Source organism: Hordeum vulgare, chromosome 6H (genome assembly GCF_904849725.1).
Source record: "Hordeum vulgare subsp. vulgare chromosome 6H, MorexV3_pseudomolecules_assembly, whole genome shotgun sequence".
Lineage (NCBI taxonomy): Eukaryota > Viridiplantae > Streptophyta > Magnoliopsida > Poales > Poaceae > Hordeum > Hordeum vulgare.
Window position 1 is genome coordinate 532,372,481 of NC_058523.1, and position 72,089 is coordinate 532,444,569.

The window sequence follows — 72,089 nt, forward strand, 5'->3', positions numbered from 1 at the left end:
CCGGGAATGTACCGGGAATGACGAATGGGTTCCGGGAGTTCACCGGGGGGGGCAACCCACCCCGGGGAAGCCCATAGGCCTTTGGGGAGACACACCAGCCCTTAGTGGGCTGGTGGGACAGCCCAGAAGTGCTCTATGCGCCAAGAGAAGAAAAATCAAGAGGAAAAGAAAAAAAAGGGAGGAGGTGGGAAGGGAGGGGGACTCCCTCCGACCAAACCTAGTCCAACTCGGTTTGGGGGGGGGAGAGTCCTCCCCCTTGGCTCGGCCGACCCCCTTGAGGGTCCTCGAACACCAAGGCAAGGCCCCCTCCCTCCCACCTATATATACGGAGGTTTTAGGGCTGATTTGAGACGACTTTTCCACGGCAGCCCGACCACATATCTCCAAGGTTTTTCCTCTAGATCGCGTTTCTGCGGAGCTCGGGCGGAGCCCTGCTGAGACAAGGTCATCACCAACCTCCGGAGCGCCGTCACGCTGCCGGAGAACTCTTCTACCTCTCCGTCTCTCTTGCTGGATCAAGAAGGCCGAGATCATCGTCGAGCTGTACGTGTGCTGAACGCGGAGGTACCGTCCGTTCGGTACTAGATCGTGGGACTGATCGCGGGATTGTTCGCGGGGTGGATCGAGGGACGTGAGGACGTTCCACTACATCAACCGCGTTCTCTAACGCTTATGTTGTACGGTCTACAAGGGTACGTAGATCACTCATCCCCTCTCGTAGATGGACATCACCATGATAGGTCTTCGTGCGCGTAGGAAAATTTTTGTTTCCCATGCGACGTTCCCCAACAGTGGCATCATGAGCTAGGTTCATGCGTAGATGTCTTCTTGAGTAGAACACAAAAGTTTTTGTGGGCGGTGATGTGCATTTTGCTGCCCTCCTTAGTCTTTTCTTGATTCCGCGGTATTGTTGGATTGAAGCGGCTTGGACCGACATTACTCGTACACTTACGAGAGACTGGTTTCATCGTTACGAGTAACCCCCTTTGCTCAAAGATGACTGGCAAGTGTCGGTTTCTCCAACTTTAGTTGAATCGGATTTGACCGAGGAGGTCCTTGGATGAGGTTAAATAGCAACTCATATATCTCCGTTGTGGTGTTTGCGTAAGTAAGATGCGATCCTACTAGATACCCTTGGTCACCACGTAAAACATGCAACAACAAAATTAGAGGACGTCTAACTTGTTTTTGCAGGGTATGATTGTGATGTGATATGGCCAACGATGTGATGTGATATATTGGATGTATGAGATGATCATGTTGTAATAAAAATATCGACTTGCACGTTGATGGTACGGCAAGCGGCAGGAGCCATAGGGTTGTCTTTAAACTAACGTTTGTGCTTGCAGATGCGTTTACTATTTTGCTAGGATGTAGTATTAGTAGTAATAGCATAAGTAGCACGACAACCCCAACGGCAACACGTTGATGGATGATCATGGTGTGGCGCCGGTGACAAGAAGATCGTGCCGGTGCTTTGGTGATGGAGATCAAGAAGCACGTAATGATGGCCATATCATGTCACTTATGAATTGCATGTGATGTTAATCCTTTTATGCACCTTATTTTGCTTAGAACGACGGTAGCATTATGAGGTGATCTCTCACTAAAATTTCAAGACAAAATTGTGTTCTCCCCGACTGTGCACCGTTGCTACAGTTCGTCGTTTCGAGACACCACGTGATGATCGGGTGTGATAGACTCAACGTTCACATACAACGGGTGCAAAACAGTTGCGCACGCGGAACACTCGGGTTAAGCTTGACGAGCCTAGCATGTGCAGACATGGCATCGGAACACATGAGACCGAAAGGTCGATCATGAATCATATAGTTGATATGATTAGCATAGGGATGCTTACCACTGAAACTATACTCGACTCACGTGATGATCGGACTTGGGATAGTGTAAGTGGATCATGAACCACTCAAATGACTAGAGAGATGTACTTTTTGAGTGGGAGTTTAGCATATAATTTGATTAAGTTGAACTGTAATTATCTTGAACATAGTCTAAGTTCACTTTGAATATATTTGTGTTGTAGATCATGGCTCACGCGACAGTCATCCTGAATTTTAATACGTTCCTAGAGAAAGCTAAGTTGAAAGATGATGGAAGCAACTTTGTAGACTGGGCTCGTAATCTTAAGCTAATCTTACAAGCTGGGAAGAAGGATTATGTCCTTAATGCTGCGCTAGGAGATGAACCACCCGCTACGGCTGATCAGGATGTTAAGAACGCTTGGCTAGCACGTAAGGAGGACTACTCAATAGTTCAATGTGCAGTCTTGTATGGCTTAGAACCGGGACTTCAACGTCGCTTTGAGCGTCATGGAGCATTTGAGATGTTCCAGGAGTTGGAGTTTATCTTTCAGAAGAACGCCCGGATCGAGAGGTATGAGACCTCCGATAAATTCTATGCTTGCAAGATGGAGGAAAACTCGTCTGTCAGTGAACATGTGCTCAAAATGTCTGGGTACTCAAACCGTCTAGCTGAGCTGGGGATTGAACTCCCGCAAGAAGCTATCACTGACAGAATCCTTCAATCACTGCCGCCAAGCTATAAAGGCTTTGTGTTGAACTACAACATGCAAGGGATGAACAAGTCTCCCGGCGAGTTGTTTGCGATGCTGAAAGTCGCAGAGTCTGAACTCCGTAAAGAGCATCAAGTGTTGATGGTGAGCAAGACCACTAGTTTCAAGAGAAACAGCAAAGGCAAGAAGGGCAATTCGAAGAAGAGCGGCAAGCCTGTTGCCAATCCGCCGAAGAAACCCAAGGCTGGACCTAAGCCTGAACAGAGTGCTTCTATTGCAAGGGTATGGGTCACTGGAAGCGCAATTGCCCCAAGTATCTTGCAGATAAGAAGGCGGGCAAAGAAAAATCAGGTATATTTGATATACATGTTATTGATGTGTACTTAACCAGCTCTCGTAGTAGTGCCTGGGTATTCGATACCGGTTCTGTTGCTCACATTTGCAACTCGAAGCAGGAACTGCGGAATAGACGAAGGCTGGCAAAAGACGAAGTGACGATGCGCGTAGGAAATGGTTCCAAGGTTGATGCAATCACCGTCAGCACAGTGTCACTTCAGCTACCATCGGGATTAGTGATGAACTTAAATCATTGTTATTTAGTGCCTGCGTTGAGCATGAACATTATATCTGGATCTTGTTTATTGCGAGACGGTTACTCTTTTAAGTCTGAGAATAATGGTTGTTCTATTTCTATGAGTAACATCTTTTATGGTCATGCACCGAATGTGAGAGGATTGTTCATATTGAATCTTGATAGCGATAGACATATACATAACATTGAGACCAAAAGAGTTAGAGTAAACAATGATAACGCCATATTTTTGTGGCACTGCCGCTTGGGTCATATTGGTGTAAAGCGCATGAAGAAACTCCATGCTGATGGACTTTTGGAGTCACTTGACTTTGATTCACTTGACACGTGCGAACCATGCCTCATGGGCAAGATGACTAAGACTCCGTTCTCCGGAACAATGGAGCGTGCAAGTGACTTGTTGGAAATCATACATACCGATGTGTGTGGTCCAATGAGCGTAGAGGCACGCGGCGGATATCGTTATTTTCTCACCTTCACTGACGATTTAAGTAGATATGGTTATGTCTACTTTATGAAGCACAAGTCTGAAACATTTGAAAAGTTCAAGCAATTTCAGAGTGAAGTGGAAAATCATCGTAACAAGAAGATCAAGTTCCTACGGTCTGATCATGGGGGTGAATATCTGAGTTTTGAGTTTGGTGCTCACTTAAGACAATGTGGAATTGTTTCGCAGTTAACACCGCCAGGAACACCACAGCGTAATGGTGTGTCCGAACGTCGTAATCGTACTTTGTTAGAGATGGTGCGATCTATGATGTCTCTTACTGATTTGCCGTTATCATTTTGGGGTTATGCATTAGAAACCGCTGCATTCACTTTAAATAGGGCACCATCAAAATCCGTTGAGACGACACCATACGAACTGTGGTATGGCAAAAGGCCAAAGTTGTCGTTTCTTAAAGTTTGGGGATGTGATGCTTATGTCAAAAAGCTTCAGCCTGAAAAGCTGGAACCCAAAGCGGAAAGGTGCGTCTTCATAGGTTACCCAAAAGAGACAGTTGGGTACACCTTCTATCTCAAATCCGAGGGCAAAGTGTTTGTTGCTAAAAACGGAGCTTTTCTCGAGAAGGAGTTTCTCTCGAGAGAATTGAGTAGGAGGAAGATAGAACTTGACGAGGTTGTCGAACCTCTCATCCCTCTGGATGGTGGCGCAGGGCAAGGGGAAACCTCTATCATTGCGAGCCGGTTGAGGAGGAAGTTAATGATGATGATCATGAAACTCCAGTTCAAGTTTCTGTTGAACCACGCAGGTCGACGAGATCACACGCTGCTCCAGAGTGGTACGGTAATCCCGTCTTATCAATCATGTTGTTAGACAACAATGAACCTGCAAATTATGAAGAAGCAATGGTGGGCCCAGATTCCAACAAATGGCTGGAAGCCATGAAATCCGAGATAGGATCCATGTATGAGAACAAAGTGTGGACTTTGGAGATACTACCTGAGGGCCGCAAGGCTATTCAGAACAAATGGATCTTTAAGAAGAAGACGGACGCTGACGGTAATGTGACCGTTTATAAAGCTCGACTTGTGGCAAAGGGTTTTTCACAAGTTCCAGGAGTTGACTACGATGAGACTTTCTCACCCGTAGCGATGCTTAAGTCCGTCAGAATCATGTTAGCAATAGCTGCATTTTTCGATTATGAAATCTGGCAGATGGATGTCAAAACGGCGTTCCTTAACGGTTTCCTTAAGGAAGAGTTGTATATGATGCAACCCGAAGGTTTTGCGATCCTAAAAATGCTGACAAGGTGTGCAAGCTCCAGCGATCCATTTATGGACTGGTGCAAGCATCTCGGAGTTGGAACAAACGCTTTGATGAGGTGATCAAAGCATTTGGGTTTATACAAGTGGTTGGAGAATCTTGTATTTACAAGAAAGTGAGTGGGAGCTCTGTGGCGTTTCTAATATTATATGTGGATGACATATTACTGATTGGAAACAACGTAGAGCTTTTGGAGAGCATAAAAGGTTACTTGAATAAAAGTTTCTCTATGAAGGACCTAGGAGAAGCTGCTTACATTCTAGGCATTAAGATCTATAGGGATAGATCAAAACGCCTGATAGGACTTTCACAAAGCACATACCTTGATAAAGTTTTGAAGAGGTTCAAAATGGAACAGTCCAAGAAAGGGTTCTTGCCAGTTTTACAAGGTACGAGATTGAGTAAGACTCAGTGCCCAGCAACTGATGAAGATAGAGAGCATATGCGCTCCGTCCCCTATGCTTCAGCCATAGGTTCTATCATGTATGCGATGCTGTGCACTAGACCGGATGTTAGCCTGGCCATAAGTATGGCAGGTAGGTTCCAGAGTAATCCAGGAGTGGATCACTGGACAGCGGTCAAGAATATCCTGAAGTACCTGAAAAGGACTAAGGAGATGTTTCTCGTGTATGGAGGTGACGAAGAGCTCGCCGTAAAAGGTTACGTCGATGCAAGCTTTGGCACAGATCCGGACGACTCTAAGTCGCAAACCGGATACGTATTTATTCTTAATGGGGGTGCAGTAAGCTGGTGCAGTTCCAAGCAAAGCGTCGTAGCAGATTCTACATGTGAAGAGGAGTACATGGCTGCCTCGGAGGCGGCTAAGGAGGGTGTCTGGATGAAGCAGTTCATGACGGATCTTGGAGTGGTGCCAAGTGCACTAGATCCAATAACCTTGTTATGTGACAACACGGGTGCCATTGCCTTAGCAAAGGAACCACGGTTTCACAAGAAGACCAGACACATCAAACGACGCTTCAACCTCATCCGCGACTACGTCGAGGAAGAGGACGTAAATATATGCAAAGTGCACACGGATCTGAATGTAGCAGACCCGCTGACTAAACCTCTTCCACGGCCAAAACATGATCGACACCAGAACTGTATGGGTGTTAGATTTATTACAATGTAATTCACATGGTGATGTGAGGGCTGGATTATTGACTCTAGTGCAAGTGGGAGACTGTTGGAATTATGCCCTAGAGGAAATAATAAATATGGTTATTATTATAATTCCTGTATCAAGATAATAGTTTATTATCCATGCTATAATTGTATTGAATGAAGACTCATTTACATGTGTGGACACATAGACAAAACACCGTCCCTAGCATGCCTCTAGTTGGCTAGCTAGTTGGTCAATGATAGTCAGTATCTTCTGATTATGAACAAGGTGTTGTTGCTTGATAACTGGATCACGTCATTGGGAGAATCACGTGATGGACTAGACCCAAACTAATAGACGTAGCATGTTGATCATGTCATTTTGTTGCTACTGTTTTCTGCGTGTCAAGTATTTATTCCTATGACCATGAGATCATATAACTCACTGACACCGGAGGAATGCTTTGTGTGTATCAAACGTTGCAACGTAACTGGGTGACTATAAAGATGCTCTACAGGTATCTCCGAAGGTGTTAGTTGAGTTAGTATGGATCAAGACTGGGATTTGTCACTCCGTGTGACGGAGAGGTATCTCGGGGCCCACTCGGTAATACAACATCACACACAAGCCTTGCAAGCAATGTAACTTAGTGTAAGTTGCGGGATTTTGTATTACGGAACGAGTAAAGAGACTTGCCGGTAAACGAGATTGAAATAGGTATGCGGATAGTGACGATCGAATCTCGGGCAAGTAACATACCGAAGGACAAAGGCAATGACATACGGGATTATACGAATCCTTGGCACTGAGGTTCAAACGATAAGATCTTCGTAGAATATGTAGGATCCAATATGGGCATCCAGGTCCCGCTATTGGATATTGACCGAGGAGTCTCTCGGGTCATGTCTACATAGTTCTCGAACCCGCAGGGTGTGCACACTTAAGGTTCGACATTGTTTTATGCGTATTTGAGTTATATGGTTGGTTACCGAATGTTGTTCGGAGTCCCGGATGAGATCACGGACGTCACGAGGGTTTCCGGAATGGTACGGAAACGAAGATTGATATATAGGATGACCTCATTTGATTACCGGAAGGTTTTCGGAGTTACCGGGAATGACGAATGGGTTCCGGGAGTTCACCGGGGGGGCAACCCACCCCGGGGAAGCCCATAGGCCTTTGGGGAGACACACCAGCCCTTAGTGGGCTGGTGGGACAGCCCACAAGTGCTCTATGCGCCAAGAGAAGAAAAATCAAGAGGAAAAAAAAAGGGAGGAGGTGGGAAGGGAGGGGGACTCCCTCCCACCAAACCTAGTCCAACTCGGTTTGGGGGGGGGGGGGAGAGTCCTCCCCCTTGGCTCGGCCGACCCCCTTGAGGGTCCTTGGACCCCAAGGCAAGGCCCCCTCCCTCCCACCTATATATACGGAGGTTTTAGGGCTGATTTGAGACGACTTTTCCACGGCAGCCCGACCACATATCTCCACGGTTTTTCCTCTAGATCGCGTTTCTGCAGAGCTCGGGCGGAGCCCTGCTGAGACAAGGTCATCACCAACCTCCGGAGCGCCGTCACGCTGCCGGAGATCTCTTCTACCTCTCCGTCTCTCTTGCTGGATCAAGAAGGTCGAGATCATCGTCGAGCTGTACGTGTGCTGAACGCGGAGGTACCGTCCGTTCGGTACTAGATCGTGGGACTGATCGCGGGATTGTTCGCGGGGCGGATCGAGGGACGTGAGGACGTTCCACTACATCAACCGCGTTCTCTAACGCTTCTGCTGTACGGTCTACAAGGGTACGTAGATCACTCATCCCCTCTCGTAGATGGACATCACCATGATAGGTCTTCGTGCGCGTAGGAAATTTTTTGTTTCCCATGCGACGTTCCCCAACAAAATACACAACTCCTAGGCTTTGCCTTCAAGAAGGAATCATGATTCTCATCGCCAAAGCCAAGCTTCAATTCACCATCTTTAGCAAGGACACGACGGAGGAGCACATCGGCATAGCCCGATCAGAGATCTTTTTTTTCCCATCAAATTGCACAAACTCGTCGTTTAAGCCATATGTACCATCCGCTGTTATCCGTCTATCGATGCCTCGATATCTGTATCCCCATATTTTTATAGAAGGAATAGAGAAACACAGTTGATATGTGTTCCTCTCAGGAATCGAACCTGGATGGCTTGGAACAGATAACAGTGCACCTACCACAGAGCGACTTTGGGTCGGGCTTTTAGGTTTAAGTACTTGAAAAGCATTTCGGCGGGGCTTTTGTGCTTTTTTTGTGTCGGGTTCGGGTTTGAGAAAAGAGCCATTTTCAGTCTTTCGGTGTGTTTTGAATATACGGTTTTTGCAAGCCGAAGCTTAAAAAAGGTTCTTGTAAGTAGGGTCCCGCCAGATACTCATGGTTAGCCATGAAATAATCATAATACAGTAATTTAGGACGACTTCAATTCATAGGATCATTTTCCATGAAATATGTGGTCGTCTATTTTTATCCGCCGGTCATTTATTTTTTGAATGCTTGATTCAAATCCAATGGGTCTCCTACATCTTCCTCCTTCAGATGTCTTCATCAACTCCTTGTTTGTCGTCCTCCCTAATGCATACGGATGTAAGAATTATAATCACTGCTATCCTCTTTAATTGAAGCAACAATAGGAGCCTCTCCTCTTGTTTTAACTGTTCAAAAAATAGTTCTCAAGAGCTCTCGACTATGACCCCGTTGTTGGTTGCTTTTCAAGATCGAGAACTGTCTAATCTCGAGAGGGTCAACACAAAAAAGGCATTACCGAACCTGCAAACCCTCTTCCTCAACTAAGTTAGCGATGTGACGACCCACACGGTCTCAAAAACCCTCCTCACATCGGCCTCAAACTCCCGTGCTGACTGACACCCCCTATTTACAACCCAAATTCATCTGTGCTGACTGGCACCCCCTATTTACAGCCCAAATATGGGGCGGCTACGGGGGAGGCCGGGCGTTCCCGGACACGCCCGCTAGGCCCGCACTATCCTGCATCGACCGCACATATATTCGTCCTCATCCATTGGCCGGACCAAACCTTGTCCACTTCACTCCACTCCAATACACTCAAATCTGCCACCCACCTCACCTCCTGCGATTTCCGGTCTTCTCCGGCATGGCCTTTAGAGGATCCGACTCCGACCAGTCCTGATCCATCGACTAGGGGAGGTCGTCCCGTGTGGGGTGGAGGAGGCAATAGCGGTCAGCATTGCACCATGCGACCGCATTTTGAAGAAACGGCAGTGGTGGGACACGCGCGCCCTCGCCCGTGAGCAGAATCGGGCCGTCCATGAAATGATCGGACTACCACCGAAGGAGGTGAGCGGCGGCGAGGACAACTCCAGTGACGAGCAGATCCAGCTCAATCTGTACTGCGTCTTCGACCGATACTTCCACGATATGTACAGCAAGGACACTGGAAAGGACAAGAGTAGCCGTGGATGATCTCCACCATAGCCAAACATGCCAAATTTTTATAGTCCAATGGCATGTTAGTAGTGATGGAGTAGCTGGACGATCTGTGTAATGTATCGATGTAGTAGTTGCATGGGTTGTATGGATTTGAGATGTGAGATTTGAGGCGTGAGTGACTGCGGACACGCCGGGACCAGATTTGAGGGGTCCGACTATAGATGCTCTAAAACTACACTATTCAAAGACTCCTCTTACAAAATTTATGTGTTTTGAAATCCTATAGGAATTCAAGGTAAAAGGGCATGTCGATCATATATTTTTGCTATTCTACGTTTTAAATTTTCCGCCATCCAAATAGAACATTACCAAACCTTCTTAGCTCATGACCTCATGCCATGTGGTCCCTCATTTTTTCACTAATCTTTTTTGCTATGGACACTCACCCCTAGCTTTTCAAGAGCTTCTTGCTTGAAGTGTGCATTATGAGTACTAGGTCTTAGGCTCTTAGCTAAGGGATAGATCAAAGCTTCACCATTCGGCATGAATGGTGATCTATATCAAAAAGAAAACATAACCCAAAAAAAGAGAGGATAGTTCAAAGCTGGTCTAAGGGATATATAGGTCAAAACTGCCAATGTGATTTTATTCTCATAAATCCCTCGCCATGTCCGCTCTTGCGAGCGGAAGGGCGAACTCTAGCACCAGCACCTCGAACCCTTCCCCACCCCTCCCTCTCCATCACCGACACCAGGACGCGCCGCAGGGAAAAGCCTGGCCGGCGTCGGTGGCGGCGGGGCACATGTGTTGGGGAACGTTGCATGGGAAACAAAAAATTTCCTACACGCATACAAGATCTATCCATGGTGATGAACATCTACGAGAGGAGAGATCGGATCCACATACCCTTGTAGATCGCTAAGCGGAAGTGTTAAAGAACATGGTTGATGTAGTGGTACGTCTTCGCGAACCAATCACGATCTATGCCATGAACTCTCGATCAAGCGCCGAACCGACAACACATTCGCGTTCACCACACGTAAAACTTGATGACGTATCTGCCTTCTCGATCCAGCGAGCGAGGGCAGAGTAGTAGATGAGTTCTCCGGCAACACGATGGTGTGGTGGCAGTTGTGGTGGTGCTAAACGATCTAGGGAGAGGGAGGCGTGCCAAGGTTTTCGTGTGTGCTCTTGGGACGCCCCTCCTCTCTATATATAGGTGGAGGGGTGTGGGGAACATCCCCTCCAAGCCCTAGGGCGCAGCCAAGGGGGGAGGAGGTGGAATCCTAGTCCCCTTCCTTCCCTTCCATACAAAGGTGGACTTTCCACCTTTCCCAAGTGCATGGGCCTTGAGGGACTTGTGCGCTTGGCCCAATAAGGCCATGATGTCTCCCCTGAGCCCATACAACCCCTCGAGACATGGTGGAACCCTTTGTGGACTTCCCGACTCCTCTGGAAGTTTCTGGAACCTTCTAGAAGCTTCCCGATACAATGCTGGAAAAACCCGAAACTTTTCTGGTAGCCAAAATATGACTTCCCATATAGAAATCTTTACCTCCGGACCATTCCGGAGCTCCTCGTGACGACCGGGATCTCATCCGGGACTTTGATCAACTTTCAGTTACTACCACACATAACTCATTAATACCAAATCATCACCAAACCTTAAGTGTGCAGACCCTCCGAGTTCGAGAACTATGCATACATGATCGAGACACTCTCCATCCAATAACCAATAGCGGGACCTGGATGTCCATATTGTCTCCTACATATTCTACGAAGATATTTATCGGTCGAACCACGATGTCAAGGATTCAATCAATCTCGTATACTATTCCCTTTGTCTATCAGTATGTTACTTGCTCGAGATTCGATCGTCGGTATCTCTATACCTAGTTCAATATCGTTACCGACAAGTCTCTTTAGTCGTTCTGTAATTCAAGATCTCATGACTAACTCCTTCGTCACATTTCTTGCAAGCTTCTTGTGATGTTGTATTACCGAGTGGGCCCTAGGGACACCTCTCCGACATACGGAGTGACAAATCCCAGTCTCGATTCACGCCAACCCAACAGACACCGTCGGAGATACCTGTAGAGCACCTTTATAGTCACCTAGTTACGTTGTGACCTTTGATACACACAAGGCATTCCTCCGGTGTCCAGGAGTTGCATGATCTCATGGTCATAAGAACAGATACTTGACATGCAGAAAACGGTAGCAATAAACTGAGATTATCACATGCTACGTTCATAGTTTGGGTCTTGTCCATCACATCATTCTCCTAATGATGTGATCCCGTTATCAAATGACAACTCTTGTCTATGGTCAGGAAACCTTGACCATCTTTGATCAACGAGCTAGTCCATTAGAGCCTCACTAGGGAGAATGTGTTGTATATGTATCCACACATGTATTTGAGTTTCTAATCAATACAATTCTAGAATGGATAATAAACGATTATAATGAACAAGTAAATATAATAATAACCAATTTATTATTGCCTCGAGAGCATATTTCCAACAACATCCCCTCTCATCGCGGCGGTTGCTGGCGCGGGACGTCGACATCAGGCGAAGGCGCGATGCTGTGTAGGGCGGCGCGGCGATGCTGTGGCTTGGGCGGACGCTGATGGTGTGGCAGCGCGGGTGGCTGCACATTCAGTAGGCTACGGGTGTGCCTTACAGGACGGCGGCGCATTAGGGTGGCAGCTCCTTGCTCCAGATCTGGGCGAGCTGTGATACGTCTCAAACGTATCTATAATTTTTGATGGTTTCACACTGTTATCTTGTCTTCTTTGTATTTTTTATGTACCTTTTTATATCTTTTTGGGACTAACTTATTAATTCAGTGCCAAGTGCCAGTTCCTGTTTTTTCTGTGTTTTTGACTCTTTTCAGATCTGATTTTGGAATGGAGTCCAAACGGAAGAAAAACCCCGAAATGATTTTTTCCCGAACGGAAGAAGTCCACGGGGCTTTTGGGCCAAGCCAGGTGGGCTCCAGGGAGCCCACAAGCCCCCACTCCGCCACCAGGGGGGAGGCGGCGGTGGGCAGGCTTGTGGCCTCCCTCGCCGCCCCCTGACCTAGATCTTTGGCCTATAAATTCCCAAATATTCCGCAAAAAATCAGGGGAGCCTCGAAAATACTTTTCCGCCGCCGCAAGCTTCCGTTTTCGCGAGATCTCATCTGGAGACCCTTCCCTGCGCCCTGTCGGAGGGGACTTTGGAGTTGGAGGGCTTCTTCATCATCATCATCGCCCCTCCAATGACTCGTGAGTAGTTCACTTCTGACCTACGGGTCCGTAGTTAGTAGCTAGATGGCTTCTTCTCTCTCTTGGATCTTCAATACAAAGTTCTCCATGATCTTCATGGAGATCTATCCAATGTAATCTTCTTTGGCGGTGTGTTTGTCGAGATCCGATGAATTGTGGACTTGTGATCAGATTATCTATGATATATATTTGAGTCTTTGCTGATTTCTTATATGCATGATTTGATATCCTTGTAAGTCTCTCCGAGTCTTGGGTTTTGTTTGGCCAACTAGATCTATGATTCTTGCAATGGGAGAAGTGCTTGGTTTTGGGTTCTGCCATGTCGTGACCTTTCCCAGTGACAGTAGGGGCAGCCAGGCACACATCAAGCAGTTGCCATCAAGGGTAAAAAGATGGGGGGTTTATCATTGGTTTGAGATTATCCCTCTACATCATGTCATCTTGCTTAAAGCGTTACTCTGTTCTTATGGATTTAATACACTAGATGCATGCTGGATAGCGGTCACTAGTGGAAAACGGGCCTTTGGCCTGGACCATTTAGTCCCGGCCTGCCTCTGGGCCGGGACTAAAGGCCCGGCCACGTCGCCCCAATTCTCAATGCCTCCCTCGAGGCTTTAGTCCCGGCCCGTAAGGAGCCTTTAGTCCCGCTTCGTGTCCCAAACCGGGACTAAAGGGCTACGCGGCGGGCAGTGGTGGTGGCAACCGTTCGTATCCCCCTTTAGTCCCGGTTGGTGGGTCAACCCGGGACTAAAGGACTAACACGTGGCCTGCCGTAGTGGTGGCGACCGTTGGTATACCTCTTTAGTCCCGGTTGGTGGCTCAACCCGGCACTAAAGGCCTAACACGTGGCCTGCCGTAGTGGTGGCAACCGTTTGGTATACCTCTTTAGTCCCGGTTGGTGGCTCAACCCGGGACTAAAGGCCCAAACGGTTTGCATCCCGCGTCGTTTCGGGCGATGAAAAGCACGAACCGAAGCGTACAGTCGCCATTTCTCTGTTCTTCTTCTCTCTCGCGTCGCCCTCTCTGTTCTTCTCCTCTGTTCTTCTCCTCTCTTCTTCCCTTCTCTTCTTCCACCATGCCAACTAGCTTTCTTAAGGTGCTCGCACATGGCACGACGATGCTCGATGTCGTGTACACGAACTTGAGCAACGAGGTGCGTTTTTCTTCAACAGTTGAAGGGAAAATGTTTTGACCACCCAGCGGATCATGAGAAGTTCTTGGGGCTTGATCTGGAGTACAAGGCCGATCAACGCGGTGTTGCCGTCATCCAGCTATGCTTCCAACGCCATGTCTTGATCTTCCAATGGGCGAGGTAAGTTTTGAGGCTTTCTTTGATCCAAGATAATGACATTGTAAGTTTATTTGTTTCAATCATAGTTGATTCCCTTCAAATAGTTGTAGTGAAACAATTTTGATTAGTTTAAGGGGAGCACAATCTAATTGGAATAGTGTTCCATAATCTAAAAAATCGTATTAGAATCAACTAGTGTTTAATATGTTCCATTGGAATCATAGTTGGTTCCCTTCAAATAATTGTAGTGAAACAATTTTGATTAGTTGAAGGGGAGCACAATCTCATTGGAATAGTGTTCCATAATCTGAAAATTCGTATTCGAATCAACTAGTGTTTAATATGTTCCATTGGAATCATAGTTGGTTCCCTTCAAATAGTTGTAGTGAAACAATTTTGATTAGTTGAAGGAAACACAATCTCATTGGAATAGTGTTCCATAATCTGAAAAATCATATTAGAATCAACTAGTGTTTAATATGTTCCATTGGAATCATAGTTGGTTCGCTTCAAATAGTTGTAGTGAAACAATTTTGATTAGTTGAAGGAAACACAATCTGATTGGAATAGTGTTCCATAATCTGAAAAATCTGATTGGTTCAATATGTTCCATTGAAATCATAGTTGTAGTGATACAATTTTATGCGGTGTTCTTTGATCCAAGGTTATGAAAATTGAATATAGCTAGTGATCTCTCTAGGTTCCATTGGATAGCAATATGATATGTCATAGTCATGAAAATTGCATATACCTAGTGATCTCTCTAGGTTCCATTGGATAGCTATAGTGATCTCTCTATGTTCCATTGCATATGTTCTATTTGAATCCTAAAGATAAGTTTCTCTTTAGTTGTAGTGAAACATGTTTCCTTATTGCAGCAGTATGTAACATTTGTTCCATTTTAATTTGTTTCTGTTGCAGGAGTGACAAGCATTGTTCAGAACTCATGGAGTTCCTTCGCAGCGGCATCACTTTTGCTTCCGTTGACATAAGGAACGACAAGCTGAAGATGAGGCACAACTTCGGTATTGAGATACCAGCTGGTTGCCTCGTTGATCTCCAAACGATATCCAGGCTTCGACATGACAGGACTTCGATGGCTCATATGGCAGTTGCCTTGATCGACGAGTCATATGGTGATATGAAGACCAGTTTCCCAAAGTCTCAGCACAGACTTTGGGAGAAGGCCCCACTTGATGATATCAACATTGAGTATGCAGCAAAAGATGCATACGTTTCATACGAGTTGTACCGCAAGATTCGAGTCGTCAACTATGGCCAGCGTCACCTCGAGGAACGTGGACATTCTGATTTAGATGATTCAGACGAGTAGTGTTCTTAACGTCGAACACTTGTATATATATCTATGGTAGCTATTATTATGTACTGTTTGGACTAGTATCATGTACCTCTTGGACCAATTTATATATGTCTAGTTTCTGTTTGTGCCATTATAGTTTCCAAATTTGAATGGTTTAGCCCTTTCTAACTTCATTTGCTACTTTTGAATGGTTTAGCCCTTTCTAACTTCATGGTATCAAGCATTTCGACCACATATATATACAAAAAGTCTTCAGTTCAAATAAGTTCAAAAAATGAAATCCCTTTTGTAACAGATCTGTTTTTGATTAAAACAATCATTTAAAAATGAAAGACCATTAGTCCCACGTGGCGTGCCGCGGAACCACTTTTGTTGTGGGGGTCGCTTCTCCTTCTTCTCCTTGTGCTAGATATTGGTTATGCACTAGGGGAAGTAGGAGTAGCGACCATCATCGACGGTTGAAAAATCAGGTGAGCTAGTGTCCACTATATATGAGAGAAGAAGAATGTCGTCTCTTATTGTGGGGGTCGCTTCTACTTAGAGAGAGATTGTCCATTTTGTGATGTGCCTTTGAATGGTGCATTTTGAACACACAAAAAGTATGGAGTTCAAATAAGTTCAAAAAAATGAAATCCCTTTGTAAGAGATGAGTTCTCGTTCGAAACCCTGCTACTTCGAGAGAGATTGTCAGTTTTGTACACGAACTGCATCCAGTTTTTGTCGTAGCCCTCTCAACTTTTTAACACATGCTATGTGGGTGAAATGATGATAGCATGCCAACTTTCAACATTTTCAGAGTTCATTTGTAGTGCTTTTCAATTTCAGGGTCAACTAGCTCAAAAAAAAAGTAAATGCACTAAGAATACCAAATGAAGTCAGAAATTGTTGAAATTTTGTGATGTGCCTTTGAATGGTGCATTTTGAACACAAAAAAAGTATGGAGTTCAAATAAGTTCAATAAAATGAAATCCCTTTGTAAGACATGAGTTCTCATTCGAAACCCTGCTACTTCGAGAGAGATTGTCAGTTTTGTACACGAACTGCATCCAGTTTTTGTCGTAGCCCTCTCAACTTTTTAACACATGCTATGTGGGTGAAATGATGATAGCATGCCAACATTCAACATTTTCAGAGTTCATTTGTAGTGCTTTTCAATTTCAGGGTCAACTAGCTCAAAAAAATAAGTAAATGCACGAAATATTCCAAATGAAGTCAGAAATTGTTGAAATTTTGTGATATGCCTTTGAATGGTGCATTTTGAACACAAAAAGTATGGAGTTCAAATAAGTTCAAAAAAATGAAATCCCTTTGTAAGAGATGAGTTCTCGTTTGAAACCCTGCTACTTCAAGAGAGATTGTCCGTTTTGTACACGAACTGCATCCAGTTTTTGTCGTAGCCCTCTCAACTTTTTAACACATGCTATGTGGGTGAAATGATGATAACATGCCAACTTCAGAGTTCATTTGTAGTGCTTTTCAATTTCAGGGTCAACTAGCTCAAAACAAATAAGTAAATGCACGAAATATACCAATTGAAGTCAGAAATTGTTGAAATTTTGTGATGTGCCTTTGAATGGTGCATTTTGAACACACAAAAAGTATGGAGTTCAAATAAGTTCAAAAAATGAAATCCCTTTGTAAGAGATGAGTTCTCGTTCGAAACGCTGCTACTTCGAGAGATAATAGTTTGGATAGTCAAAATTATTAATTATGAAAATAAAAAATAGTTTTGCATTATTTATTCAATTTGAAACACTTTTCATTATCATAGTTTTGTCAAATTCTCAAAAATGCAAAAAGAATTTTTAATAAACATAGTTTTTAATTGAAAATAACAAAATAGATAATAGTTTGGATAGTCAAAATTATTAATTATGAAAATAAAAAATAGTTTTGCATTACTTATTCAATTTGAAACACTTTTCATTATCATAGTTTTGTCAAATTCTCAAATATGCAAAAAGAATTTTTAATAAACATAGTTTTTAATTGAAAATAACAAAATAGATAATAGTTTGGATAGTCAAAATTATTAATTATGAAAATAAAAAATAGTTTTGCATTATTTATTCAATTTGAAACACTTTTCATTATCATTGTTTTGTCAAATTCTCAAATATGCAAAAAGAATTTTTAATAAACATAGTTTTTAATTGAAAATAACAAAATAAGTTAATAGTTTTGATAGTCAAAATTATTAATTATGAAAATAAAAAATAGTTTTGCATTATTTATTCAATTTGAAACACTTTTCATTATCATAGTTTTGTCAAATTCTCAAATATGCAAAAAGAATTTTTAATAAACATAGTTTTTAATTGAAAATAATAAAATAAGTTAATAGTTTGGATAGTCAAAATTATTAATTATCAAAATAAAAAATAGTTTTGCATTATTTATTCAATTTGAAACACTTTTCATTATCATAGTTTTGTCAAATTCTCAAATATGCAAAAAGAATTTTTAATAAACATAGTTTTTAATAGTTTTTAATTTTGAAAATAGAAAAAAATTGAAACTATATGAGAAATCATAGACAAAATTCGACCTGAAATCACTTTGAATTAGTGAATTCTGGTCGAATTTTATCCACAATTTCGAATATAGTTTCAATTTTCACTAAGTTTAGGCCCGTAAGCCTGCTTTAGAGAGGAGCTCGATGGAGAAGCTGCGACGGGGCTTATAAACAAGTGTTAGTCCCCCTCGCTGGGCGAGGTGGGACTAAACTTATCGTGCAGCCGAGGAGGGGCTTTAGTCCCGGGTGGAGCCACGCCCCGGGACTAAAGACCCCCTTTAGTCCCGGGTGGAGCCACGCCCCGGGACTAAAGACCCCCTGCTTAGTCCCGGCTCGAGCCACGCACCGGGACTATAGATCCACCTATTTAAGCGGGACTTCGAAAATTTCCAACCCAATTCGTCCATTTCTCTTCTTCTTCCTCTCGTTCTCCTGCCCGGCGCGGCACGGCGACGAACTAACCGACGCCGTCAGGCTGCCCGCCGTCCTGCTCGCCGCCGTCTACCATCCTCCTCGCCGTCGGCCGTGCTCCTCGCCGCCGCGCCGTCCTCCTCGCCGCCGTGCCGTCCTCCTCGCCGTCCTCCTTGCCTCCTCGCCGTCGCGCCGTCCTCCTAGCCGTCGCGCCGTCCTCCTCGCCACGCGCCGTCGACACCTTCGGCCAGTAAGCCCCCCGCCCCCTCCTCCCCAACACTCCGGCCAGTATAGAAGAAAAGAAGAAAAAGGAGAAGAGAAGAAGAAAAAGGAGAAAAAAGGAAGAAAAAGGAGAAGAAAAGAAGAAAAAGGAGAAGAAAAGAAGAAAAAGAAAAATATTTTTTTGTCATTTAATTCCTATTGTTATTAGGTTTGTGCTAGATTATTAGGGTTAGTAATATTTAGAATTAGGTTAGGGTTACAAGAAGAAGAAATATGAACAAAAATAAGAAAATAAGATTAGGAAAAATGAAAATAAGAAGAGGAGGAGAAGAAAATAAGAAAAAATGTATATTGTATAGTGTATATGCTTAAGTGTATAGTGTATATAGTGTATAGTGTATAAGAAAAGGAGGAATTTTGCTATAGTGTATATAGTGTATAGTGTATAAGAAAAGAAGAAAAGAAGAGGAGGAGAAGAGAAGAAAAGAAGAGGAGGAGAAGAAAAATGAAAATAAGAAGAGGGGAATTTTGCTATTGTATAGTGTATATGCTTAAGTGTTAATAATGTTTCTTAGTTTATTTTTAGCAAGAAAATTAATAGAACTAGTTTATTTTTTTAGTTCATTTTACGATGCCTATCCCGCATCCTCGTCGTCGACTCGGCGGAGGACACCTGCTTGATCAGAGGGGCCCTGTCCGGGACTGGGCTCCGCCCGGCTCGTATTGGGAGGTGCTACCTTCCGGGGGGCGTAGGTTGGTGAGGAGCCAGCCCGTCGTTGACCCGATCCTTGTTTAGTGGCGGTCGCGTGGGCCAATGAGGGTGCTGAGGCTTCCGGACACCGCGGAGGTGGTACGTCACCGTGTCAGCGAGGAGGATGAGCACGTCCGTCGCTACATGGTTGCGTTGGAGGGCAGGTTCGAGCATACCTGGCAAGTTCTTCGGGGATCTCACTGGAGCTATGATCCTGTGATGGTTCCTTCTCTTTGGGTGTCCACCGCCCGCGCCGATACCCGTCGGGCGCTACGGTTCTAAATGTATTAGTGATGCTAAATGTATGATAGTATTCGAGGAGTATTAGTGATAATATTCGAAGATGTACGGACAAAAGTGATGATGTATTAGCTTATAATTGAATGCATGCTAATTTGAATACTACTTTATTTTACGATTTGGTTTTGCTTATTGAATGCTCCTACTTTGAATACTATGCAGAAATCTAGGAGTCCCAGGTGGAGCCACGACCCGGGACTTAAGTTGTTTTGGAACGGAGTTCCTGATAGAATAATTGTTTTTTGGTACACCACAAGAACAAGATAAATGCCGACAAGAAGAAATATCACCACAAGCTGGGGCCAGGGGGCTATGAGACTGCCATCCCAAAGTGGGATAAGAAAGAGCAAGATCTGCTAGATAAAGGCATCGTACCTGAACCACTCCGTGATGAGTGGGAATTGAGAGCAAGAAATTGGTTCCTTGCGCATGGTGGGTCGTACGACGAACAAACAGGGGACCTCATCTGCAATGACGGTCTTAGGATACCCAGGGACAACTGGAAAAGGATAGTGAAAGAAATTAAGGAGGGACAAAGAAAGTTCACTTCAGATAGAGATAAAGATTTGCTCACACTGGTCCTCGGCAATGACGAACATGGAGGACGAACGCGAGGCTTCGGTCCATCTTACCCGTGGTGGCTTGGGTTTGCCAGAGACCAAGACACTTACAGAAGCCGAGAGAGAGCAAAGAAGCGACAGCAGGATGAGGAGAATGACAAGTTCAACCAGTTGCTTGCCAGGATTAATGAGCAACAGAAGCAGATTGATGAGCTTAGAGGAGTACCGCGCCAGGAAGATCCTGCACTTGATATTACCGGCGCCCCATCTAAGCGGAAAAGCAGCGTGGCTGAATCTGAGGCCCCGCCCGACGATGAACGAAGAATGATAGAGGGCGGTCCCGGCTACCCCGTGGATGGAATCAAGGAGTCAACATCATGTGAACTCCATCAGAAATTCAAGAACATATCCATGAAGGTGGCCGTCGGACAAGCTTTACCTTCTGGCCCTGATGCACGCTGGCATGGCCGTGAGACTCCATCTGGCTTTGCTAAAGTTGGGGTGGATGAAATCATGACGGGGTTTAATGATATGGAGCTCGACATAGCTGGACCCAAAGATGAGAGGACACTCGGAGAAGTACTGGGTGGAGTCATCCTATGGGACAAGAACTACATCAAGCTTCCAGGCTCGGCCCCAAGGACAACACCGCCTCCGAGTCGTCGCAGGTCACCTACACCTCCATTACCTCCAAGCCCTCCACATGACCTCGGCCAGCACAACACGAGTCCATCTCGATCACCGCCGCCAGACTTGGGTCGTTCGTCTCCGCCGTCGCCCGCACATGATACTAAGCGGAAGCGTGCCAGCAAGAACGCTCCGTCGATGATTTCTAAGCGACGGAGCTCCCCAAAGCGCAAACTGTCGCCCCTCCCAAAGGTACCTCATGCTAATCTTCCTATCAGACCTTATGATTGTACCCCCGAGGAAAACGCCAGGATAACAAAGGAACAGCATGAGGCGCAGATGAAAAAGAAGGAACCTGAGCCCCGCCCGGAATACACCGAGAAGCATATAGCATGGGCAAAAGACTTCATAACCCTTCCATCACAGTATGACTTACACTATAAGCCTGATGACTATACACGCACATTGCAGAGGGAAGTGAAAAAGAGCAGCTCACGTGCAAGTGTAAGTGGGAGCAAATCAAGTTCAACTACAAGCAAGAAAAAATCAGACGTTCCTCAGCTTGGACAACAGGCCAAACAGTCTATCCCACCCCTCAAGGTGTTAACCGAGAATGTTCCCCCTCCGGTGCAGGGGCAAGCTTTTGAAAGAGCAAAGGAGTTGGCGGATGAATGTGGTATCGCGGTTGAAGATTTGTTGGCTTCCAAGACGACAGGATAACCAAGGCTGTGATAGCCCCTAAGCCACAGTTTGTCATGCGAGAGCCTTTGGTTAGCAAAGATGATCTCCCAACAAATATGTGTTACTTGCATAAATGGTACTTAAGTGAATCAAAGAATGGGAGAACGATGATCGTGCTGAGTGTCCCTCGGGAGTACTACGGCCGCTCCGAAGAAATCCATATCGACTTTGATGAACTCTTCCAGATGTACAATGGCGACGCCCTCGACAAATCGCTTATGAGTTGCTATTGTCTGTAAGTTTTTCAATTCGTTGTCTACATATAACTTGTTTAGTTATTTCAATTCATTGTCTATATATAACTTGTACTCTATTATGCAGAATGAAGATTCTGGAGTGTAAAAGTAAGAGCATCCTAAATATTGGGTTTATTGACCCAGATAAAATACATATAGCGACGCTAACTGACAAACGCAAGGAGACGCAGGAAAACCTTCTAAGGTTTCTAAGAGATCAAAATTTCTGTGACCACATACTGTTTCCATACAACTTCAGGTGAGGGTCTTTACTCTGTTGTGTCCATTCACTTATAAGTGTAATTGATAAGTTACTGACACACACACACGCACACACACACACACACACACACACACACATATATATATATATACATGTGCAGCTTCCATTGGATTCTCTTGGACATTCAAATTGATAAGGGAAGAGTTGATGCCTTCGACCCATTATCGAGACCCTTGGAACAGTTCCAAAGCCTGCAGGACATGCTCCAAGGGTAATTTGAATCATTCTTGCGCTCTATCGGTCTCTTTTGATGATTTTCTGATATATCAATTAATGAAAAACTTAGCAAATCATTATCCTTGTCGGGCAGGGTTTGGAAGCGGTTCAAGTGCGTGACTCCCGGTAACTTTCCTGAGAAGCTGACCTTTAGAGCGGCTCAGGTAAGTAGTAGTATGATATACTTCTATTAATTTTCAATATATTTATGATGCTAGATTATTATTTTGATTATATATATTCTATTCTCGTAAAGTGCGACCAGCAGCCACAGGGAACGCATCTATGCGGATACTATGTTTGCGAGACCATTCGCACGTTTACCTCTGAGTTCAAGGATCACATATTCGACGTAAGCAATGAACATTCACACCTCTATTTTTACCCGTCATTCTTTGTTATCATGATTGATATTCATATTCATCTCCTCTTCTTATATAGCACACGGCCATGAGGACGAAGGTCCTACCAAAGCAACGCGCGATTGCTGTTGCAGAGGAGCTTGCGGGATTTCTGAGGACGGAAGCTATAGAAGACAAAGGACGATTTAGTGTAGCTAAGGGCCATTACTCATGTTCGTCCATGTAATCGAATAGACGGGCTCTAGTCTCGATAATTCAGATCTCCATATAATTGTATATATATGATCGCTTGTAAGATAAGTTAATCTTATATATATATATATGCATAATTATTTCTATTTAAATTATATGAAAACTAATTCCCGAACACCAAACGAGGCATCACGTTAATCTCCCGAACACCTAAACCCTAAAACCCTAAAACCCAAAAATAATTTCATTCAAAAAAAAACCTAAAAACCAGCAAAATCTGAAAATCTTTAGTCCCGGTCCGTGTAACGAACCGGGACTAAAGGGCCTGCCCTGGGGCGCTACGAGGCGCCCATGTGGAGCACCTTTAGTCCCGGCGTGTAACAGGGCCGGGACGAAAAGGTTAGGCCTTTAGTCCCGCCCCTTTAGTCCCGGTTGGTGAACCGGGACTAAAGCCCCTTACAGGCCGGGGCTATAGGCCCTGTCCCCACTAGTGGGTCGACGTGTGGAGTAATAGTAGTAGATGCATAAAGTATCGGTCTACTTGTTTCAGACGTGATGCCTATAGAAATAATCATTGCATAGATATCGTCACGACTCTGCACAGTTCTATCAATTGCTCGACAATAATTTGTTCACCCACCGTCTACTTGCTTTCATGAGAGAAGCCACTACTAAACACTACGGCCCCCGGGTCAATTCACATCCATCATTTACATCTCCGCTTTTACTTTGCTTTGTTACTTTGTTGCTTTCATTTCTCACTTGGCAAACAATCTATAAGGGATTGACAACCCCTTCATAGCGTTGGATGCAAGCTTTTGTGTTTGTGCAGGATCTTGAGATACTCTTCCGCCGGATTGATACCTTGGTTCTCAAACTGAGGGAAATACTTACCGTCGCTGTGCTACATCACCCTTTCCGCTTCGAGGGAACACCAACGCAAGGCTCCAAGGCCACGGGGGAAATCCTTTGCATACTTGCCTAGGAAGTCCCTTAAGGCGTAGCCGTAGCTGAAGGATTCCTGGTGCTGTCGACACAACTATTTCTGGTGCCGTTGCAAGGGATACACAGCAAACATCAAGCTGCTCCTCTGGTCGTCGGCTCACGGGTGGCGTGGGCTAAGGCGGCGAGGATCGACCATCATCGGCGGTTTATGCTGCCAGAGGTGGCTGGTGTTGGGTGTGCCATGGTGGAGGTCCCACGGCGTCTCGGGCTGTGTGGGCCTCGTCCAGGGGCGCATGTGGTGCGGGTCGGTGGGGTGGGGACGCTCGGTGTTGAGTGTCATGCCCTCACCGGAGGCGCAGTGCGGTGGTAGCAGGCATCCTTCTCCTAGCTCTAGGCTGACGGCATGGCGACGAGTCGGGGCTCGTGCTCGGGCAGATCTGGTGGAGGCTCGGGGCGAGTCAGAATTCGCTCTCATGGTGGGTGGGCTTGGGCTCGATCCGGGTGGTGCCCGTGGGTGTTGAGGTTCCTCTCCCTACGAGCATAGTGGTTGTTGGTGGTGGTCGGGGCTTTGCCACATTGTCGGGCTGATCGGAGTCAAGGCCAGGGATACGGTGTTGTGCGAGCGAGATCGACAATGACCGTCGGTAATCACTATGTTATGTCTCCCCCGGACCCTGGTCCACCAGGATCGGCTGGAGACACAGGCGTTGGTCCCTCCTACTATGGAGGCATCGACCCAGACCCCATGGCTGATGTCGGGCTAGGAGTAATAGGAGGGCCCTTTTACTCCTCCTAGCGTGGTGGATGCACCATGACGTGGGCGATTGTCGAAGTCTTGGACATGGATGCGGGGGTGGCGACCCCGTATGACGGTTCGCCTAGTTGGCTCTCCGACGGGCACCATGGCGACGGGGATGGCTTACCTTTCGGTCGTGTGGACAGCGAGAGGTGGTGCAACTGGTGGCTCGGACGCTCTCTGTCTTTCACGGTGGGGGTGCCCCAACCGGGATCTGCGGTTCTGTGCTCGACACGCTTGTCCTGGAGACCTCATGTGGTGATCCGAGGGAGCTAGAGAGCGAAAGCTCAGGGTTTTGTCACCGCCGTCAATAACGCATGTGGGTGTCGTTATCTTCTTGAAGACGCCGGCGTGGTGCGCCTCTTCGTGTTCGGGTTCCGGAAGGAAACCTATGTCCGTTGTGGGCTCGGCAACGGCGACGCTTCGTGTCGTTCTTCCTCTTGAGGGCGTTGTCGAGGAGCTTAGGTGCTATAGGGTTTAGTGTGGTGTTGTCTTCGGTTCATCCTAGAATCTATTTCGGTAGCGTAGTCGCGTGTGTGCTGTATGTTTTGGTTATCTTGGGATTGGCACTGTATGAGGGCCATCCATCCTCTTGTATTGTTCGTCGTGTACTTTATTTGGTCGTTGCTTCATATATATAAAGCGGAATGAAAGACTATTTCAGGATGATTTTATTCTCATACCTGCCTGCACATGGATGTTGAGTACTATAGTATTTTACATTACGGCAGTTGTATCCCACATGCCCTTCTGCGTCATTATTCACGTCTGTCAAAGATAAAGAAAGCAGCTAGCATATGGGTACCAAAGGAAGATGCCCTTACCATTAATTTGTCAAACCTGTAATCTCTTGTTCGCTGAAATACTTCGAGCTGTTTCGTTTTGTCCACGCCCCATAAAAAATGCCAAAGAGAAACGCAAGATGACATCCTCCATGCTGCCCAAGCATGATCCCGTTACCAGCCCCCTATTTTCGTGTTTTAATTTTCCGGCTGCGCCCTGACACGGCACGTCCAAATATGCCTGCACGATCAGGTGAGATTCCGTTTAAGTAGACAGGCTACACGACATTCAAACGGCATAGTTAAGAAACAGTACTGCTACCCAGCCCAGTGCGGCCGCCGTCCAATCTAGCCTAGATGATGCTCACGATAAACATGGCGAGGCGCTGCCATGGAAGAATAATATACGTGTGGGTCACGGTCGAGCTTTGATCTCCTTCCATGTGATGCCAGGAATAAGTGAATGCAAGCGAGCATAGCCTCATGATCACGTCGTCGCTGCATCTCACATAGGCAGCCAGTCACATGCATATCGATGCATCATGCATGGACGGAGCAGCAACGACTTTAACTGCCACCCGGCGCGCACAAGCTAACATGCATGGACGCACCCTCGTAGCAGTAGAAATTAGAGAAGATGATGAAATGGAAAGAAAAAGGTTGAGATCTCGGCTCAACAAAAGTGCCCACAGAGCGAATACCAGGTGCTTCCAAGGTACTACCATGATGCAGGTCCTGGCCGTCGGATCTGAGATCGGACGGCATCTGAGGAGATCTTGAATCTGCTGGATCTATGCACGATTTTCAGACTCCTAGGGTATATTTTTTGCAAATGGTTCCATAGCTCTCGTCGTACTGCTTACGGCATCTACATTCGGACCCCTACATCCTCTCAAACGCCTAAAACATCATCCTGATCAATGTCTCGTCAAAAAAAGTTGACCCAACCGAACCCCTACTTCCTTCATAAACGTTCGAACTGACAGACACCCTTCATATCCGTCTCAAATCTAGAGACGACATGAGGCTCGCAAACATGTCCGGACACGTCCGGTCAGTCCGCCACGTAGGAGTGACCTCAATCCGGACCACCTTTTCTTTTTTTCTTATTCATTCTCTTCTTTATCTTTATTTTCTTCCCCATCAATCACGTGCAACTGACTAGACATATAAAGAAAATACGGTTGCGCGGATGAAAAAGTACGGACTCAAAACGGACATATTTGATCATTCACCGGGCGTGTCCATAAACATTTAGGAAGTCATATTTACTAAATCCGATTATAGATGCTATTATCACCTTAGCAACTGAGGCATCGGAGTACCAGCTTCTTTTTCCCACTGCCCACAGAAACGTGTGTCTTGTTCTCCCCCGGCCAGCGTCACAACCTTATACTCCAGTCGGTCAAACTAAATCCTTTTCCGGTTGACCTTACATTGGTTTTCTTCTTTAAACTAGATAATTACTAAACAAAGTTTTGTACATAATCATCATGATTTGCGTCAAATCGTCATGATTTACCTATAATTTTTATTATTAACATGACTATGTGCTAGAAATAGATTTTAGTTGTGGACTGAAACATTACCTATTACAAAACATAGTTTCATTTGATAAGCTAAAAAGAAGTAGGAGAGTTGAGGTGATTTTCAAATCAACTGGTGAAAAATCCACAAAACCCAAAACAAAGATGGGTCAAAAGAGAGGACAAAAGAAACGAACATAAGAGATGATCATACATGTTCCTTAGGAAGATAAAGGCTTGCACATGCCATTGGGACTTAATGAGGCCCTTAGTATAAAAATATAATGTTGACGTTATGTTCTCTTGCTTAATGCAATGCTTTTCTTTTTTTTACTTAATAATTAAAAATGCATGTTGGATAACAGTCTTTGATTAGAGTATTAGCTATATATGCAATTGGATAGCACTCTACAAATATAAGGACACAATACCTATATGCAATCATGAAATATAGGATCATACATAAACATTGCAATTTAGCTGATATACAAATGTAGTTAGTTCACCACATATATGCTTATTGGAGAGGTGTCACTAGTGACTTTATGGATCCCAATCTTTTATTCCTCATACATAGAACAACATTTACTTGCCTTTTTAGTTCTTTAGTATTCTGAGCTAAAGTTTCTTTGCATACAAAAAACAATTCCATACACTTGATATGCTAACTCGTGTAAATAGCAAAGCTAGCGAGATTGACAACCTTACTAGAAGTGTTGGGGGCCAAGTGAAAGTTTCTTAATTAAGTGAAAGGCTGACCATTTCTCATAGGAGTACTCCGTGGATTGATACATTGGTTCTCATTGAGGGAAACTTACTTGTTGGTACATATCCTTACGCTTGAGGTCCCAACAAAAATTCTTTCGAATTTGTTAAGAACCACCTGTAACAAGGCGTCGCTTCCTGAGATCTAGGTCCATTGACGATAGAGCCCAGGGTGGTCACCCTTAGAGTTGTTGGATTACAACCGGATGAGGTCGAAGAAAACATTGTTGATGCCATAGAACCGACCTGGTACCATAAGGATTCCCATGATCGGTGCGAGTTGTTGAGGTGTTTTCTGCAAAGTACCTAACAACAATGTGGGGTACACAGTCTATTTGTCATAGTTTTGCCAGTTTGAAGCCTCCCGTGGCTAGTAACAACCCTAATCCTGTTTATATGTAATTATCATCAAGGGATTACAATGGTAATGTACATAGTGTGTTCGTTGAGTTCCGAATGAACACGATGAGTTGGGGATAGACAATCTAGACGAGGTCTTTAGATCATATATTGTTTTATAAATACATGATCAATGTTTTTATACACATTTATTTAAAAAAGCATGACCAACATTTTTCATACACATTATATATTTTTATATACATTTTTCATATACACGGGAAACATTATTTTCTATACACATTTTAAAAAATCAAATGCTTGATTAATATATTTTATGTACATGATCAATTTGTTCCATACATATTATATATTTTCAGTATACATTTTGCGTATACATGAGAAACATTTTGTCAATACATACTTAATAATTTTCAAAAGCTTGATAAATATTATTCAAAAAAAATTATGTAAAGATTTTTTGTACTATATGTCTATATTTATGTATAATATTTGGAAGTATAAATAAAAATAAAAAAGAAAGTAAAATATGAAAATAAAAATTTATTTTATTTTCTTTATTTCTCTGTGTGATTTCTTTACTATTTTTATCCAGCTTTCATCATTTTTATTTACGATTCTCTTCGGTATTCATTGTTTTTTGTGTGTTTTTGGTACGGTATTCACTATGTTCTACTGTTTTGCGCCGCTTTCTCGGTTTCTCTTGTTTTCTTGTTGTATCTTTCTTATTTTTCATCTCTTTTTCTTCCTCGGTTTTCACAGTTTTCCATTCTATTTGTGGTGGTTTTCTTTGATTTCCTTTCCTTTTTCTTTTGATTTCTTTTATCATTTTTCCGGTGGCTGTTTGTTTTGTTTTGTCTTTCTTTGTTCATATGAAAAAATGTTGTTTCTGTTTTTTAAAACGTTAAATGTGTATATAAAAAATCTACAACAAACATTAAATAAAAGATCAAAGATATTTTTATAAGTTAATTCTGTGTTTATAAAATGTTAAACATGAATGTTTTTCTGATGTATAGAAAAAATGTACATTGTTTGTGAAAAATATGTTCATTGACATTAGATTTTTCTAACACACGATCAATATTTTTTACATGTGTTTAACATCTAATAGATACATGATGGACATTTTAATATATATTTCATATATTTAAAATACATGGTCAGCATTCTTTTAATACGCGTTGTATATTTTTTTGTATACATCATACATATATGTAGAAAAACAACTATATACACAATTAACATGTTTTGAATCCTTTATTAGTGTTTTGCAAATTCATGTTCAACTTTTTTCATACACATTGTATATTTTCTGTATACATCAAAAACATTTTTTCTATACACATTGACCATTTTCCAAATGTTTGATCAACATTTTCATGAAAAGTGTTGTTTTCACAATATACATGTATTTATGATATTCACATAGAAGTATAACGAAAATAGGTATAAACAAAAAACAAAAACGTGAAAAAACAGAAACCGAAAACAAAATGAGGCTATGGCTTGTGGCCGCCCTAAGGCGACGCTGCCCTCTGTCTCGCGTGAAGCGAGACATAGACGGACCCGTGCCAGTCGGCCTTTGGTGGTCGGATCGCGTCAACGGACCACAACCCAAGCCGACGGGTAGCATGCGCCGTCGCCATCTCCAGCGGCGGCCCCATAGCGCTCGCGGTGGAGACACGTACCGCAACCGAGCGAGCCGGCGGTTGGCTGGCCGTTGGCATGCAGCGCCGGACATACGGCGGTGGCCCGCGGAGAACGCTCGAGGAGGAGACACGTACGCGCGCGACGCCAATCTCCTCCGGCCATCGGGCCATGCACGGAGCGGTCGGTCACGTCACGCCGCGCGCACCCACCACACGTCTTTCACACAATCACACAGTGCTTGCACGGGGGAGCGGAGCTGGGCCCCGGGCATGGCGGGCGCGGCGGGCGATGCCGGCCTGTGACCGGTGGCGCGCGCTCGTGACGGTGGAAGCGTCTTGAAATGAAACCGGTTGGTACCGACCATGGTCACGGGTCAAGCTGGCTGCCTCGGCTTGGTGAAGGTAGTATCGAATCGAATGTGGTCGGTACAGGTGTGAATCTTACAGACGACACGGCAGTTATGTGGTAGTGAGTGCCGATCCACGGATCCACCTACGCATCGTACGTACCTCTGGCATCCCCAGCGGTCAACACTGTACCATAAAAGCTCTGTCCGCAGGAACGTTGCCCACACGGTCACGGGAATTTCCACAAGGACCTACGTACATACTCTACGTAGGAAATGTTTGGTCCCGACAGCATCCATGCCTGATGCCGCTGTCGCAGCCTGAAGGACAACTAACTAAGTAGAGCAGTTTAGCATTCGCAAAAAAAAAAAGTAGAGCAGTTTAGCACAACCCAAGTTGGCGTAGTAGCACCAGCACACACGACCCAGATTGACAATGCAGTTACCAAGCGGCCGCCGCTGTCACGGTCACGGACGCGCGCCCAATGCAAAAGACAAACGAATCGCCTGTTGCTCTGTGCTGTAAGCTCGCAGTACATAGTAGTATAATTTTGGACCGCTACATCCAATCCAATACCAGCCCTGCTACACAACGCACCTGCACTCCACAGATCACCAGTCCACTGCTCGAGACAGAGGGGGAGCGAGAGAGAAACCATGAAGCCTCTCGCCGCCCTGCTCGTCTCCAGCCTCCGCATCCATTGCCTTTGCCTACTGCTCCGGTGCGCACTTGCCACGGCGCCGGCGCCGTCCGCCCATCCCCACCCACAGGCGCCGGGCGTGCACGACTACAACGCGACGGCGTACAACGTCTCGGCGGCGCGGTGCGCGGGCTGCGGCGGCGCGGCGCTGGGCGGGCTGGGCGCGTGGGCGGAGGCGGTGGAGTTCCTCTACTACCACAACGCGGTGCGGATGGCGCGGTGGGAGCTGCCGCTGGCGTGGTCGCCGCGGCTGGAGTCGTACGCGCGGGCGTGGGCGTCGCAGCGCCGGGCGGACTGCGCGCTGCGGCACTCGTTCCCGGAGGGCCAGTTCGCGCTGGGCGAGAACATCTTCTGGGGCGGGGCGGGGGCCGACTGGCGGCCCGGGGACGCCGTCGAGGACTGGGCGGCGGAGGGCGTGGACTACTCCTACGCCGCCAACGCGTGCGCGCCCGGCCGGGAGTGCGGCCACTACACGCAGATCGTGTGGCGGCGCACCGCCTACGTCGGCTGCGCGCGCGTCGCGTGCGACGACGGCGGCGTCTTCATGACCTGCAACTACTACCCGCCCGGCAACGTCGTCGGGGAGCGGCCCTACTGAGAACTGACCCTACCGCCGGCGAGCTGCGGCGCGAGATTTTTAGGAGAGTGTAGATTAGATTGCATGGTCTGTCTGTCATGGAAGTGTAGTTTCTGTTTAATAAGAGCTTCAGGTTCAGGGATCATCGCGTGCCTGCACGCCAAGAATCGGTGGCTGTATTTTTACGCTTATTTAGGGAGGAGCGAAGCAATCGTCGCGTTGCTGAGCCCCCGCCATACAAAGAGGGAGGACGGCCGCCATTGGCATGGCTGCACCGCGCCGTCGCCGTCGAGGTCGCGCTGCATCGCTGAGCGCTAGCAGGCTAGCAGCGGCCGCCACTGTTTTGACTGAATTGAGCATGGCAAAAGAGATTGAAGTAACTCGATGTCGTTGCTGTGACTGAATGAGCTCAACATTTTAGACTTGAGTCACTGAACCGAAAGTCGTCGTAATCTGCCGGTGGCAAACGGGAACTGATTTAAACTGTAACATAGGAGCATATAGAGCCAGACATTGAAAATATGATCCCTAAATGCCCGTAGACACGTCCGGTCACCTGACCGGAAACGTACGGACACATTTTTTGTTGTTATCCTCATACATCGATTGATGGAGAGAATTAGAGAGAAACAAAGGAATGAATAAATAAATAAATGTGAACAAGATGGGATGATGTCCTATCTGACGGACTGACCGGTTGCGATTGGATGCGTCCGCGAGTCCTTATAGGGAGAATTGATTATAACCCCCCTGTTCGCGCGCCACAGCAACATAAACCCCCTAGTTCGTTTGCCTCCCTTTCGACCCCCCTGTTTCGACATGCTGTAGCTGATGCCCCCTTTACAATGTTTAACAGTTTTGTCAATGTATAAATAACAAATGGACATATGAATAGACAAAACTACCCCTGGATATGCTGCCCAACTAGATTGTGATGGTACATGTTTCTTTCGAACCAAAAAAATGCTATAATCTCCCTGCAGTGTTAACATTCACATAACCTCACGTAAATGACAGCAGATACATGGTTTCACAAACTCACAAATTTGATAGCAAACATGGTCCATTTGATGCCTGACAACCTACAGCAAAAAAGGTACAGATTGAAGGTTAGTACCATGACAATGCGAGCAAAAATTGTACAAATTCGAATGGAACAAAGCTCAAAAAAGTTATTACCACAACACACTTTTCGTCTCTCTTCCAACTAGCAGGTAGTGACCATTGACAAGGTACACCTATTTGGGATTGACCTTTACAAAAGGCCCGAAACCTCTCAGGTTCATTTTTTTAGTGCCAAATTCGAACTCTCCATTGATGGCATATTGTTTTATAGCCTTTCTAAATGCAACCATATCAGGATATGGGGTCCCAATCTCCATCTTTGGGTGTCGTTCATCCCACACAAGAAATGGCTCCTGTGGAGCCTTATCATCAACAAGCATTGCAGCAGCTTTCACTTCATGTTCATCATAATGCGAAAAAGGAGCGAAAATGGCTGCAACTTTCACTTCAGCAGCTCTCTCATCTACCTCTGTTTTTAAACCAAACAGAGCAAACATGGCTTCCTCGTCAACCGGCTTCTCATCCCCGCCATTTTTTTCATCAGTTTCGGGTTCAATTACAAGAGTAGACCAATCAACAATGGTGCTGGCCTTTTCTACTTCAGTGGTTAGGTTTGTCACACTGGATTGATTAGAATCATGCACAGACGTTGCATCGATCCTATTCAATATATAAGGAACAAATCAGAAATTTACCACACCAAAACTGATGCACAAATCAAACAAAAACAGGGGAATATGATGTTACCTTGACAGATCCATCACACCCCTTCGTCGATCCAGCCCTTCCCACTCAAATCCCCATGTAAATCCCTCTCAACACCTAGGGTTTCAAAGATTTAGACTAACTGTGCCAGAGGAAGCAAGCAAATCGAAGAAAAATGGAGGGAAGAAGGTTGCCTTACCTTGGGGCAGCAAGGGACGGCGGCGGACGACGGGGAGATGCGAGGCGTCGCAGCACCGGCGGCTAGGTCACGGACAGGGCGAGCATGAAGAAAGAAACGAGCGAGGCTTCTGTCTCCAGGCTCCCTGCGCGTGCGTGCCTAGAAGAAATAGCCAGGGGCAGATTAGTCATTTTGTATTTTAATTAGCCTATAATTTCTGACTGTTACCTTAATAACCAGATAACAAAGCCTAAGGAGGTCGAAAGGGAGCGCGCCGAACAAAGGGGCTTATGTTGCTGTGGCTCACGAACTGGGGGGTTATAATCAATTCTCCTGTCCTTATATCCTTCCATATTTAAGATGGATATGAAGGTTCGCGCATAGATCGGACGTATAGGAATGATAAAAGGGGTCGTCATTTTTTTTTTCTCTCATATCTGATCACTGGACGGACTCCCCAAACATATAAGGAGTCATTTAAGATATCCGACTAGATACTTTAACTAAACATTACAGAATGGCAAAATGTCGCGGTAAACAGAAGTTGAGTGCCTTGTAATCTTCATTGCTTGCCTGTAAGGAGAGATGAACATTGCCTATTATAAGGGACACCTTGGAGGAAATACACACTTTGGTTACTCGTTGTAATGCATAGTATGTTGAAAATTATTTTTAATAATTAAAAAAAATCAAAACAGTTTAGGAGTATTCTTAGATTAGACTTCACTTTGTTTTGCACTACCTATATATATTTTCATTAGAAAGACCCAGCATTGACTTTAGGGCAAAAAGACAAAAATTATGTGTTGTTATAGATCACTATTCACACTAAAAATCATGTGTACCCAGCCATTGATCGTCGCTCTAATATATTAACATACAATTCATCCACCATGCCTCGCCAATACTTGAAGGACAGGACTCTGTACCGGCGCGACGCATCGGTCCAATCGTTTTGGCCGGTCGCCACGCAGCCGCCGATTCAGCGGGTAACAACCATTGGATTTTGCTGTCCACGTCATTTTCTTCTTCCCCTCGTTCTCCAGTTTCAGATTTATTTGACACCGTGCGCTCCGACAAGGCGTGGTAACAACCATGTCCACATCCCCCGTCCCGGTGTAGCCACTCCTCGCAACACCAGCTGCTCGTCCCCCCTTCGTCCTCCCGGCCATCATCGTCGCCTCCCTGTCACACATCGTTGAGGTTCACCGCGGCTTGCTCATCATTAAAGCATCTCTAATGGAGACCATCAAGTCGACTTTTATATAGGGTGAAAAATAGAAAAAGGAATATGGGCGTTGGATCTCCCACGGATCACGGATGGCTTTGGTCGGTCAGGGCTGATGGGGATTTTTCTTATAGAGATGTTATATAATCGGGGTGGTTTTCGCGAAATGTACAGAGTCCCCTCAAGCTCCGGCGTGGCCAAGCTGGGTCATCCATCCGATCCAACGGCCCACGGTCGAGCTGATTCTGCTGCAGTCTCTCCCCAGCTAACCGCGGAGGCGCCGACGAGTCAACACACTCCGAGATGGCGTCGGCGGCGGCGGCGGCGCTGGCGGCCGCCGGGAAGCGACGTTTATCCGAGGACGACCTGTACCTCATCCTCCACAAGTCTGCCCTCCTCCTCCCCCTCCTCACCCTTCTTCGCGCCGCTCGCCGCTTCTCCCAGGCCCGCCCCGGCTAGGGTTTGTAACGCGCCGCCCGACCTCCCCGCCGCAGGTACTCGCCGGCGACGATCCTGACGGCGCTCCAGGAGGTGACGCAGCACGCGCAGCGGAGGAGCATCGACTGGCGGGCGCTGGTGGCCAAGACGGCCACGGGGATCACCTCCGCCCGCGAGTACCAGATGCTCTGGCGCTACATCGCCTACGGCCACGACTTCGTCGAGAACGTCGAGGACGGCAGCCCCCAGCCACTGGTTTGTGCTCTTGGATGGATCATTCTGCCGGTTTAATTTCGACTTAGCTTCAGTTGTGCCTTCTACTAGCCAGTATTGTCGTGTCAGGAACTGTTGGATCTTAAGAGGTTGTGGTGTATAGAAGAAATCCAGTTTGTTCTACTGTTGCCTTGTCTTTTCCTAATGGTGTTTGTGTTGCTTCTGTTGCTCTGATTGATCATGGCAGGGCGATGAGAGCGACTTGGAGTGTGAGATTGAACCATCTCCTAAGCCGAGCAACGAAGCCACCGCTGAGGCCTCACGGTTCGCCAAGGTATCACGTTTTGTTTTCGTCAGAAGCATTTCTATCTGTACTGTAGCTGATACGTTTCATTTGCTTATCAGATCCTCCTTCTCGATTTAGTATGCCAAAGTTCTAATTTTCTGTTTCACCCCTTTGCCTTGTTTATCTGTGTCCATCAGGAACCCATAGTCCCGGATATATGGACTTAAACGTCATCAGTGTATTTAGCAATTGCATTTATTTTTCTTTTATTTGATTCTTTGATCAAGCGCATCCGGGATCGAGTGCGAGATGTGCATAAAATTTTGTTTGGTATCTGCTTGTGTCCTATTGTACCACAAATCAGTATCTAATGTCGTGCTATGTATGCTATATGGCTATTGGTTTGTCCATATAGATCCTTTGTTATGATCGTATACAAAGGAGTTGCAAGGTGTGACCTATTTGGATTTACTTACTATTAATGCCATAGTTTAAAAAGGCGCGCCTAAGCTCTAGGTGATAGCAAAACGCCTAGCGCATAATTGCGCCTAATCTGCGCATAAGCAGGCGCTTTGGTCAGAAAAGCGCAAGGCGGTGGCAAAACGCACAATTAACGCCTAGCGCTTTTTTGGACTATGATTAATGCTGTTGTGCACTAGGAGTTTCATATAGTAAGCGTGTAACTGTTGACATATTCAGTACGGAGTAAAGTGCATCCGCCTCCTAAAAGTATTGAGGTGGTGTTAAATTAGTCCTAAATATATGAAAGTGCAAATTCCGGTCCCTTGTAGTATTTTAAGTGAGCCTTCACGGGTCTGGAGCGACCCAGCTCGATGCTGGCCGGCACTCGTGGTGCTTTGACCGCAACCAAACAGCCAGAATGCGGCATGGCAGGAGTTTTTCTGCAAAGGGAGCTTGCTGTGCTGAGCTGAGCTGCTCAGGACCCGCGGTGACTCAGTTTTAGGCTGTGTTTGGTTGCAGGAATCTTGTGAAGATTAGTAGAAATCGCAGGGCAATCTGGTTAGATTCCTGCATTTGGCATAGCCACTTGGAATGTTAGTTAGAGACTAGATTACAATGATAGGAATCCAGTTGTTTGGGGCCTATGGATTCCTTTTGAAACAGATGGCTATTTTGTCCTAAAAAACGCTAGACTTTAGATATTAGTTCGATTCAAACACAGTGATCGAATTGTACTAATCTTGTGAAGGGCTTTGTGTCTATCCCTTTTAGGACCTCAATCATACTGTATATCCATGCCTATGTACCAATTAAAACTCATCCAACTAGTGGTGTTGAGACAATTCAATCCATCATGTCTTGCTATTTCACCATGCAACCTTGCATGATGTGCAATCAATTCCTTCTCGCATTTGCATTGTTAAATTAAACATACAGTTACTTTCTTTGCTGAAATTGTACTTTCTTATTGAACACTAGCTCCAGTTTTCATTGAAGTCAATAATAACCCTTGTGCCCTAATTTGGGCTTTATTCTGCATAAGTTAGTAAGATACAGATTCTTTCACAACGTGCCTTTATTTATGCTAAAAGCAGCCAGCGAAAGAACAGCTTCCTAGCTGAATAAAACGTTTCTAAAGTCAAACCTAGCGGCCTTGCAATGATAGGTAGTTCAGTCTAAGAAATGTTTTGTTAATACTCCCTCTGTAACTTAATACAAGACATTTTTTGACATTAGGATAGTGTCTAAAATTAAGTTATGGAGGGAGTAAAAAATACTAGCCGAAAAATCAGTTCCATTTGAAAACTCTGCTGTGAGAAAGAATTAGATCTTATTACTCAACAGTCTGAAAGTCTTTGTCAGAAAGGGACATAAAGAAATAAAACAAGTCTTTGAAATACATCAGTATTAATCTACAAAACATTGTCTCATTAACAGGTTATTGCACCAAATGACCCAAACAACTCAATCTTGTATTCGTTGGAAAACTTTAACGGTACTAACTTGACACCCCCTCAGCACTTTTGGGACTGCAGATGCAGTTTGCTCTTCAGTATGCACCTATTGAAGGCTGATTGATGCACAGTGTTGGCTCCGCCCAAAAGTTTGATTGATGTCTTGTTATCAAATGAGAGATGAAGCCTGGTGTTTCACTAGATATCATAGGACAGTGAACCGTTTGGCTGTATTCGTCAACGAATATCGAGTTTGTATGATTCATCCAAGTTTCTGGTTCTATCACAGGGAGTGTAAAGGTCGATTTTATTTGATTTACAAGATGGGCTCCCTCTAATGCCTCACAAGTCACTTAAGTTTCACAAACTTAGAGTAGTTTCTACAGAAAACTGGCTAATCTACCAATTCTCAACTGCAACTATGAGTCGATCTCTACCTTTATATGCAGAAAGACAAAAATCAAAGCATCATAATGTTCACACACTCCAGTTAAAAAAGGGTAACTATCATGTTTGGCCCCTCTAGTGACGGAAGAGTGGCAGTACATGATATGTGCAGTCAACCTTGTAATCTTTGGCAGTAAATATCTTTTGGGATATTAAATTAAGCAGATGAAAATAATAATCATAGATTTTTTCTCAAAAAATGCTTTTAGTTATGAAAGTTTTGTTATTCTTGTTGCAATTGAAATCAAGTATACTCACTGTTGTATTTGGGGACCATGTCTACACCCAAAATGTCATCCTTCTATCACTGGCAGATTAGTTTATAAAAAAATAGTGCAAGGATTTGTCAGTATATGACAGTTCTTATGACAGCTTCCATTTCACTTAGTAACAACGTAAAATAGTCATCATTTATGGAAAAGGCAAATCTGTAATTTCATTAGCAATTTGGTATTGATTACTAACTATATTGAGTCTAATGCAGTCATGCCATGTACTATTTGCTCCATTGCATATTTACACTACCATTTTCTTGTTATCTTAGATATGCACAATGTACTTGATCCTATCATATAAATTGCAGATCCTGATGTATGGACCTTCACGCGAGCAAGGTTCTAGTCATCGTGCTAATTCAGACATTCCTCTGCTAAACACTCCAAATGAAAAAATACCGCGTGTTACATCTGACAAACAGCTTGCTCAGAGCCATCGTCTAACAAATGGTACAGGTCCAGTTTCCAACTCAAAACAGGCACCCCATACAGGGTTATCTCCTGATTCTTTTGATGGGAATGGGCCTCATAAAAAGACAAAGAAGCTTAAAGCATGGTCTAAGGATGAGGATGCAGAGTTAATGGCTGGTGTACATAAGTGTGGTGAAGGGAATTGGCTGGACATTCTGCGTAAATATAACTTCGATAGCACAAGAACTTATGGTCAATTGTCTCAGGTAACACTATGGCCACGTTGTAAAATGCATACTAGCATCTATTATTGTGCTGCAGTTCATCCTTGTTTACATCCATTAGGTTTTCCTTAAGTCTTCCTGACTTGTAATAACTTGGTAACATGGTTTGCAAATATTCTAAGGTAAGTAGGCAAATACATGCCTCTTGCTGCAGTAGTTATGTTGCTTTGCTTGTGGTCTGTGCCTAGATAAAGTTCCATCTCAACCTTACTTGGTCTGTTTGTTTAGTTCTTATTCACATATAACTGATGCGTAGTATAATGGTTAGCTTGATGGGACATCCATGTCTCTCCATGTACATATTTGTCTGTAGAGTAATAATTAGGTAACGTGTGTTGTTGTTTTCAGAGATGGGCAGTAATTTGCAGACGTCAAGCAACAACCAAGCCTGCTAAAGCTAAACCAGTCACCGGGGGATACGATATGAAAGCTACTCAAAAGGCATTCTTTATGGCTCTTGATATGCCTATGGGGAAGCCTGGTGGATTGTCTACATTAAGATCAGGTATTATACAAATCTTATAAATTGGCAGTACAGACATCTCACTCATTTAGAATAATGCTTCTTTACCGAAGTATCAACAAGTCAAACATTGTTCTATAACTTCGTTGTGTATCTGAGATGTAAATCCATTCTGGCATCTTTGGAGTGCCTTGTGCTAGTCTTTTGGTGCTCATTGAAGCTTTTTCATGTAGGAGCTTCACAACAAAGCACTCAACATCCTGCTCCAGTATTTGGTGCTGCGGCACCTGAGTTAAAATCTGCAACATCCTCTTCATCGTTCCCATTGCCAGTACCAGTGCCAAGTGCAGCCCCTGGGTCTGTGCAAGCACAAGTGCAGATTCAATCTCCTCGGGTGCAACAAGCTCCTGTTCAAGCTGCACCCTCAAAAGTGTCAAATGTTTCAATCAAGTCACGAAATAGCTCTAAGAAGCAAACTGCACAAGCGAATCCTACAAATGCTCCTTCCTCTATACAAGCTGCAGCTATTGCTGCTGGTGGACGAATCGCCACAGCAAGCATCGCCACCAATTTATTGAAAGCTGCACAATCCCCGCAAGCTGTGCACATAAGATCTCGTGGAAAAGGATCTTCGAAAACTTCTACAAGCTCTAAAGCATCCACTATGGCTGGGGAGCCTGGAACACAGACTGGCAGTGCTCAACACCCCGAACTTCCAAACTGCAGTGCCCCTACACCATCTCCTACGGTTTTGATAACACAGTCAACCGAGCAAGTTAATGTTGTGCCAGAAGTTGCAGGAGTAAACCCCCCGGAACAATCTGCTAGTGCACATTTGTTGGAACCTGATAGAGCATTGAGCACCACACCAGAGCCTGGCCCATGCGACAATATGGAGATTGACGACGACTCAACATTTTGTGTAGTCACGATGGAGGACTTGTTTCCTGAAGACGTGAAGCAGCCAGAGACAGTGAAGCAGCCAGAGACGATGAGGCAGCCAGAGATGATGAGGCAGTCAGAGACGGTGAGGCAGCCAGAGATGGTGAAGCAGCCAGAGACGTTGAAGCAGCCAGAGATGGTAGATCCCAAAGCTGAGGGGATCATAGATCCCAAGGATGCTGACATGCTGGAGTTCGATCGCTTTGTTGCCCAAGGATGCTTGACTACAGATTATTTGGATAAGAGCAAAGGTGTCAAAATTGCTCCTGGAGCTCAAGGAGCTACTGCCAGCCAGAAGAAGAAGCAGCTACCCACAGTTGGGAAAAGCATCCCTGTGTTTAGAGCACCAGTAACCATGAAGAAGACCAAAGCTCTAGCTTCACCTGGGGCGACGTTTCCATCAGCAGTCACCTCTAGTGGCCTTGTTGGCACAGGCAATGCCGGTGTGCTGAGTAAAGCAATATATCGGAAGCCACCTGGTCCAGGCACCACAGGCAAACAAAATAGGTGCCAAGAAATTATGGCCCAGAAGCAGCATGCTATGAACTCAAATAGTAGCGCAATGGCCAGGAATGCGGCTCCCGGGGCCGGAACACCAGCCAGGAATGTGGCTCCTGGCGTTGGAACACCAGCCAGGAATGCAGCTCCCGCCACTGGAATACCAGCTAAAAGTGTGGCTCCTGCCACTGGAACACTACCAGCCAGGAACACGGCTCCTGCCACTGGAACACCACCAGTCAGGAACACGGCTCCCGGCACTGGAACACCACCAGTCAGGAGCACGGCTCCCGGCACTGGAACACCACCAGTCAGGAGCACGGCTCCCGGCACTGGAACACCACCAGTCAGGAACACGGCGCCACCAGTCAGGAACATGGCTCCCGGCACTGGAACACCACCAGTCAGGAACATGGCTCCCGGCACTGGAACACCATTGTCCAGGAACTCGCTTACTGGCACCGGAACACCACCAGCCAGGAACTCGCTCACCAGCACAGGAACACCACCAGCCAGGAATGCGGCTTCTGTCACCGGAGCACCACCAGCCAGGAACTTGCTCACCGGCACGGGAACACCACCAGCCATTCGACAACATAACCCAGTGATGAATGGGGCTAGCAAGGGGAATCCACCGGCCAGCCAATAAGCGGGGCTAATAACATGGTAAATGCTGTAATAATGCTCCTAGGGTAATGTGAATAGGGTGGCACACTCGTAGAGTAAACATCATCATTGTTGTGTTTCCCTCCCTCCCCGTGTTTGCTCCCTGTCTTTCCGGAACCAAGTTCTTGAGGAACACTGTAGGTTTGATTGGTCTTATCGTTTGTAGTATCGTTACTAGTAGTAATTAGCAGACCCAATCGTTAGGGGCACTGAATCTCGGTGTGCGATTGCAAATTGCCTTTTTTTCTTTGTAGGATCTGCGTCGTCGTCGTCGTCGTATCAGTGTGGCTGTGGGGATTGACGATGGCACCTCAGGATGCTCGTTCCATCTGCATTGCTGGGCTCTGAACTTGTGGTTGTTCAATTTCCCCGGGTGCGTGAGTTGGCTGTTGGATTAGCTCTTGTTGGTGACAGAAGGTGTGTATATATGGTTGGTTGCTCTTGTTGGTGACAGAAGATGTGTATATATGGTGGTTGCAGCTTGGACCATCAGGTGCTGAATCTGTTGATAATTTGTCACCTTTGAGAGTGCCATTCAATTTGGTCTGGTCATGGCTTGCGTGCCTGTGGACTGCCGCGGCCGGCATGGGCAGCGCGGTGGAACTCGTCGCGCCCCTCAGAAGACATGGACGGCGATCAGGGAGCCGTCTGCCTCCGCGCACGGGCACGGGCTGCAGGCCTACAAGCCAGGCCAGTAACTACGGAACCTGTTTAGAACGATCCAGGCTTCAAAAATCACAACCCAGAAGCGGCAAGAAAGACCAACACCAACTTTTCATATCTCTCGCACTCCAGAAGCGGTAAAACTTGCTGATCGAGTCCTTTCAAATTAAGGAAGAAGGCCCTCGCGTTGCTCTCCCAGACCGGCACGGGCGGAACTTAGCGCCACAACCGCCGGCCACCTCCCACTTCCACCCTCGCTGCGCCGCAGCCGCCGGCCACCTCCCACTTCCTCCCTTGCCGCGTCACCGCCGCAGCCGCCAAACAAAGCCTACGCGGCGTCGGCGGCAGGGCCGTCTACTCTCTCGCGCGCCTCGGCAAATCCCGGATGGATCTCAAGTGGCGGCTGCCGATGCGTTCACGCGGCGTTGCTTGGCTGGTGGCTGGCTACGGACCGTGGCGTGGTGGATCGAGGGATTCGACGCTATGTTCTGGAGTCGGCAAGGGATGCGGCTCGGTCGGGCGCCAGCGGCGGCTTGGCTGCGAGGGGCGCGACCCTGGCCAGATCTGACCGGATCTATCGCCGGGACACCCACAGGTAGTGCCGGACGGTGAAAGGGGATCGTTTGGGCCCCGTTGGCGGCCGGCTCGCGCGTGCGATTATCATGGCTTCCTCGCAGCGCCTCCGGCGACGTCGGCGGATCTGAAGGCTTCGGCTGGGCGTTTCTCCGGCGTTTGGGGGTGTGGTGGCAGCCCACCTTCCTGCTCGTGAAGCTTGGTGGTCTCCGTGGCGGAGCGGTGGTGGGCGCCATATCTGGTCAGTTTGGCCGGCTCCGGCTTCGGCTCGCCGGTGATTGCCGGCGATGAGGTTGATGGCTCCTGCGTTGCGGTGGCGCCGTCGTCTCATAGGAGGTGTGTGGGACAGCGGGCTTGCGGACCGGTGGTGCTGCACCGCCGGTCGCGTGGGCGTGCTCGGTGAGGTGGCTTCGGACGAAAGCCTTGACGGCACGACGTCCGTGGACGTCGTTTTCCTCCTTGGAGGGTCGTTGTGGAGCCTCTCCTTGCCCAGCACCTTCGGACCATGGCCATTGGGTGAAAGCCTAAGACTCCAAAGTGAATCGGGTGACGGCGTCGTTCTCCCACGTCGCTACCCCCTTGGGGGCGTTACCTTGAGGGTCATCGGTCTCCTTCGTGCTTTCCTGGAGTTGGACATGCACAACATCGTGATCGGCAGGTGCCCGATTGGCGATGTGATTGGCGCGACTTCTTATGTGGCTACGATGGCGGCTTCGGGCGGAGTTGGTCTGCTGTTGAGTTTTGGTAGTCGGTCTCATCCGGCGTGTTCGAGGGGTTACCGCGCCTCACTTTGTCTTTCTGGAGTTGGAGTTGCTGAGGTGGGGCCTTGCGGCGACGATGACGTGAGGCGGGTGGTCAGTTGTGGTGATGGCTTGGCTCAGCCTCAGTGCTTTTCTCCTACAATCAGGACCGTTGAAGGGCCTCAAAATTTAGGGCCCCCCAACTAGAGTCCATATACATAGGTATAGTTAGAAAAAAAAATCAGTTTAACGCTAATCTTTCTTTCTGTTCGCTCCCTGAAGTATGAAAACTGCTTTTGGGCTTAGTCTGATCAAGGCCATTGGGCTTTGGCTTTGCCCATCGTAGGTACTCACGTGCGGAGATGGAGATCGATCTAGTCTAGCGATCGTACATCTTAAACTAAATGATAGCCCTGTCCGTAACCTCCGCTCCTATTCCCTACTTCGCTTTGGAGTGAATCGGCGGCGGCGGCGATCGCGAGCAGCGAGGCGACGAGCGGAAGAGGAACTGGTTAACTGCACATGCACGAACTTTCCAGCCGCTGGATGCCGCGGCGCCGGCCGCCGGCCAACAGCCCAATAGTGCCGCGTTGCTCTTTAATTTTGGAAGACCAACGGGTGTGGTGCCCTCCCTACTCTCTTCCCCTTCTCTCTAATTTTGATACAAATACAAAATTGTGTTAATTTTTTACTCATATGTTTTGGATTTTTGAAACCATTTTTTTTTCTAGTCGTCGAAGCTCAGAAGTAGTCACAGATTCAAGAATTTCAGTAGTTGCTCGTCCTATCTCCAAGTCCAGAATCAAGGTTCTATCCGATTCTAAGTTTTTTGAACTATCTATACAATTCACAAGCCTATATTTCATGTGAGCTCATCAGTTCAAATAAATTGAAGGACTATTTATTTAATTGAAACAGAAACAACCATGCATTCTAGTTTTGGAAGAAAGTATGATTCTGAATCTCAATGGGGTGCTCTTGATAATATCTTGTGAAAGGACCCCAAATTGTTCTATTACGACATAAGAAAGCCTCAATGGTTTGGCGACAATAGCACTTGAAAATAATGTTTTGGAGAAGATTAACTATGAATATATAATTGAAGATATCATTTCAAGGAACACAAGACGGATGACACTTTTCAATAGAGGATGATGTCAGTTTATTTGTGTTAGTATTTTGCATTGATACTTGAGAATTTTCAAAGCGTTGTATGAAATAACATAAATTTTAATTACATAATTAGGTGATTATGCTTGCATTATTGTATGTTTTTCTAAATGTTAGAGCCCGATTTTGCTTTTCGCACCGGGCCCTAAATTTCTGAAGACAACCCTGCCTACAATGCTCGTCGACAGAGTCGGAACTGTCTGGTAGTTGACGCGTGCGGTTGACTGTTTGGCAGTGGCCGGCGTGTGCCTCAACGTTTGCTTGCGATGAGGGCTATGTTGATGGTCGTTGATGGTGAAGTAGGAGTCGCCCTTGGATAGGTGTGATGACGATGACACTGGGTTGTAGCCTCGACGATGTTCTCTCCTTGGTGACGTGTGTGCGTTCTTATGTCGGTTGCCAGGTCGTCTTGTGTGGATGTATTGTAACAGTTTTTGCCTGGTTTTCTGCTAATCAACCGGACAATTCTCTTCTTCTTAATTAACGAGATGATGCAAAGCTTTTGTCTCCCTTTCCAAAAAAAGGATAAAACAACTGCACCATGCCCCAAGTCTCATCAATCTTACACTTCTCATCTCTTCTTGGGTAATAGAATTGAGAAAAAATAATAAGAAGGGCCAAGTACAAGGCCTTAAATCACACTCATGCCCAACATAAGAGCTTGAACACACTCACAACCAAGAGAAGAATAAAAGGAGCTGAAATCCACAGCTAAGCACGCAAATCAAATCAGCATATGCATGAATAGGCATAGCAAACTTAAACACCAGTGGCTGGGGCACTTGCAGCGGTGTCGTCGCCGGGCCTGTCGATGATCCCAACGTGGGTGAGGAAGGCCCAGAGGAGCGTGATCAGCTCGCCGCCCCTGTCGATGGCCTGCAGGTGCCCTTTGAGGTTGTCGGACGGAGCCAGGTAAAGGATCATCTCCGACCAAAACCCGGCCAGTAGCTCCCACGCCGTCTCCTCGCCTCCGGCTAGCTCCCCGAGCTGCCCCGCGAGCTTCGCGGCATCCTTGAGCACCTCATGATTCTGTGCCGCGCCCAACAACTCGATCAGCCGCCCGTACCCCGCTTCTGGTGGCAGGGATGAAACCCCAACGCCACCGGCGGTGGAGAGGGCTCGCTTGTCATCCCTCTTGACTTTCTTGTACAGGTCCTTGCTCCATGCATCGTCATCATGAAGTAGCTCGGGGCAGGCCTCCACCAGATACGCGCCGTAGCGCGACAGGTGAGTGGCGGCGGTCTTCTTCTCGGAAACGGGAGAAGGCCGCCGAGGAGGACCATGATCATGTTGATGGTGTGGATGCCTCGCCTCAAGGATGGTCGTGGCGATGTGCCACACAAGTATGGTGTCAGATGTACCTTTGCTGCTGTCGCAGGCCCAGAGTAAGCTTCTGCCAGCTTGGCTCTGGCGCAGTGATGTTGTGCCTTTGCTTAGGCCAGCTCCATTGCTTGCAGTACAACTTCTTAGGGCGTTGATGATGCATGCCTTCACCTCTGATGGCACTTTGACATTACTGCTCCTGTGTCGGCCCAGCAAACGAAGGAGGCAGCTAGGTAAGACAAGTTGGTGAAATTGCCTTGGGTGAAGCACCAGCAATGAGCTTTGTCTCATTTTGTCGTTCCAATGCCTCATCAACCAGTCGCATCTGCATTGCAACAACCACCCAACCCATTTTGGTTTGACGGGAGAAAGCTTCAAGGAGGCGCGGCGCACACAGCAGCAGGTGAGGTTTACTTTGGTCCAGCTAGAGCATAGGTGGGAAGCAACATCCCTCGCCTCAGCAACCACGACGAATAGAAGGAGTAGCAGTAATGGCACTAGATCAGAATATATACTTCCAAACTCTAACTCTGTCCGGTCGCTATGCTCACTACATTCGTAAACGCAACGTAGCAGGAACAGCATATCATTATTGTTATCAGCAGGGCTGAGTTGGCTAGGCTTCATATGAGAATCTATGTACACCATTGCGATGATGTCCATCCCAGCAAGCATGTAGTAACCAATGCTCAAGAGTGAGACAACCATACTAATTATAATCAACCAGTTAGCTGAATAGGAGACTGGTAGTGGTGAATCATAGTAATCGTGAAGAAAAGAAAGCTCATCTGCAATCATCATGAACGCCCTTTCATGTTGACCATCCTTCAGCAAGACGCTTCTGACGAAGTGGTTGGTCTCCATAGAGATGACATCGGCGAGTTTGTACCTTGCAAATCGACACCTTAGCAACTTGAACAATGCAAATGACAAGCATATATCTTTCAGTTGTTGTGGCATTGGCATCAGAAACATGTTGTCTGGTTGCCAAACTCTGTCAATGGTCACTAAACCACCATCTTGATGTGACTCCAACAAGTTCTTTGTGAAGATGTAACCATGAGGTTGCTTCTCTACTTGCACTTCGTCCTCACCCATAACCACAAGTGGAGGAAGCACATTCACATCATCCTCGCCTGTCATCGCTGACTCGTCATTTCGACCACTTCCTTCTCGCAGCTGCTGCATATATCCAACAATAAGACCAGGATTGTGTCTGAGTGCAAAGGATTTCCGGGCCTTTAGAAATGCATAACATTTCAATGCCATTTTGGCATGAACAAGTGCAAAAGGTGTGAATCTGAGCCAACCAGTTTTTATACTAATAGGATGGTGGAGGAGAAAAGCAAGAGGATCCTGATAGGGTAGAAGACCGAGAGTGGTGATAGCTAGGTAAACTATCCAAATTGCTTGAAGGAGAAGTTGGAAAGGAGGGAGTATGCTTCGGTCTTCTCTATCACTAGTAACAACAATCGGACTTGTATTGATAGCACAAATCAGCACAAGGCAGGTGGATACTATGGCCAGGTATGCGTGATATTGGTTTGCCCAGCATAGGGCATTCAATGACACTCTGGATCTAGGGTGGGAATCGGAATCGGGGGGATCGTAGTGCATACCAACATCAAACGTACCGCCAGTGGAGCCAGCTGCGCAGAGGACATAAGATATGACGGGTAGGAACAAGGTGGTTGCCCCCAGCAAGAGATAGCGGGTGAAGCCATAGTGGCGATAGCGGTGGCCATAGGCGCCGATTCCGACTATAACTCCTGCAAAGATGGTGTTAACGAGCAACAAGACTTCCGCTCGCCACAGCTGCCCTACAATGTACTTGTAGAACTTGTCCCCGAGTCCTCTGTCGCACTTCCAATAATAATCCGCCATGATCACCTGATTGTCAAATGTAAATATTAGTACATATGACCCGTTGACACGACAAAGAAGATGATAATTAATGGAAGCAACTGTTAAAACAGTGCATATGAAAATGACGCTCTAAAGGCGGAGGCTCATGCAAAATTAAGTTGGAACTCGGAAATGAATTGAAAAGGAAAACAATCAGAACTTCCAAATTAAGTTGGAACTCGGAGTAGTCAGTAGTTGTCTATACCCTATAGTGAAGTCAGTAAAGGAATGTACCTCGTACGTAGCCAGGGGCGATCAAGCGTAGATCGACGTGGATACCGACTGTCTGGCCCTGTTTGATTGTTGTTTGATATCTGCAGAGCATGGAGCACATGGAACTAGTAATATATACACAACCAAGCACATTTGCCATGCCCCCCCGCATGTACCACCAGCCTTGCCATACAAGAGATGCCTAACTTTTATCTATTTTTCTTTTCATTTCTCTCCTTGGAATAGGTTGCTTTCGTTTATGTTTTTTACTTTATCTTTGTTGCTTTCTCCTCTGTCCCTAAGCACCCCGTGTCTTATCTTTTCTCGCATGGTTTTGCCGTTAGATCTTTCACGTGTGTGCATGATTACCATCGTCCATGCATGGCTCGGAATATGTTCTTTGCTTCTGCGAGCGAGCCAGCTATATATTCATGGACCACTGCTTTGCTCAACAGATCTCTGGCGCTCATTCGGAGAGAACGTCCATCGATGGAAGATGAAAGGCCACCTACGCGGCCGTTCCACAAGCATGCAAGACGTACGTCTGAAGGCTACGTGCGTGTGGATTGCCATGGCCGGTGAGGAGGACACGGCGCGCGGTGAACGCGGCACGCTGAGCACGTCGAGACACCGAGGCAATATGCAAAGGTGTTGGTGGTGATCCAGCCTTGTGGCAAAGTGTCAGCCCAGCAACTTGGCGGGACAGCTTAAGAGGAGACTGTGACGAGTGACGACGCTTTCCATGCATGTACGACGAGTAGGCCGAACACCGAGCCAGCCGGAGTCACCACCGGTGAACCGAACTGGCTCGATCGGTGTGTCAGCCACCGGAACATCATTCATTGTCCGGCCAGCCTCCGGAGCTTGGACGGTGGCACCTATATGCCGTTAAAGCATCTCCAACAGCCGCGCTTCGCGCCGCGTCCAAAAAATGTATTTACAGCGTGCGCCGGCTGGTTTAGCGCAGGGATAGACGCTGGCTTCAACAGCCGCGCTATAATGCAGCGCGCGCGCCGCTCCAGCAGTGTCCAAAAATGCAGCGCGCGCACAATATTTTTTTTAAGTTGATTCCATTAAATAAGAACGATATAAAGTTATTTTACATATATTGCAACTAGATAGGTAGTTCGAAAACATAGATAGATAGTTCGGTGCTAGATAGTTCGAAAACAAAAAAACTCCTAGTCGCTCCAGTCATCTGCACCATCATCATCGTCGTTGGTGTCGTCAGAGGTTGACAACCATATGTCAAACCAACGCTCATCTTCTTCAGTGAAGAAGGACCTCCCGCCTGCATTGACGAGGTCAGCCTGCGCACACGCCAATGCCTTCCGACGACGCCTGTCCAACCGCTCCCGGCGCCGGCGCGTGTCCTCCTTGCGGCGCCGTTCCCAATATTCCTGCTCGTAGGCGACGTCCTCCGGGTGGCGTCGGCGCCACTCCGCCATGACCCGCTCGTCCTCTTGGGCGACGAGGAGACAGCGCTGCAGCGCAGTGTGCTCCGCACGGTCTTCTGCAGAGTTTAGACGAGGCGGCGGGGCCAGGTCTAACGCCTGCTGGAGCGTGTGGACGTCCGGGAAATTCATCTGGAGGCGCGGCCTGCCTAGGCGCCACGCCGCCGCGTCGAACGCGCGGGCGGCCTCGTGCGCCGTGTCGTAGGTTCCGAGGCTCAGCCGGAGATCGTCAGAGCGTATCTCTGCGTAGAACCCACCGTTGGGGCACTGGCGGACGCCGCGGTAGCCCGACGCAGAACGGCGGCGCGGCGGCATGGTGGCGCGTCGGCTGCGGCGGCGGCACGAGAGGCAGAGAGAGCGCGCTGGGGCGGCGGCGCGAGAGGCAGAGGAAGAGAGAACGCGGCGCGAGAGGCAGCGGTTGAGGCGAGGAAGCGGTAGCGCGCTGCCTTTTATGGGCGCGCGGGACGCGGCGCCGCAAAGATGGCGCGCGGGCTGCCGCCTTTTCGCGCGCGCGCTAGCGGTTCGCGTGCGCGCGGTTTTCCCGCCGTCGCTGGAGCGTACAAATCTGTCCCGCGCACGGTAAACTGCCGGTTTAACGCGCGCGCCTTTTTGCGCCGCTGTTGGAGATGCTCTTAGGCAGAGCCATATATACCTCTTCTGCTCTTCATCCTTCGTCTTCTTCTACCACAACACGGACTAGAGGTGGTCACAGCAAGCCTCAGCATCGAGAGTTGCATAGCGCTACAAATAATTTGCTGAAACACTGGTTGTTCTCGTTTGGAACCTCGCAGCACAAACGTGAAGCTAATGTTCACAGTAGGACCATGAACGCGCGAGTGGTTTGCATACTACTGCAACTCTACAAAAGCACAAGTTTTAGTTTGTTGAGTTTTAACGTACATGTAGGAGGCATGTGTTGGCGCCGCCTCCTCGCAGCGCCGCTCTTCTTCTTCTACCTCACAATCTCTCTTATTTTCTCTCACGAGCACACATATATAAAAACTCAAAAGAAACACACACAGACACATGCACCAGGGAGAAAGAAATTGTTTCTATGCCCAACCGGCTGCCTTTTCTTATTAACTTACAAGACTTTAAATAGAGGCACACATGTACTACTACTGCCGGTCTCCTCTCCACTAGCCGTCAGATTAGGCCACGAGTAACAACCCATTGGCAACACCCCACGATTCGGCCGTCACAGCTGAATACTCGGTCCACATCTGAGCCTATCTAACAGCTATGGAGCTTGGTCAAGCAACTGTGCATGCAACATCTGATAGATGCCCGCACATGCACCCTCTCTATCTTAACCAGGAATATCTTAACTAACTAAACACACTCAGCTTGCATGTGCACACGTGATCACAACTCCACGTGCTCACATTGCCGCAGCCTCACGTCTCAAACTCGACTACATGTATGACTATGCTCACACTTTCCTCTTGACAAGATTAAACCTAACAATCACCTCCTTAATCTTGTCACGCCAACTCGCCAAATCGTTATGCGGATCGCCCGCAACACCATCCTGGTCGATGCCGTCACAGCGTCGGTCACCACCACATTCTCCATCTAGTCGTGGTCGACGCCTTCGCGGCGCCCATCACTACGTCCTCTTGCCGCACATGGCAGCCACCTCTTGACGTGGACGACGCCATCACGATGCCGATCATGATGCCCTCATTATCTTGCGGCATCGCACCGCAACCGCATGTTTGTCACCGGTGCCACAACTCGCAGGTGACTCACCATCATGTTGTCGACGATGACACACCTTGTCGATGACTCGCACATGGAACTCCTCACGGCAATGGCCTCCGCTCCATGGCCATCACCTCCTTGCGGCCGGTGACACAACTTACCTCGCAGCATACCTTTCTCCATCACTCGTGACGCAGCTCGACGATGATGAAGACACACACCAGCCGCTAGCAGCATCACGCCACCAACGGCGTCTACCTTGCGCCACCGACGTCCCCGTCACATGGAGTCCACCGCATCGCCTCCATCGTGTCCGCCATGGCAACCACAGCGCCGCGCAACTCCATAGGCCGACACACTGCCCGGAGCTTTGCGCAGCCGCTATCGAACGCCGCCATCGCTGGTACGCCTCCTGCATGGCGAACCACGTCCAAGACAACCAAGCTCATGATACCAATTGTTGGCGTCGCCTCCTCGCAGCCTCACGTCTCAAACTCGACTACATGTATGACTATGCTCACACTTTCCTCTTGACAAGATTAAACCTAACAACATGCGGCTTGTGTTGTGGGTTGGCGAGAGGAGGCTGGTGTTGAGGTGTTGAGGTGTTGAACGACCAGGACAACAGGGCATCATTTCCTCAAGATTCACAAATTGACATTCATCATTCTGTACCACCTCCAGGCTTCAACATTTATTTACACATCAACTCTACACCATTTTCACATATTGTTTATATGGTTCCAAGATTATGGTAAAAACAAGAACTACTCAAATAGTTCATTACACATGCATGAAGGCACAAGATCCGAGAGGAAATCCTAGCCGTCGATACTCGGCCCTCCTCCACTTCTTCCCCTCCTCGCCGCCATCCACAGTGCCGTCGTGCGAAGCCTGGCTGGTAGGACGGCGGCGGGGCTTCTCCCCACCCTCTCCGTCTCGGCTGGCGCTGTACAACGAGACTGAGAGGAGCGCCGAGCGAGCGTGGGGTCAGAAGGTGCGGCGGGCGGGTCTCCCGACGATGTCATGCGCAGCGCGGCGGCGACCTTCTTGTGGCGAGGTTGTGACTGCGTTGGGCATGACCGGTGGTCGCGGGTGCCATCGGATCCAGGTCGGATTCATCTAGATCCTGTCTTTGGACACCGTCGGTCGCCGCGCGGTGGTGGTGGTCATCGCTGGCCATGTCGGATCGCTGGATTCGGCATCTGGAGATCTATGATGGGTTCTTGTCGATCCCCCTTCCTGGTGGGTTGAGCCCCATGTCTCTTTCATCTCTGCAGGTTTCGATTCATGGCTCGTTGCTCGATCCAGAGCAGATGGAGGTTTGGTGGTATAGGATGGGACTGGAGGAAATTTTAGTCGGCTTGTTCAGCCCGGCATCGGCGACGCCACTCGACGTCGTTACCCTTCATGGAGGAGAAGCCGAGGTCTGTACTATCCACCCCGAACCCCTCCCGGTGAAAGTCCAAAATTCAGTCTGGATTGGGCGATGGCGGCGTTCTGCGCATTGTATCCTCCATGGAGGCGCCGTCTTGGGAGGACCTCGCGTTCGGGGGAGAGATGATGTGGGTTGTGTGCTTCGTGTAGCTCTAGTAGCGGCAATGGTGTGGAGGTTTCCAGGTGGTGCGGCGTTGTATCTACCGCGCCGATGACGACGAGTATTGACGGCATGGTGCAGCTGGATATCATCGATGGATGCGGCTGGATGGTCGAGCGTAGGGAGGTGGCGCTGTCTGGCACATGGTGGCATCGACTGCAGGCTAGCAAGGTTTGTGTGCCAGTCCTTGCTTTGGAGATGGATTTGTGGAAGACGGCTGCAGCGGCCTCGAGTGTGCCGCACCGGTGTGTGACCCAGTCCCGGTATGTGGTTGGGATGGGGCACCCGACATTAGATGTTAGGTTTTAGTGTGATGGCTGTTTGATATTAGACTCGGACATTCTGCACTCTTGCATCAAGGGGATAGGAGTAGCGATAGGTGTTGCCAAGATGGTGACTTCAGGCTTACTGATGTATTACTTTGTAAAGTCTTTGTGAATAATTAATAAAGTGTGGCTACATGCATCGCCAAGATGAGAGGCCGGGGGTACATCCTCCTTTTCAAGAAACATCTGTGACATAATTACATTGTATTCATGAAATTTTAAATACTATACAAGCCATAAGTTTGTACATAATTTACATACAAATACAAACTATACTTAATTAAAATGGATGTGTGCAATTATTTGATATTTGTGTGCATAGGAGAATATGTGGCATATGACACTCTTTCTATGCAGTGGGGTAAGAAGGCTCCATCGCAAGGCCACACATGCCTCTCTTGTCGGCAATGTCCTTCTCCATTCTTAAATATCCGTTCTCGCCCCATGTTGTTCCCCATGAATTCTTCAACAACCAATACTTTGTGCCGTCGCTGGTCTTGCCATAACCAATAGCTGCAATACCATGGTCTAGGTCAGTGCCGCATGAGCCAGTCATTACTCCACCTTTGTAAAACTGGAACGTCATATCTCCTCCATCTACAGCTACCGAGACGGGTTGACTTGCGACGGCTTGCATGAGGGCTCCCTCGTTGTTGGCTGGAACATCCTCATAGCTTTTGATGGTTGCAGCACCATTGGTTCCACTCTTGCACTTGTCATCTGCCGCGGTATATGGGTAGTTGGACTCAGTGGTGAGACCATCATTCTTGATTATGAACTTAAAGGCATTGTCCATGAGCCCTCCTTCACAACCTTGGTCTTCACCATGGACATCACAATCCACTAACTCTTGCTCCGACAGTGAGATAAGCTTGCCAGTTTTGAGTTTAACGATGCCCTCCGTAGCGGCGACAGCAGAAAACGCCCAACAACAACCTACGTGTGGTTATGTTTCAGTAGATACTATCAGGCGGCATTCTCAAAAAAGTAAACATATATGCAATAAATCCTCATCCTTAATATACTCACCACACTGGCCTTGATCCTTGATAGGAGTGACTGCACCTTTGGTCCTCCAGTCTACGGTTGCAGGAAGTGCATCGAGACTTACGTTTTCATACCTGAATCCGGTAGGAACCCTCTCCATGTTTGGTTTGTAACCCTTGTTAGCCTTTGTCCCCTTGAACTCCTCGTTGGTGAGGTCGGTGAACTGATTGATACCCAAATAGAATTTGTGGTTCTCGGCGTTAAACGACTCGATGAACCCAACATTGGTCTTGAACACCTCATACCGATGTGCCTTCTCAGTAGCGTCTTTGTACACACGATTGTACTGCACCATCCAACTCTCGTGCCTTGCCACCATCGACAAGTCATCATTCAGCTCGCGAGCTGCAAGGACCGAACTGCAGAAGCAGAGGCATCCGAGCATGCCAATGATCAAAGATTTTGAGATGGTCATCATATGTTTGATGGACTACTTGATACTACCAGTGTGCAATGTGTGCTGTGCTTTGTTTCTGCGAATGGAACCGGGTGACTTATAGAGTTCCATGCATGTATTTAAGTATAGGGGATGAAGAGGGTCTGCTGCGTAGCGGTGAAGTACGTTTAGTGGATGGATGTTATAAATCAAACGTACTTAACGTCTAATGCGCGGATAGTATAAATCAAATAGACTTAGTTGAATGGGCTTGCACGGTGATGTTGATAGATTATTCTATTAATTTTATTTCCATGTATCTTTATAACGTTTTGGCGTGGGTATGAGGGACAAATATATAAGTTTTCTCTCGTCTTTGCAATGCATGTATAAGCTTTGTACACGCTAAATTTATTTTGGAGAGTAACATAATTGTGGGTATCTACAGAGAATATACTAAGAATCCTTGTAGCTGCCAATATAAAATGATTAGATGTGCCGCTTATAGAGACCAGGAGTGTAACACAAATGGTGATTGAGAAGGTGTTTCAGCGGCGTGCTTCTGACTCGTTCTTCAAATTCCTTGCCTTCTTGCAGCATTGGCATCCGCTCGTTAGGACCCAGGACCGGGGCCGGCTTCAGCACTACCTGGACGCGTTGATGGCGGCCGCCCGATGGCTCTCCTCTTCCTTGCTTGCTGCCTAGCTTGTTCCCGTGAGGGCATTTTTTGTTTCTTCTCTTTTATTGGGCTGTACTGTGTTGTTTTTTTTTCCGAAAAGGAGGCGTTGCCCCGGCCTCTGCATCGAGTGATGCATACAACCATTTTATTAATAACGCAGAATGGTCCGAGAAAAAAGTTACAAAGTAGTCCGAGTAATGAGAAAAACAAGAAAAAAAGAAGTTACACGGCGATCAGACCATCGAAAAACCGACTACAACCCACGGATAAGCTGGACTAAGTACCAATCCTATTAGCATGCCGCCATCCATATCGGTTGAAGATAACCTGAGCTACCATCTCCCATCGGACACACCCAGTAACCAAAGGCTCCCTGGTTTCCACAGGAGTGAGTAAGGACCACGTGCGGATCAAGGCGGTAGCCCTGAAGATGACCTGCAAAAAGTTAATGTGATGCAATCTGTTAAAAACTAGATCATTTCTGCAGTTCCATATCGCCCACAACAAGGCACAAGTTCCAACCCGAATTAGTTTGGCATAAAGTACATTAACCCCGTTTAGCCACGTCCCAAATAACATGCGAATGCTAGTAGGCGGGGTAATGTTGAAAGCAATTTGTAATGAGCGCCATACTAATTTAGCCATAGGGCAATCCAGAAAGAGGTGTTTAATCGACTCATTCGTTTGACAGAAGCTACATCTTTTATTTCCTTTCCAGTTTCTTTTAGCCAAGTTGTCCTTAGTTAAAACAACTCCCTTGTGAACAAACCACGTGAAGATTTTTATTTTAAGGGGAACCTTGACCTTCCAAATATGCATGGACTTTGAAATAGGCGACATATCAATAATATGGTCGTACATTGATTTCACTGAGAAAGTACCATTGGTGGTCAACCTCCAACGAATACTATCTGGAAAATCAGACAGAGAAATATCCATCAGTCTTCTGACAAGATGTAACCAACTAACCCATCTATTTCCGATCAAGGCTCTGCGAAATTGAATGTTAAGAGGAGTATGCCGCAACAATGCCGCAACAGAAGTCTGTTTTCGTTGTGCAATATGATAAAGTTGCGGATACTGTATAGCCAAAGGCTGCGGTCCTAACCAAGTATCTTCCCAGAATCTAGTACTTTCACCATTACCAATGACGAATCTAGTTCTGTTAAAGAAAGCAGCCTTTGTCCTCATTAGACCCTTCCAAAAAGGGGAATCACCCGGTCGCGCAGTGACCTGGGCTAGGGTTTTGTGCTGTAGATATTTGTTCTTTAGAATTTGAACCCACATCCCTTGTGATTCGACAGACAATCTGAATAACCACTTGCTAAGCAGGCATCTGTTCTTGACCTCTAGATTTTCAATTCCCAAACCCCCTTGATCCTTGGGTCTACAAATAATATCCCATCTAGCAAGTCTATATTTAGTCTTGACCTCATCGCTCTGCCAGAAAAATCGAGATCGATAGGAATCCAACCTTTTCCGCACCCCAACAGGCACTAGGAAAAAGGATAAGAGAAACATTGGCATACTTGTCAACACTGAGTTGACAAGAACTAAACGTCCTCCATAGGATAAAAGCTTGCCCTTCCAGCAACTTAGCTTTTTCTCAAAACGATCCTCGATACATCTCCACTCTTTTATGGTCAACTTTCGGTGATGAATGGGGATACCTAAATATGAAAACGGTAGCCTACCACCCTCGCAGCTAAAAAGTTGGTAGTACGTGGGATGTTCAGCTTGTGCATCCCCAAAGCAGAAAAGCTCACTTTTGTGAAAATTAATTTTCAACCCAGATAGTTGTTCAAATAAGCATAATATGAGTTTCAAATTTCTGGCCTTTTTAAGATCATGTTCCATGAAAGGACCGTGTCGTCCGCATATTGTAGGATCGAGACACCCCAGCGGACTCTTTTTTTTATTTCTTTGTTCGGACATGTTTGTTGGATTCTGTTCGTTGTGCTTTATCTATAAAGCGGGGCAAAAGCCCGTTTCGAGAGTTAAGACAACTTAACTAAGCATTTCATCGTCTATATTAAACTAAAAGACACTCGCTAAATTGGACACACCGTGCAAAGCACTAAGTAACATACGTAACCAACACAGCCGACACTTTTCTCCTCCTCCCCATGATTTGTAGGGCTACAAAAAAGATACTCGAGAACCGAGCAGAGTACACATGCACGGATAGGTGGGCTAGGGCAAGATAAAGGCACTGTTTGTTTCAGAAGTCTCAAGACTTTTTCTAGTCCAAACTAAAAAGTCCCTAGTCCCTACCCGTTTGTTTTCATGGACTAAATAAAGACTAGAGGTCATTAAATGACATGCAAAAAGACCATGTTATCCCTAGTAATATACTAAAAGTTATTAAATGACGTGCTAATAGTAGGGGCAGTGTTGGAAAAAGTGTAAAAAAAGTTTCAAAAAAACCCTCCCATAAAGACTTCTTCCTTTAGTCCCAAATACCACCTTTTAGTTCCTAAAAGTCCTTCCTATTTATTTTGCATGGGAACACCAAAAAATTTGTGGAAACAAACACCCCAAAGATCGGTGGGCAGCTGAGAACCAAAGTGAACACATGACACAAGCACTGCATACGTGACCAATCTATGAGAAAAGGGAGATGACTGATTGTAAAAGGCAACATCCACGCAAAACAGTTAGGAGGACGTACAACACCCGATTTCTAGCGAACATAAAAAGTTGGGATACTTTGGCACCCTGAGCTTCAAACGTCGTGGGTCACTTTTTAAAAAAAAAAAGGAGAATCAGTCCCCCAGCCTCTGCATCAATCTATGAATGCAGTCATTTTATTAAACAAGAAACCAGACAAAGTCTAAAGTTGGGAAGTACAGATCAAAACTTGGATAAAAACCGCTTGCAAGCGGAAAATAACTGCAACATTCGGCGAAAACAAACAAATGGACTATGATGCCTATACACCTAGTCTATTAGTAGCTTGTCATCCAAACCGGCTGAAGATAGCCCCTGCTACCGTCTCCCAGCTGTTGCACCCAATATTCATAAGCTTCCTGGAGTCCACATGACTGGGTAACGACCACGTACGGATCCAACCTGTAGCTCTGTGAATACTTTTGCCATTAAAAATCAGATCGTTTCTCGTGTTTTATATAGCCCAAAATAGCACACTTACTCCAATTTTGATATAATTCTCTATAGTTACGTCCACTACGTTGAGCCACGTCCCAAATAGCGTGTTAATGCTTGTTGGTTGAGAAATGTTAGAAGCTATTTGTACAATGCGCCATAAAAGTTTAGCGAAAGGACAATCAAGAAAGAGATGTTTAACTGTTTCATTTTGATCACAATAGAAACATTTATGACTCCCTATCTATCATCTTCTTATCAAATTATCTTTGGTTAACATAGCCCCCTTGTGTATGAACCACATGAAAATATTAATTCTGAGCGCCATTTTGATCTTCCAAATATGTAAAAATCTTGAAAGTGTTCCAGAATTATTGAGATTAATGTACATTGATTTCACCATAAATCTACCAGGGTAGTTAATTTCCAGTGAATGAAATCTATATGGTCTGACAGTTGAACATCCATCAAACGTCTTACCAAGTGCATCTAGACAACCCATCTTTCTCCCACTATCACTCGCTTGAATTGAATATTTAGAGGTATTGATTGAAATACTTTCGCAACGTAATCTTTCTTATGTTGTACAATATTATAAAGTGAAGGATATTGCAAAGCCAGCGGCGTATCCCCCAGCCATGTGTCTTCCCAGAATCTGGTCGCGGGTCACCTTGATCTCGTTTGCTCCCCTCTTTGTGGGCTAGGTTATCATCTTTGGAACTGCAGTTCATCGCCGATCGATTCGGCAAGGCACGTCTATGCAACTCGGCACTGTGCCGAGCACAAGAGCCAGCGTTGAGGTAATGCCTAGGACCTACATCAACAATCCGCCAGCCCACCCCGACTTGCCAGCTTGTGGCGATGGTGGAGTTCTCCTACCTATCTTGGATGAATATGAGTTTTGGGGGGAAGAGGGGTCGGATAGCCGCATGTTGGAAATATGTCCTAGAGGCAATAGTAAATGTTATTGTTTATTTTCATGTTTATAGTTAATGTTAATATTTATATGCTAGAATTGGCATGGTTCCTGAATGTGAGATTCAGAGAAAAACTCACATGCATGTGCGGAAACATAAACGTAAATATGTTTCTAGTATCGCACCTAATACTAGCTCACTCGTTTGATGATAATCCCGTTTTCCTAATCATATGTCATTTTAAAATAATAAGGATGCCAACAACAATGACAACTCATTCTTAAAGGAACAATGGTGTTTAACAAACCTAACCGAATGATATACTATGAGAGCACATCATCACAATGTTATAAGTACAATCATATAAGTGTTATCGTGTACTCACTCCTTAGATCATGAGAGTATCACGTACATTCATGCTGGACGGTATACTATGTGGATTGTCAAACGTTAAACATAACATGGTGATTATAAACGCAGCTTTCGCGTACATCGGAAAAACATATGCCTATCTAGGGACTCAATAGTTGTTGGGATTTACTCCTTCAACGATGGAGAGTTACTCTTCGGGCCCACTCGGCTTTACGATATCCATTGTCGTGTGGCCACAAACAGTGTGCTATGATCATAGGTATACTGAAATACAGAAACGAGAAAAGAGAACAAAATCAGTAACAAGGATAACTTAGTATTATGATCAAGTTGTTTTTGTGAAACTCAATGCAATTGCATTAAGCAGTGTGCGAAGCCAAATCGCTAGCCACTAAAGCGGATACACATGGGTCATGACCGTGAGTTACATTGTTCGGTTCTCCGACCAGCAGCGAGCCCTTCATCGCAAGGGTGTGAGCTACCTCATTACAGGTTCTAGAGCAGTGCACAATCTTACACTCAATAAAATTACAAAGGATAAAAGCTTTCAAACGGTCTACAACAACATCCAGGCATGAGAGATCAACACCAGCACCATCCAATACTTCCTTCAACGGTAGAGCATCAGTTTCCAAGTAGACCCTGCCCATTCTCAGATCTGACTCCAAGTGAAGAGCAGCTTCAGCCGCAAGCATCCCTGAGTGCAGCGGGTTCAGCAAGTTTGGTAGGAAACCAGTTGCACATGCCATCTCCTCTCCCACATGATCCCTGAAAACCGCCCCAGCCTCCATTACACTCGTTTGGTTTGAACGAGCCATCAATGTTAATTTTAATCCACCCAGTCAGTGGTGGTTTCCATCGCTTCGAATCATCCCAGTATTGCTTGGTTCCAGCTGGATATCTCGAAACCCGCCTGTCTGATGCTCTATAATCTAGACGAGCTCCTCGCTCCATTTTCCTTTTTCCTCCTTCCCTGCGATTGCTGTGTTCACACCACCAATTCCACATGAGAGTGACAATGAGAGCTTGCTTCTCCCCACCAAGATTTGTCAATTTCTCCATCATTGATAAAGTTGTGTTCTGATCCATAAGCAACAGTCTCTCCTCCTACAGCCCACACAACCTCCATATCTCCTTTACTTGTTTGCATTTGAAGAGCAGATGCCCCCATCCTCACCATTTGCTTGATAGACACTGCACCGCATGGAGATATCCAGTCCTCTTCTCTGGAGGTTCATGCAAACAGCCATCGAGTTGTGAGTCAACCTCCACATGAAATGTTTTATCTTACATGGGACCGTCATCCGCCAGATCTTCTTCCAAGTGGAAGCATTGTTCACCTCTCGAGCCCCCGATGCAACACCTCTCGGCCCCCTCCAAGTTTTTATCGTGCATATGCACCCAATATGCAGATTTAACAGATAATTTGCCCCTCCTTTCGAAGTGCCAAGCCAACATATCATCCAGCTCACAATTTATGGGGATTGACAAAATCCAGGAGGTATCTTCCGCATTGAAAGTGTCCCTAACAAGTGCTTCATCCCATGAAATAGTAGTCAGGTTGATAAGCTCTCCGACCTTCGACAAAATGTTTGTGCCCCTTTGTGTAGCCGGCCGCCTAGTTGTTCCCCTAGGTATCCAAGGGCCCTTCCTCATATTTGTTGGTTGTCCGTTGCCAATCCTCCAAATATGCCCCTTCTTTAGAATTTTGATTCCTTGCAGAATACTCCTCCAGGTATAGGACATATTGCTCGTATCCCCACATTCAACAAATTTCCATCGGGGAAGTATTTAGCCCCTAGAACTCGCGTGCATAGGGACTCTGGTTGTTGCAACATTCTCCATCCTTGTCTCGCGAGCATAGCCATGTTGAAACTGTGGATTTTGCGGAAATCCAGCCCCCCTCACTCTTTCGCTTTATCATCTTCTCCCAAATCAGCCAATGAATCTTATTGGATTTATCATGCTGGCTCCACCAGTATTTGCACACCAAAGTGCTAATTTCCTCACACATGGTCTTTGTCAAGTCAAAAAATGACATAGTGAAGGTGGGAATCGCCTGCGCCACCGCCTTGATCAAGAGTTCTTTTCCCATCTGAGAGAGCATCTTCTCCTGCCAACCGCTAATCCTTTGTAGAATCCTATCAATTATATGTCTCAAGGTCTTGGATCTTGATTTGTGCACATGGATTGGCATGTCCAGGTATCTTTCTTTCAGAGCCTTTTTCTCAATTCCCAGAGTGCCCATGACATCCTCCTTATCCTTTGCATTCACATTACCACTAAAGAAAGCCGCAATATTATCTTTGTTAATGGTTTGGCCCGAGCTTGCTTCATACACCTGTAGTAAACACTGAATCTGCTCCGCACTCTCTTTATTTGCCTTGAAAAGAATGAGGGAATCATCCATAAAGAGCAGATGGGAAATGCTAGGGGCATTCGGACACTCCTTAATCCCCTGGATCAAATTGTTCTCCTCGGCTTTTGTTAGTAAACACGAGAAAGCTTCTGCACACAACAAGAAAAGATAAGGGGACAGCGGGTCCCCCTGTCTCAACCCCCTCTTAGGTAACACTTCCTCGGTGACGTCTCCATTGATCTTGATGCGATACTTTACTGTCCTCACACACTTCATAATCAGCCCCACAAACCTTCGGTGGAAACCCATTTTAGTCATCATAGCTTCCAAGAAATGCCATTCAACCCAGTCATACACCTTGCTCATATCCAATTTCACTGCAGCATAGGCCTCCTTCCCAATTCTTTTGTTGCGCATATAGTGGATAGCCTCGTAAGAAAGCAACACATTATCAGTCAGGAGCCTACTAGGCACAAAGGCACTCTAGGTCGGAGAGATGATCCCGGGCAAGATCACTTTCAACCTCTCTGAGAGAATCTTGGATATGATCTTATATACCACATTACAAAGGCTTATAGGTCTCACGTTCTTCATGCAGTTCGGGTTCTTCACCTTTGGGATCAGCGTGATGGATGTGCTGTTCCAATCACTTGGTGTGGCCCCCATTCAAATAAGCTAGCACTTCCTGTGTGATTTTGTCACCCAGTTCCACCCAGTAGTGCTTGTAGAAAATTGATGGCATACCATCCTCCCGTGGTGCCTTTAGGCCCCCAATATCCTTGAGGGCCGCCTTAATCTCATCAACACTAAAATCTGCCATTAGGACACAATCCATATCCCTTGTTACCCAACTCTCGCCAAAATTCAGAACCTCGTCATGATTTGTTATGCCCTCTGAATTGAACAGTTGTGCAAAATAGTTAGTGATAGCCTCCTTCTTTTCCTCCTCTTTCACCTCCCAACTCCAATCTTCATGCCTCAACTTCCCTATCATATTTATTCTTGTTCGCTCTTTAACACTTGCGTGAAAAAAGAGGTGTTTCTGTCCTCCTTCCTTAACCAGGTAATCTGTGCATGCTATTTATAATAGGTGTTCAGTTGCTCCTTGCTACCTCTTGAGCTTGCGTTGATTTTTTTCCCTTGAAGAGGAAAGGGTGATGCAGCACAGTAGCAGTAAGTATTTCCCTCAGTTTGAGAACCAAGGTATCAATCCAGTAGGAGTATCAAGATGAAGCACCGATGTACCTGCACAAAAACAGCAAACTTGCGCCCAACGCTACAAAGGGGTTGTCAATCCCTTCACGATTGATTGCAAGGTGAGATGTGAAGGCGGAAAGTGCAACAAAGTAAAAGTGTAGGGCTGAAAATATGATGTGAAGTAGACCCGGGGGCCATAGTGTTCACTAGAGGCTTCTCTCAAAATAGGAAATATTATGGTGGGTGAACGAATTACTGTCGAGCAATTGATAGAACCGCGCAAAGTCATGACGATATCTAAGGCAATGATCATACATATAGGCATCACGTCCGAGACAAGTAGACCGATACTTTCTGCATCTACTACTATTACTCCACACATCGACCGCTATCCAGCATGCATCTAGTATATTGTCTTTGGTACTCAAACCATAAGTAGCCCTCATCATGGATTCATAAGGCAATCTTATTTTCTTTCCAGGAAAATGTTCCATGCCCTTCTTTAAAGGAAATTGAAATATAATATTCCCTTCCTTCATATCGATGACAGCACCAATAGTCCTTAGGAAAGGTCTACCAAGAATGATAGGACATGTAGGATTGCAATCAATATCAAGCACAATGAAATCTACGGGTACATAGTTCCTATTTGCAATAATAAGAACATCATTGATCCTTCCCATAGGTTTCTTAACAGTAGAATCCGCTAGATGCAAATTAAGAGAGCACTCATCAATCTCATTAAAGCTTAGAACATCACATAAAGACTTTGGAATCGCGGGAACACTAGCACCCAAATCACACAAAGCATTGCATTCATAGTTTTTGATCTTGATTTTGATAGTAGGTTCCCACTCATCATGAAGTTTTCTAGGAATAGAAACTTCCAATTCAAGTTTCTCTTCAAGAGATTTCATCATAGCATCGACGATATGATCGGTAAAGGCCTTGTTTTGGCTATAAGCGTGTGGAGAGTTTAGCATGGATTGCATCAAGGAAATACATTCAATCAAAGAGCAACTATCATAATTGAATTCCTTGAAATCCAAAGTAGTAGTTTCATTACTACTCAAAGTTTTGATATCCTCTACTCCACTTTCAATGCTTTTAGCATCAAGATAGATAGACTCCGAATCATTGGGGCGTTTCTCAACCAATGTGGATTCATATCCAGCCCCATCATCATTAGGTTTGACACTAGAAAACAAGGATTTAATGGGAGTCACACCAAGCACTTTAAGATCTTCGTGATTCTCATCACAAATTTCAGGTTTAGCAGCCATTTTATTGACTAAGGTAGCCTGTTTATCAGAAATCTGGCCTACCAATTTTTCAAGACGAGCAAACTGAGAATTTAGCGCAAGGAATTCTTTGGTCATATCATCAACTTCTTTATTCATAAAAGCCATAAAAGAATTTTGCTCCCTTAGTTCTCTACGGAAGTAACTATTATAATCAAACTGTGTAGACATGAAGCCTTTAACACTAGTTTCAATTTCTTCCAACCTTGTGTAGTAAGCATCATAATCCTTTGGTTGGGCCATACAGGGCTTAGCAGGCAGACAAGCGCGCAAGCGAACAGAGAGCAAGCGAAAGCAAAGGGCAAACAAAAAAGGCAAATATTTTTGTAAATTTTTGTTTTTCAGAAGTGGGGGAGAGGAAAACGACAGGCAAAAGAGTAAATGCAAGAGATGAGTTTGCAACACTTACTTGGATAAGCTTCACTTGATGCTCCCCGGCAACGGTGCCAGAAATTCTTCTTGCTACCTCTTGAGCTTGCGTTGGTTTTGTCCCTTGAAGAGGAAAGGGTGATGCATCACAGTAGCAGTAAGTATTTCCCTCAGTTTGAGAACCAAGGTATCAATCCAGTAGGAGTATCAAGATGAAGCACCGATGTACCTGCGCAAAAACAGCAAACTTGCACCCAACGCTACAAAGGGGTTGTCAATCCCTTCACGATTGATTGCAAGGTGAGATCTGAAGGCGGAAAGTGCAACAAAGTAAAAGTGTAGAGCTGAAAATATGATGTGAAGTAGACCCGGGGCTATAGTGTTCACTAGAGGCTTCTCTCAAAATAGGAAATATTACGGTGGGTGAACGAATTACTGTCGAGCAATTGATAGAACCGCGCAAAGTCATGACGATATCTAAGGCAATGATCATACATATAGGCGTCACGTCCGAGACAAGTAGACCGATACTTTCTGCATCTACTACTATTACTCCACACATCGATCGCTATCCAGCATGCATCTAGTGTATTGAGTTCATGACAAACAGAGTAACGCCTTAAGCAAGATGACATGATGTAGAGGGATAAATTCATGCAAAAGATATAAACCCCATCTTTTTACCCTTGATGGCAACAACACGATGCGTGCCTCGCTACCCCTTCTGTCACTGGGTGAGGTCATCGCACGGTATGAACCCAAAACCAAGCACTTCTCCCATTGCAAGAATCATAGATCAAGTTGGCCAAACAAAACCCACAACTCGAAGAGAATTACAAGGATATGAAATCATGCATATAAGAGAGTAGAAGAAACTCAAATAAGATTCATAGATAATCTGATCATAAATCCACAATCCATCGGATCTCGACAAACACACCCCAAAAGAAGATTACATCGGATAGATCTCCATGAAGATCATGGAGAACTTTGTATTGAAGATCCAAGAGAGAGAAGAAGCCATCTAGCTACTAGCTATGGACCCGAATGTCTATGGTGAACTACTCACGCATCATCGGAGAGGCAATGGTGTTGATGAAGAAGCCCTCCATATCCGAACCCCCCTCCGACAGGGCACCAGAACGTGCCCCAGATGGGATCTTGCGGAGACAGAAGCTTGGGGCGGCGGAAAAGTATTTTCGTGGATCTCTCCCGTGGTTTTGGATTTTTCGGGGATTTATAGGCGGAAGAAGTAGGGCAGAGGAGCCACAAGCCAACTAGGCGCGGCCTCCCCTGGCCGTGCCTAGGGGGCTTGTGGCCTCCCCTCGTGGCCTCTGCCTTGGTTCTCAAGCTCCCTGCGTATCTTCTGTTCCAGAAAAAATCTTTACGGACATTTTATTCCGTTTGGACTCCGTTTAATATTCTCCTTTGAAAAGGGGCAAAAACACGGAAAAAAATAGGAACTGGCACTTGGCACTGAGTTAATAAGTTAGTCCCAAAAAAGATATAAAAGGCATACAAAACATCCAAAGTTTGACAACATAATAGCATGGAACCTTCAAAAGTTATAGATACGTTGGAGACGTATCACTCCTCCAGCCTCTCCGGTCTATACCATTCCACTTCCTCCCTTGCCACCTTCTCCTTACTCACCATCATCCACCTCCATCTCTCCACTTCTTTCCTTGCTTTCTTCAGCCTTTTCTCCAAACCGCCCAAGACGTTCCCACTCCAATTTTGTAGCTTTCCCGCCACCTCCATCAGTCCCTGTCTAGCACACTGCCCACCCTCTGCCATTGTGTGACACCACGTCTCCTTCACTATTTGATCACACTATTGCTCCTTCAACCAACACACCTCAAACTTGAACTTATGACTCCCACCTCCCCTTCTCCCTCTTTCTTGTCCCCCCTCATGTTTCTGTGTTGTGATGATAATGGGCCTGTGGTCCGTGTGTCTAGGATCCCCATTCACAACCTTAAACTCCTCAAAATGCTTCCTCCATCCCTCATTTGCGACTGCCAGATCCAATCTTTGCCGGATATAGTTCTCCCATCGGTGATTGTTGTTCCACTAGGTGAATTTGTCCCTCTCAAACCCCAGCTCCTCCAACCCACATACCTCCACGGCTTCTCTGAATCTGCCCATGCACGCCTGGGCTTTTTCATTTTCGCTCTCCTTCTCATCAGCGAACAACACCTTGTTGAAGTCTCCCACGCACAACCACGGGTGTGAGGCCTGATTATGAAAGATCCTCATCAACTTCCACATGAGAAGCTTCTTCTCTGCCCTCGGCTTCCCATACATGCATGTGAACCTCCACTTGAACCCGTATTCCTCCTTGATCTCCAGGTCCATATGGAACCTAGAGAAATTTTGCAACTCCAAAACACAGCCACTCCACCCCCTTTGCCCTCACTATAGTGTGCCACCATGCAAGGCAGCCCGAGCAACCACTTAAACCTCTCCATTCTCTTCTCCTTGAGGTTTGTTTCACACACAAACAAAATTTCTGGGTCCTCAGACCTCTGGACGTCCATAAGTCCACGAACTACCAGGGTGTTTCCCAACCCCCGACAGTTACACGTCACGATATTCTTTGGTTGTTGCAGGGTTGTGACTATAGCCCGCCTCTATTGGAAGTTCACTTGTCGTCTCCACGTTGATCTCCATACACCTCTATCTTTTCTCCTTTATATCCTCCTCCAGTTCAGTCTCGATCTCCATTGCCATTAGGTCTTGTTTTGTTCCCACCAAACGCAGCACCCCTTCTTCATGCATCTCGCCCTTTTCCCTTCTGTTCACCTTTTTGTACATTTTTCCTTTTGCCTTTTTACCTCCCCCGCCCTTCTTATCGTTACCCTTTTTGTCTTTTGTACTAGTTCCAGCCTATGCACTTCCAGCCCCCAACTCGCTTGAGATAGGGTCCCATAGGGAAGCCGCCTCTCCCTTCTTCCACATCACCTCTCCCATGTCATCCTTCTTCCCCTCCCTCCGTCCTTCCTTGACCTCCTCACCCCCTACTATACTTTCCTTTTTATTATCATCCTTCACCATATCCCCATCTGGGGACACAAGCTTCTTGTTGTTTTTGGGCATATCCCTTTTGACCATATCCCTTTTGGGCATATCTGTCAGGGGGCTTTAAAGGACTCATGAACTCCTTATCTTCCCCTCCCTTCTTTCTCGTGTCCCAGGCCTGCCCTTCCTCCTCCCTTCTCCATGACTCTGAATCACTCCTGGTCCAACTTCCCCCGAGAGGTATTGCTTTTAGCAGAGAAACCTCCCCTTTCGCCACTCCACTGTCCTCTCTGCGCCTCACCGCCTAGCCTCCTTAGAATGACCAACATGTTCACCATCATCTCTTTGTTGTACAATTGCACCTCACCACTTTTCAGCTTATAAGCACACTCTTTATCCGTATGGCCGATGATCCTATAGGTGTAGCAGAAATCCGGCAAGTACTCATAGGCAAACGAGCATAGTTTTTTCTTCTTTCTCTTTGTTTTGACTACCTCCATCATCTCGCCTACTTGGTCTTCATCACCTCTCCTCATCACTGTCCTCCCCTTCCTCCCCTTCCTCCCCTTCCCATTACCAGGGCTCACTTGAATTTTAATCCCACACATTAGTGGCTCATGGACATTGAGTATGACCTTAATTCTCAGGAACTCCCCCACTACCATGTCCTCTCCATCGACCTCCACTTCCAGGAATTCTCCCATTGCTTGTCCAATCACCTCTCGTGTCTCTTTGTTTATCATTTCCAATGGGATGTTTGACACCCTAACCCAAATCGAGAAGTACCGGAACTCAAAATCATCCAAAGTTTTTCTTGCAATGAAATCCTCCAGCACCAGCAGATCTTTGCCCAATAGCCGCGGCCCCCCTTCGAGCGCTTTCCTCTTCCCCGAAGCCTGGCCGAAGGTGAGTAGGAATAAATTCCTCCTAAGCTCCTTGCACACCGTCCCCTCCCTTTGGCAGCAAATCCTCCCCAGCGTCTGAGGAATGTCATCAGCATACGCAGCTTTTTCGTACAACACTTTCCCGATAGCTTGGTTTGGGTTTACCTTCGCCCTTGCGCTCTCCGTCCCCAGCACCACACACTTATTCTTCTCTGTAATCCTCAAGTTCTTGAGCAGGGCTTCCACTCCTTCCGCCCCCTCATTTCCTTTCCCCTTCCCCGACGCCATTCCGGTAGGTGTATTATGACCCCGGGCCCCGGGTTCCCAGGGAAGGCTTTTGGTGACAAGGGAGCTCAAGCTCTCCCCTTTGCCGACGGACTGTCGGCCTCGCCCAGATCTGGACTACTCAGTCCCTCTTCCCCTGTCCAACGTCCCCTCTCGTAGCCAAAACTCGCACCAACCACGACCAGGGAGCGGCGACAGTGGCTGGTAGTACTAGCTCTGTGGGTGGGCAAGAGGACACTAGATTGGACACGCAAAATGGCGGCGAGACGACGGCGCAAACCCTAGTCGACCACGCGTCGATGCGGGGTACCCTACCATCGTACACGGGACGGACTAATCAAGTTGTTGATTCACAAGGATACTTACATAAGTATCACCTCGGATTTTGTTAAGTACCGTGAAGCAAAGGAAATAGTGTACGCAAATAGAAGTCAGACCCAATAAATATATTCCGTGTGTGTAGGAATCAACATGAGTGTCCAGATTCCAACATTGATTATTGACGAGGAGGTGTCCTGAGTCATGTATGCATACTATCAAACTTTCCTTGGTGTTCTTCCCCTCTTTCTTTGTTTTGACCAGGACTTCATAAGGGTCCTCGGTCAAGATCTTCTCAAGCTCGGGGGTTTTGGGCTGCTCACGTAGTGGTGCCGAAAACTTAATCTTTTTGGCCCACACACGCTAGACCTGTGCAGAAGACATGAGGCATGTAAATTATTTGAGATAGTGGAAAAAGGAAGGATTAAAACTAAGAATAAAGGTTACCTAGATGGCGGGGTTGGCATGACTTAAGACGACATCTTTGGCCCTAGGAACGAGGATGTCCTTCTTAAGCTTAAAAAGGTCCTTATGCATCCCTGTGTGGCCTATTACTTATAAGTGAACCTGGAGCGCCACCTCGTCATCTGGCTTGTACCTCCACACTGGGATTGCTTGGATCTGGAGTGGAAGAATTCGGGGGAGGAGCATCACGTTGACTAAATCTGTCAAAATGACACCCGAGTTGACCACAACTTTAAGCTGGCCCTAGGGCGCCTCTTCACCTCCTCCCGATTCCCTCGGACAAGGTGCTTGTTGGTCCACGAAAGCGGCCTATTCGGTGGATCCGATGAGAATACTGATACTTCCTCCTGGTTCTTGGATGACGGTCGTGAACATACAACTATTCATGTTGCCAAATCTTCACTGTTTTAATAAAGGATTTTGTCGATCAAGGCTCTGCCAGAGTCTACAAGCTTGGAGCCACTGTTGTGCATCTTGATGTCAAACACCTTCAGCCACAAACCAAAGTGGGGCTCGACGCGTAGGAAGGCCTCATAAACTGTTATGAAGGAGGCGATGTAGATAACAAAATTTGGGGTGAGATGATGGAAATCCAACGCGTAGAAAAACAGTAGTCCCCTGACGAAAGGGTGGAGGGGGAGACCCAAACCTCGGGTGAGGTGGGAGTCAAATACAACTCGTTCCTCCTTACAGGGTGCGGGGATGTGGGAGGATGAAAGGATCTCATCTGTATCCACGGGTGATCGGCATTTCGACATTGGAGGGCAACCATTGCTCCCTCGTATGGCGGCCTCAGGTGCCGGCACAGCACATTTTCGGGTTTTGGCCATCTTTTGGTAATAGTAGGAAGCGGAAACGAAAGGTGAATCTCGGAGTCCTAAAGCTCGCGAGGGTTCTTGGCGATGGAGCAAGGGGTGAGAGCGTGGGTGGAATCTAATTTACCGTTTCCCTTTTTATATGTCAACAAAATACCAAGTATTCGCACACCTCGCAATAAAATCGTTGGTTCCCGATGCTTCGTGCAATATATACACGCAAGGATTAAGGCATTTTTATGATGATATCGCTAGAAATCCACAACACGGTCTTTATGGAAGGGACATGCCGATAGAAATGGATTTGGATCGCGCTATGCCTTATAGCTACAGTTGAAGGGACGTTTTGGTGTATGTCTATTTCGTGTATCCCACCGCTAAGTCCACATGGCAAAACCTTCGCAAATACGCTAAAGGAGGTTGCAGGCCTGTTGGGAAACAAGGTATGCCGAGAAAGGGCCTTGTTAAATGATATCCCTTACTGTGTGGAGTAAATCGTCATATGACTACAAACAAAGAGAAAAGACTTCGGATCGAGATATGTCATAAGATCAACGAGCTGACGTGGAAGATAGAACTCGCCTAGGCAGCCGAATACCAAGACCATGAAATTATTATGAGGAAACAACCGAAGTCCTCGACTTGAAGATAAGGTAAGGGGCTAGTGAGAGTATCCTTGATTAGGATGTATTTTAACTCTAGAAAAAAATTCAAGGTCAAATGACAAAGAAAAATATAAGTTCTCCACCAACTTGGTGTATTCACTCTCAAAACCATGATCGTTCCTCGGAGGTTGAGTGATTTCTAAAGGATGTACATCAAAAAACGTGAAACCTTCTCAAATTTTTATCACAACATAGTGAGGTCATATCATGACACTATGCCAAGTTTCATATTTTGCAGACTTCATTTATAATTTTTATAATTTAAATAACAATAAACTCCATGTTCATGGTTAATTCTTGCCATATATGTCATATAAATTTATATTCATTTATTGTATGAGGCATACAAATATACTCAATACCCTAAATTTGATTTTTCAAATCATTGTTTTGTATTGTTTCATGCACTCATAGTTCAAATTTGAATTGCATCCATTAAATGACTTGAAATGTAGTTAAACGACTCAAATATAGAAAATGAGCTCTAATAAGTGCCAAATTTTAATTTTGAGGATTCTATGGTGCATGTTAAGTGTAAAAAAATTCAAAGTCAAACGACGAAGCGAAATGTCAGTTTGCCTTCAAATATATCGCGAAAACCATTATACTTTTGAAAAATAATAATTCCAGGCATCACACATAGTTCCATTTATGAAAGTTTGTGCCATGACAGACTACAGGACACAGACAATGTATACAAAAAACGTATGCAAGGCATCATACACATTTGCACTTTTAACACCGTGTGCAATGATATGCTGCATCATACACACACTTTTTGCAAAAAAAAACTATGTGCATGGCATCACACACCGTTCCATTATAATAAGTATGCGCAACCATAGAATACATCACACATACAATATTTGTAAAAAACCGTGTGCAAAGCATCACACACACTTACTTTTTTTCAAAACGTGTGCAATAATAGGTATCACACACAATTTTTGAGAAAACTGTTTGCGTGACATCACACACAATTATTTTTTCGACATATGTGTGATGTTACAACATCACACACACTTCTTTGTGATGTTACCTCACAC

At 46.1% G+C, this 72,089-nt stretch overlaps 3 protein-coding genes across 3 annotated transcripts; 2 read left to right on the plus strand and 1 right to left on the minus strand.

The window, feature by feature from the left end:
• The first annotated feature begins 30,363 nt into the window (after positions 1 to 30,363).
• LOC123402977 (pathogenesis-related protein PRB1-3-like) lies at positions 30,364 to 31,327 on the plus strand. The gene has a single exon (XM_045096951.1). The coding sequence runs from the start codon at positions 30,565 to 30,567 to the stop codon at positions 31,204 to 31,206; it is 642 nt and encodes a 213-aa protein (XP_044952886.1). The 5' UTR covers positions 30,364 to 30,564; the 3' UTR covers positions 31,207 to 31,327.
• Positions 31,328 to 34,538: 3,211 nt separating this feature from the next.
• On the plus strand, positions 34,539 to 41,653 carry LOC123401172 (mucin-5AC-like). Its single transcript, XM_045094909.1, has 6 exons — positions 34,539 to 34,747; positions 34,856 to 35,054; positions 35,260 to 35,346; positions 38,245 to 38,613; positions 38,980 to 39,136; positions 39,328 to 41,653. Exons 1-6 carry the CDS (start codon positions 34,665 to 34,667, stop codon positions 41,181 to 41,183), a joined length of 2,751 nt encoding a protein of 916 aa, XP_044950844.1. The 5' UTR covers positions 34,539 to 34,664; the 3' UTR covers positions 41,184 to 41,653.
• Positions 41,654 to 53,217: 11,564 nt separating this feature from the next.
• LOC123400999 (senescence-specific cysteine protease SAG39-like) lies at positions 53,218 to 54,333 on the minus strand. The gene is made up of 2 exons (XM_045094715.1): positions 53,898 to 54,333; positions 53,218 to 53,804 (listed from the first exon to the last, which is right to left on the minus strand). The coding sequence occupies exons 1-2, from the start codon at positions 54,331 to 54,333 to the stop codon at positions 53,218 to 53,220; spliced, it is 1,023 nt and encodes a 340-aa protein (XP_044950650.1).
• Between the last annotated feature and the right edge of the window lie 17,756 nt (positions 54,334 to 72,089).

Excerpts from the sequence above, each read along its gene's own strand:
- LOC123400999 (XM_045094715.1), bottom strand. The coding sequence starts at position 54,333 with ATGATGACCATCTCAAAATCTTTGATCATTGGCATGCTCGGATGCCTC. Across the intron at positions 53,805-53,897 it reads CAAGGATCAAGGCCAGTGTG|GTTGTTGTTGGGCGTTTTCT; the intron begins GTGAGTATATTA and ends AACCACACGTAG.
- LOC123402977 (XM_045096951.1), top strand. The coding sequence starts at position 30,565 with ATGAAGCCTCTCGCCGCCCTGCTCGTCTCCAGCCTCCGCATCCATTGC.
- LOC123401172 (XM_045094909.1), top strand. The coding sequence starts at position 34,665 with ATGGCGTCGGCGGCGGCGGCGGCGCTGGCGGCCGCCGGGAAGCGACGT. Across the intron at positions 35,055-35,259 it reads ACGGCAGCCCCCAGCCACTG|GGCGATGAGAGCGACTTGGA; the intron begins GTTTGTGCTCTT and ends TGATCATGGCAG. Across the intron at positions 38,614-38,979 it reads CTTATGGTCAATTGTCTCAG|AGATGGGCAGTAATTTGCAG; the intron begins GTAACACTATGG and ends TGTTGTTTTCAG.